We start from the raw sequence: 56,464 nt of genomic DNA, 5'->3' as shown, positions 1-56,464 counted from the left end.
ACCCCCTCACACTCCCCACACCCCCTCACACTCCCCACACCCCCTCACACTCCCCACACCCCCTCACACTACCCACACCCCCTCACACTCCCCACACCGCATCACACTCACCACGCCCCCTCACACTCCCCACACACCCTCACACTCCCCACACACCCTCACACTCCCCACACACCCTCACACTCCCCCCCCACACCCGCTCACATTCCCCACACCCCCTCACACTCCCCACACCCCTCTCACTCACACACTCCCAACACCCCGTCACACACCCCACACCCCCTCACACCCCTTCAGACTCCCCACACCCCCTCACACTCCCCACACCCCCTCACACTCCGCACACCCCCTCACACTCCCAACACCCCCTCACACTCTCACACTCCCAACACCCCCTCACACTCCCCACACCCCCTCACACTCCCCACACCCCCTCACACTCACCACCCCCTCACACTGCCCCCACCACCTCACACACACCCACACCTCTCACACCGCCCACACCCCCTCACACCGCCCACACCCACTCACACCACCCACACCCCCTCATACTCCCCACACCGCTCGCAACCCCTCACACTCCCCACACACCCTCACACTCGCCACACCCCCTCACACTCCCCACACCCTCTCACACTCCCCACACCCCCTCACAGTCCCCATACCCCCTCACACTCCCCACACCCCCTCACCATCCCTACACCCCCTCACACTGCCCACACACCCTCACACTCCCCACACCCACCCACACTCCCCACGCCCCTCACACCGCCCACACCCCCACACACTCCCTACACCCCCTCACACCGCCCACACCCTCTCACACCACCCACACCCCCTCACACTCCCCACACCACTCACATCCCCTCACACTCCCCACACCCTCACACACTCCCCACACCCCCTCACACTCCCCACACCCGCTCACACAGCCTCACACTCCCCACACCTCCTCACACTCCCCACACCCTCTCACACTCCCCACACACCCTCACACTCCCCACACCCCCCACACCCCCTCACACTCCCCACACCCCCTCACACTCCCCACACCCCCTCACACTCCCCACGCCCCCTCACACTGCCCACACACCCTCACACTCCCCACACACCCTCACACTCCCCACACACCCTCACACTCCCCACACACCCTCACACTCCCCCCCCCACACCCGCTCACATTCCCCACACCCCCTCACACTCCCCACAACCCTCACACTCCGCACACGCCCTCACACACCCCAACCCCTCACACACCCCACACCACCTCACACTCCCCACACCCCAATTACACTCCCTCACACTCCCCACACCCCCTCACACTCCCAACGCCCCCTCACACTCCCCACACCCCTCACATTCTCACACTCCCAACACCCCCTCACACTCCCCACACCCCTTACACTCTCAGACTCCCAACACCCCCTCACACTCCCCACACCCCCTCACACTCCCCACACCCCCTCACACTCTCCACACCCCCTCACACTCCCCACACCTCCTCACACTCCCCACACCCTCACACTCCCTATGCCCCTCACACTCCCCACGCCCCCTCATACTCCCCACACCCCCTCACACTCCCCACACCCCCTCACACTCCCCACAGGCCCTCACACACCCCACCCTCTCACACACCCCACACCACCTCACACTCCCCAACCCCCTCACACTCCCTCACACTCCCCACGCCCCCTCACACTCCCAACACCCCCTCACACTCCCCACACCCCCTCACACTCCCCACACACCCTCACACTCCCCACACACCCTCACACTCCCCACACACCCTCACACTCCCCCCCCACACCCGCTCACATTCCCCACACCCCCTCACACTCCCACCACCCCGTCACACTCCCCACACCACCTCACACCCCTTCAGACTCCCCACACCCCCTCACACTCCCCACACCCCCTCACACTCCGCACACCCCCTCACACTCCCAACACCCCCTCACACTCTCACACCCCCTCACACTCCCCACACCCCCTCACACTCTCCACACCCCCTCACACTCACCACCCCCTCACACTGCCCCCACCCCCTCACACACACCCACACCCCTCACACCGCCCACACCCCCTCACACTCCCCACACCCCCTCACACCGCCCACACCCACTCACACCACCCACACCCCCTCATACTCCCCACACCGCTCACAACCCCTCACGCTCCCCACACCCCCTCACACTCCCCACACCCCCTCACACTCCCCACACCCTCTCACACCCCCTCACACTCCCCACACCCCCTCACAGTCCCCATACCTCCTCACACTCCCCACACCCCCTCACACTCTCCACACCCCCTCACACTCCCCACACCTCCTCACACTCCCCACACCCTCACTCTCCCTATGCCCCTCACACGCCCCACGCCCCCTCATACTCCCCACACCCCCTCACACTCCCCACACCCCCTCACACTCCCCACACGCCCTCACACACCCCACCCTCTCACACACCGCACACCACCTCACACTCCCCACACCTCCTCACACTCCCTCACACTCCCCACACCCCCTCACACTCCCCACACCGCCTCACACTCCCTCACACTCCCCACACCCCCTCACACTCCCCACACACCCTCACACTCCCCACACCCCCTCACACTCCCCACACCCCCTCACACTCCCCACACCCCCTCACACTCCCCACACCCCCTCACACTGCCCACACCCCCTCACACTCCCCACACCCCCTCACACTCCCCACGCCCCCTCACTCACCCCACACACCCTCACACTCCCCACACACCCTCACACTCCCCACACACCCTCACACTCCCCCCCACACCCGCTCACATTCCCCACACCCCCTCACACTGCCCACACCCCTCACACTCACACACTCCCAACACCCCGTCACACTCCCCACACCCCCTCACACCCCTTCAGACTCCCCACACCCCCTCACACTCCCCACACCCCCTCACACTCCGCACACCCCCTCACACTCCCAACACCCCCTCACACTCTCACACTCCCAACACCCCCTCACACTCCCCACACCCCCTCACACTCCCCACACCCCCTCACACTCACCACCCCCTCACACTGCCCCCACCACCTCACACCCACCCACACCCCTCACACCGCCCACACCCCCTCACACTCCCCACACCCCCTCACACCGCCCACACCCACTCACACCACCCACACCCCCTCATACTCCCCACACCGCTCACAACCCCTCACACTCCCCACACCCCCTCACACTCCCCACACCCCCTCACACTCCCCATACCCTCTCACACCCCCTCACACTCCCCACACCCCCTCACAGTCCCCATACCCCCTCATACTCCCCACATCCCCTCACCTTCTCTACACCCCCTCACACTGCCCACACCCCCTCACACTCCCCACACCCACCCACACTCCCCACGCCCCTTACACCGCCCACACCCCCACACACTCCCCACACCCCCTCACACCGCCCACACCCTCTCACCCCACCCACACCCCCTCACACTCCCCAGACCACTCACATCCCCTCACACTCCCCACACCCTCTCACACTCCCCACACCCCCTCACACTCCCCACACCCGCTCACACACCCTCACACTCCCCACACCTCCTCACACTCCCCACACCCCCTCACACTCCCCACACACCCTCACACTCCCCACACCCCCCACACCCCCTCACACTCCCCACACCCCCTCACACTCCCCACACCCCCTCACACTGCCAACATCCACTCACACTCCCCACACCCCCTCACACTCCCCACGCCCCCTCACACTCCCCACACACCCTCACACTCCCCACACACCCTCACCCTCCCCACACACCCTCACACTCCCCCCCACACCCGCTCACATTCCCCACACCCCCTCACACTCCCCACACCCCTCACACTCCGCACACGCCCTCACACACCCCACCCCCTCACACACCCCACACCACCTCACACTCCCCACACCCCCTCACACTCCCTCACACTCCCCACACCCCCTCACACTCCCAACACCCCCTCACACTCCCCACACCCCTCACACTCTCACACTCCCAACACCCCCTCACACTCCCCACACCCCTCACACTCTCACACTCCCAGCACCCCCTCACACTCCCCACACCCCCTCACACTCCCCACACCCCTCACACTCTCACACTCCCAGCACCCCCTCACACTCCCCACACCCCCTCACACTCCCCACACCCCCTCACACTCTCCACACCCCCTCACACTCCCCACACCTCCTCACACTCCCCACACCCTCACACTCCCTATGCCCCTCACACTCCCCACGCCCCCTCATACTCCCCACACCCCCTCACACTCCCCACACCCCCTCACACTCCCCACACGCCCTCACACACCCCACCCTCTCACCCACCCCACACCACCTCACACTCCCCACACCCCCTCACACTCCCTCACACTCCCCACACCCCCTCACACTCCCAACACCCCCTCACACTCCCCACACCCCCTCACACTCCCCACACACCCCCCACACCCCCTCACACCCCCTCACACTCCCCACACCCCCTCACACTCCCCACACCCCCTCACACTGCCCACACCCCCTCACACTCCCCACACCCCCTCACACTCCCCATGCCCCCTCACACTCCCCACACACCTTCACACTCCCCACACACCCTCACACTCCCCACACACCCTCACACTCCCCCCCCCACACCCGCTCACATTCCCCACACCCCCTCACACTCCCCACACCCCTCACACTCACACACTCCCAACACCCCGTCACACTCCCCACACCCCCTCACACCCCTTCAGACTCCCCACACCCCCTCACACTCCCCACACCCCCTCACACTCCGCACACACCCTCACACTCCCAACACCCCCTCACACTCTCACACTCCCAACACCCCCTCACACTCCCCACACCCCCTCACACTCCCCACACCCCCTCACACTCACCACCCCCTCACACTTCCCCCACCCCCTCACACACACCCACACCCTCACACCGCCCACACCCCCTCACACTCCCCACACCCCCTCACACCGCCCACACCCACTCACACCACCCACACCCCCTCATACTCCCCACACCCCCTCATACTCCCCACACCGCTCACAACCCCTCACACTCCCCACACCCCCTCACACTCCCCACACCCCCTCACACTCCCCACACCCCCTCACACTCCCCACACCCCCTCACAGTCCCCATACCCCCTCACATTCCCCACACCCCCTCACCTTCCCTACACCCCCTCACACTGCCCACACCCCCTCACACTCCCCACACCCACCCACACTCCCCACGCCCCTCACACCGCCCACACCCCCACACACTCCCCACACCCCCTCACACCGCCCACACCCTCTCACACCACGCACACCCCCTCACACTCCCCACTCCCTTTCACACTCCCCACACCCCCTCACACTCCCCACACCCGCTCACACACCCTCACACTCCCCACACCTCCTCACACTACCCATACCCCCTCACACTCTCCACACCCCGTCACACTCCCCACACCCCCTCACACTCCCCACCCCCTCACACTCCTTATGCCCCTCACACTCCCCATGCCCCCGCACACTCCCCACACCCCCTCACACTCCCCACACCCCCTCACACTGCCAACACCCCCTCACACTCCCCACACGCCCCCACCTTCCCCACACCCCCTCACACTCCCCACACCCCCTCACACCGCCCACACACCCCCACACGCCGCACCCCCTCACACTCCCCACACCCCCTCACACTCCCCACACACCCTCACACTCCCCACACCCGCTCACACACCCTCACACTCCCCACACCTCCTCACACTACCCATACCCCCTCACACTCTCCACACCCCGTCACACTCCCCACACCCCCTCACACTCCCCACCCCCTCACACTCCTTATGCCCCTCACACTCCCCATGCCCCCGCACACTCCCCACACCCCCTCACACTCCCCACACCCCCTCACACTGCCAACACCCCCTCACACTCCCCACACGCCCCCACCTTCCCCACACCCCCTCACACTCCCCACACCCCCTCACACTCCCCACACACCCTCACACTCCCCACACCCCCCACACCCCCTCACATTCCCCACACCCCCTCACAGAACCCACACCCCTCACACTCTCACACTCCCAACACACCCTCACACTCCCCACACCCCCTCACACCGCCCACACCTCCTAACACCCCCCACACCCCCTCACACCCTGCACCCCCTCACACTCCCCACACCCCCTCACACTCCCCACACCCACTCACACTCCCCACACACCCTCACCCCACCCCCCCACACCCCCTCACATTCCCCACACCCCCTCACACTCCCCACACTCTCACACTCCCAACACCCCCTCACACTCCCCACACCCCCTCACACTGCCCACAGCCCCTCACACTCCCCACACCCCCTCACACTCCCCACACCCCCTCACACTCCCCACACCACCTCACACTCCCCACACAACCTCACACTCCCCACACCCCCTCACACTCCCCACACCCCCTCACACTCCACACACCCCCTCACACTCCCCACACTCCCTCACACCCCCTCACACTCCCCACACCCTCACACTCCCCACACCCTCACACTGCCCACACCCTCACTCTCCCCACACCCCCTCACACTCCCCACACCCCCTCACACTCCCCACACCCTTAAAGCCCCCCCACACATCCCCTTACCCCTCACATCCCCCTGCGCCCCTATCACCCCCACGCACCCCGCACACCTCATGCCCCCCACACCCCACTCTTCTTTACAATGGCCGATGTGTTCTTTTCATCTCATCTGAAAGCTCGCTTCAGTCGGAGCGCCCCCGCCCCCCCCGCCCCAGGTGCTGTGTCCCGATGGAGACATCCCCTTGCTGCAGCTGTGACTGGTGGGTAAGTCTCTGGTGTTGGACTGAAAGCCGCACCATTCTGATTTTGAAAGGAGATTGCTGCCCACGGACAGAAACTAACACTCGTGTACAGACCGGGCTCTGGAAACCCGAGTGCCGAATACTTTGGTGCAGTGTTGGGTGTGAATCTGTACACAGTACACACATGCTCCTCACACACTCCACACGCACACACACACACACACACACACACACACATGCCTCGCTTCCCTGGCCTCCCTCTGCTGCTTTCATCTGTTACGTTTTTACAGGGCTGTTTTTACACATGCAAATTAGCTATAATCATCGCCTGTTAATGGGTCCATTCACAGCACCCCCCTGACGTTCTTCACACTCTGCTCATCAGATCAGCCTCCCTCCCGAGAGCAATGTTCCCACAGTGAGGGGAAGATGCGATCCCCGAGCAGGCTTATTATTTCAGCGGCATCGCCGATGTGTTCGGATTTAATGTAGTGACGCCTCCCATAATGCTTCACAGGAACATTATCTGACAAGGTTTGTAACTGAGTCACAGAAGGAGGTGTTCGGTCAAAGGAGGTATTAAAGGGGGAGACAGGGCGAAGCGGTGGAGCGTTCGAGGGAGCCGTGACTGCCAATGATGGGGTGATCAAAATCAAGAATATTCAAGAGGCCGGAACTGGAGGAGCTCAGATACCTTGGAGGGTTTTTCATAGATTCCCTACAGTGCAGAATGAATGAAATGAAATGAAAATGAAATGAAAATCGCTTATTGTCACAAGTAGGCTTCAAATGAAGTTACTGTGAAAAGCCCCTAGTCGCCACATTCCGGCGCCTGTTCGGGGAGGCTGTTACGGGAAGTAGGCCATTCGGCCCATCACGTCGGCACCCACCCGTTCAGGATGAGCGCTCTACCCATGTCCACTCCCCCGTCTCACCCCGCCCTATCCTCGTAACCCCATAACCTAACCTGCACATCTTTGGACTGTGGGAGGAAACCGGAGCACCCGGAGGAAACCCAAGCAGTCACAGGGAGGAGGTGCAAACTCCGCACAGACAGTCACCCAAGGCCGGAATTGAACCCGGGTCCCTGGCGGGGGGAGGCAGCAGTGCTAACCACTGTGCCGCCGGGTTGTGTGGCTGGAGGTGATCCCAGCGGTAAAGAGGGGCAAAGCCATGGAGCGATTTGAAAAAAAGGATGGGAATTTCTATTCCGGCATTGTCGGACTGGGAGCCAGTGTATGCCAGTGAGCGCAGGCAGAAAGGCTAAACGGGTCTTGGTGAGAGTCAGGACACAAACAGTAGAGTTTTAGGAGACAGGGTAAACCAAAGATGGGAACTCCCTGCACAGTCTGGGACAAGATATTTCAATACCTGCAGTGTTCATGAAATGAAAAATGAAATGAAAATCGCTTATTGTCACAAGTAGGCTTCAAATAAAGTTACTGTGAAATGCCCCTAGTCGCCACATTCTGGCGCCTGTTCGGGGAGGCTGTTACGGGAAGTAGGCCATTCGGCCCATCACGTCGGCACCCACCCGTTCAGGATGAGCACTCTACCCATGTCCACTCCCCCATCTCACCCCGCCCTATCCTCGTAACCCCATAACCTAACCTGCACATCTTTGGACTGTGGGAGGAAACCGGAGCATAAGACCATGAGACCATAAGACATAGGAGCGGAAGTAAGGCCATTCGGCCCATCGAGTCCACTCCACCATTCAATCATGGCTGATTTCAACTCCATTTACCCGCTCTCTCTCCATAGCCCTTAATTCCTCGAGAAATCAAGAATTTATCAACTTCTGTCTTAAAGACACTCAACGTCCCGGCCTCCACCGCCCTCTGTGGCAATGAATTCCACAGACCCACCACTCTCTGGCTGAAGAAATTTCTCCTCATCTCTGTTCTAAAGTGACTCCCTTTTATTCTAAGGCTGTGCCCCCGGGTCCTAGTCTCCCCTGCTAATGGAAACAACTTCCCTACGTCCACCCTATCTAAGCCATTCATTACCTTGTAAGTTTCTATTAGATCTCCCCTCAACCTCCTAAACTCCAATGAATATAATCCCAGGATCCTCAGACGTTCATCGTATGTTAGGCCTACCATTCCTGGGATCATCCGTGTGAATCTCCGCTGGACCCGCTCCAGTGCCAGTATGTCCTTCCTGAGGTGTGGGGCCCAAAATTGCTCACAGTATTCTAAATGGGGCCTAACTAATGCTTTATAAAGCTTCAGAAGTACATTCCTGCTTTTATATTCCAAGCCTCTTGAGATAAATGACAACATTGCATTTGCTTTCTTAATTACGGACTCAACCTGCAAGTTTACCTTTAGAGAATCCTGGACTAGGACTCCCAAGTCCCTTTGCACTTCAGCATTATGAATTTTGTCACCGTTTAGAAAATAGTCCATGCCTTTATTCTTTTTTCCAAAGTGCAAGACCTCGCACTTGCCCACGTTGAATTTCATCAGCCATTTCATGGACCACTCTCCTAAACTGTCTAAATCTTTCTGCAGCCTCCCCACCTCCTCCATACTACCTGCCCCTCCACCTATCTTTGTATCATCGGCAAACTTAGCCAGAATGCCCCCAGTCCCGTCATCTAGATCGTTAATATATAAAGAGAACAGCTGTGGCCCCAACACTGAACCCTGCGGGACACCACTCGTCACTGGTTGCCATTCCGAAAAATAACCTTTTATCCCAACTCTCTGCCTTCTTCCTGACAGCCAATCGTCAATCCATGTTAGTACCTTGCCTCGAATACCATGGGCCCTTATTTTACTCAGCAGTTTCCCATGAGGCACCTTGTCAAAGGCCTTTTGGAAGTCAAGATAGATAACATCCATTGGCTCTCCTTGGTCTAACCTATTTGTTATCTCTTCAAAGAACTCTAACAGGTTTGTCAGGCATGACCTCCCCTTACTAAATCCATGCTGACTTGTCCTAATCCGACCCTGCACTTCCAAGAATTTAGAAATCTCATCCTTAACAGTGGATTCTAGAATCTTGCCAACAACCGAGGTTAGGCTAATTGGCCTATAATTTTCCATCTTTTTCCTTGTTCCCTTCTTGAACAAGGGGGTTACAACAGCGATTTTCCAATCCTCTGGGACTTTCCCTGACTCCAGTGACTTTTGAAAGATCATAACTAACGCCTCCACTATTTCTTCAGCTATCTCCTTTAGAACTCTAGGATGTAGCCCATCTGGGCCCGGAGATTTATCAATTTTTAGACCTCTTAGTTTCTCTAGCACTTTCTCCTTTGTGATGGCTACCATATTCAACTCTGCCCCCTGACTCTCCTTAATTGTTGGGATATTACTCATGTCTTCCACTGTGAAGACTGACGCAAAGTACTTATTTAGTTCCTCAGCTATTTCCTTGTCTCCCATCACTAGATTACCAGCGTCATTTTGGAGCGGCCCAATGTCTACTTTTGCCTCCCGTTTGTTTTTAATGTATTTAAAGAAACTTTTACTATCATTCCTAATGTTACTGGCTAGTCTACCTTCATAATTGATCCTCTCTTTCCTTATTTCTCTCTTTGTTATCCTCTGTTTGTTTTTGTAGCCTTCCCAATCTTCTGACTTCCCACTACTCTTTGCCACATTATAGGCTTTCTCTTTTGCTTTGATGCATTCCCTAACTTCCTTTGTCAGCCATGGCTGCCTAATCCCCCCTCTGATAACCTTTCTTTTCTTTGGGATGAACCTCTGTACTGTGTCTTCAATTACTCCCAGAAACTCCTGCCATTGCTGTTCTACTGTCTTTCCCACTAGGCTCTGCTCCCAGTCGATTTTCGTCAGTTCCTCCCTCATGCCCCTGTAGTTACCTTTATTTAACTGTAACACCTTTACATCTGATTCTACCTTCTTTCTTTCAAATTGGAGATTGAATTCTACCATATTATGATCACTGCCTCCTAAGTGTTCCCTTACTTTAAGATCTTTAATCAAGTCTGGCTCATTACATAACACTAAGTCCAGAATGGCCTGTCCCCTCGTGGGCTCCATCACAAGCTGTTCCAAAAAGCCCTCCGGTAAACATTCAATGAATTCCCTTTCCTTGGGTCCACTGGCAGCTTTATTTACCCAGTCCACCTGCATATTGAAGTCCCCCATGATCACTGTGACCTTGCCTTTCTGAAATGCACTTTCTATTTCGTGGTGCATTTTGTGCCCCCGGTCCTGGCCACTGTTAGGAGGCCTGTACATAACTCCCATTATGGTTTTTTTGCCTTTGTGGTTCCTCAGCTCTACCCACACAGACTCCACATCATCTGACCCTATGTCGTTTAGTGCTATTGATTTTATTTCATTCCTAATTAACAAGGCAACCCCGCCCCCTCTGCCTACCTCTCTGTCTTTTCGATAGGTTGTGAATCCTTGGATGTTTAAATGCCACTCCTGAACCCCCTGCAACCACGTCTCTGTGATGCCTACCACATCATACCTGCCAGTCACAATCTGGGCCACAAGCTCATCTACCTTGTTCCGTACACTGCGCGCATTTAAATATAGCACCTTTAATTCTCTATTGACCGTCCCTTTTCGTTTTCTTAGTGTGGTGGACCTTGGTTTACTGAGCCTTTCCATACACTGTGTCATATTTTGTGGGATGAGGACTATCGTAACCTCTCCTGAGTTCTATCTTTTCATGCTTTTTCGTGCTCCGGAGCACCCGGAGGAAACCCAAGCAGTCACAGAGAGGAGGTGCAAACTCCGCACAGACAGTCACCTAAGGCCGGAATTGAACCCGGGTCCCCGGTGGGGTGAGGCAGCAGTGCTAACCACTGTGCCACCGGGTTGTGCGGCTGGAGGTGATCCCAGCGGTAAAGAGGGGCAAAGCCATGGAGCGATTTGAAAAAAAGGATGGGAATTTCTATTCCGGCATTGTCGGACTGGGAGCCAGTGTATGCCAGTGAGCGCAGGCAGAAAGGCTAAATGGGTCTTGGTGAGAGTCAGGATACAAACAGTAGAGTTTTAGGAGACAGGGTAAACCAAAGATGGGAACTCCCTGCACAGTCTGGGACAAGATATTTCAATACCTGCAGTGTTCACGAAATGAAAAATGAAATGAAAATCACTTATTGTCACGAGTAGGCTTCAAATAAAGTTACTGTGAAAAGCCCCTAGTCGCCACATTCCGGCGCCTGTTCGGGGAGGCTGGTCTCTCATGGAAAACATTATTTCAATTGTCCGGCACTGGCACAGACTATGTTTCAGAACCCTAATCAAATCGGAAAAGTAAATTACCCCCCTCCAATCAGGGGCTCCTATTGAAACTTCTCACTTAAAGCAAACGATTTTAAAAGGTTAAGAATCAGAGGCCACGCGGCAGCATATGGCTCACTCAAAGGGGAGGGTAGACACTCCATAAGCTTGTACACAGTCAGATTGGCAAGTATCACAGCGTTGCTCGTGACCCCTGGCTGTCTGTGGCCACTTTAATTGTCCCCAACCTCAGGCAGCAGGAGCTATAACATTGTGTGGGGAGCCTTGAAACTGACTCTCACATAGCTACTGCCAGGATCAGTCTCTTGGCAATCACCAGCACCCTTATTGTTTAATGTGGCAACAGCGCCAGGCGGGGCTGCTTATCACAGAATTCTTAAAGAGCTAACACATTTTAAATGGCCATTGTTATTTTCTCTCACAGGTTAGCACCCCATCTGTATTTGCCAGCAGAATCTATATTTATGATGCACAGTATCTTCTGACTGGGAGAGCGGATCCACACACACTGACTCTCACTGGGGTTACGGGTCTCACACACACTGACTCTCACTGGAGTATGGGTTCCACACACACTGACTCTCACTGGGGGTACGGGTCCCACACACACTGACTCTCACTGGGGTACGAGTTCCACACACACTGACTCTCACTGGAGTATGGGTTCCACACACACTGACTCTCACTGGGGTACGGGTCCCACACACACTGACTCTCACTGGAGTACGGGTCCCACACACACTGATTCTCACTGGGGTACGGGTCCCACACACACTGATTCTCACTGGGATACGGGTCCCACACACACTGACTCACACTGGGGTACAAGTCCCACAAACACTGACTCTCACTGGGGTACGGGTTCCACACACACTGACTCTCATTGGGGTACGGGTCCCACTCACACTGACTCTCACTGGGGTACGGGTTCCACTCACACTGACTCTCACTGAGGTACAGGTTTCTCACACACGCTGACTCTCACTGAGGTACGGGTTCCACACACGCTGACTCTCACTGGGGTACAGGTTCCACACACACTGACTCTCACTGGGGTACGGGTTCCACTCACACTGACTCTCACTGGGGTCCGGGTTCCACACACACTGACTCTCACTGGGGTACGGGTTCCACACACACTGACACTCACTGGGGTACGGCTCCCACACACACTGACTCTCACTGGGGTACGGGTTCCACTCACACTGACTCACTGGGGTCCGGGTTCCACACACACTGACTCTCACTGGGGTACGGGTTCCACACACACTGACTCTCACTGGGGTACGGGTTCCACTCACACTGACTCTCACTGGGGTACGGGTCCCACACACACTGACTCTCACTGGGGTACGGGTCCCACACACACGGACTCTCACTGGGGTATGGGTTCCCCACACACTGACTCTCACTGGGGTACGGGTCCCACACACACTGACTCTCACTGGGGTACGGGTCCCACACACACTGACTCTCACTGGGGTACAGGTCCCACACACACTGACTCTCACTGGGGTACGGGTCCCACACACACTGACTCTCACTGAGGTACGGGTTCCACACACACTGACTCTCACTGGGGTACGGGTTCCACACACACTGACTCTCACTGGGGTACGGGTTCCACACACACTGACTCTCACTGGGGTACGGGTCCCACACACACTGACTCTCACTGGGGTACGAGTTCCACACACACTGACTCTCACTGGAGTATGGGTTCCACACACACTGACTCTCACTGGGGTACGGGTCCCACACACACTGACTCTCACTGGAGTACGAGTCCCACACACACTGACTCTCACTGGGGTACGGGTCCCACACACACTGACTCTCACTGGGATACGGGTCCCACACACACTGACTCACACTGGGGTACAGGTCCCACAAACACTGACTCTCACTGGGGTACGGGTTCCACACACACTGACTCTCACTGGGATACGGGTCCCACTCACACTGACTCTCACTGGGGTACGGGTTCCACTCACACTGACTCTCACTGAGGTACAGGTCCCTCACACACGCTGACTCTCACTGAGGTACGGGTTCCACACACGCTGACTCTCACTGGGGTACAGGTTCCACACACACTGACTCTCACTGGGGTACGGGTTCCACTCACACTGACTCTCACTGGGGTCCGGGTTCCACACACACTGACTCTCACTGGTGTACGGGTTCCACACACACTGACTCTCACTGGGGTACGGCTCCCACACACACTGACTCTCACTGGGGTACGGGTTCCACTCAAACTGACTCTCACTGGGGTCCGGGTTCCACACACACTGACTCTCACTGGGGTACGGGTTCCACACACACTGACTCTCACTGGGGTACGGGTTCCACTCACACTGACTCTCACTGGGGTACGGGTCCCACACACACTGACTCTCACTGGGGTACGGGTCCCACACACACGGACTCTCACTGGGGTATGGGTTCCCCACACACTGACTCTCACTGGGGTACGGGTCCCACACACACTGACTCTCACTGGGGTACGGGTCCCACACACACTGACTCTCACTGGGGTACAGGTCCCACACACACTGACTCTCACTGGGGTACGGGTCCCACACACACTGACTCTCACTGAGGTACGGGTTCCACACACACTGACTCTCACTGGGGTACGGGTTCCACACACACTGACTCTCACTGGGGTACGGGTTCCACACACACTGACTCTCACTGGGGTACGGGTCCCACACACACTGACTCTCACTGGGGTACGAGTTCCACACACACTGACTCTCACTGGAGTATGGGTTCCACACACACTGACTCTCACTGGGGTACGGGTCCCACACACACTGACTCTCACTGGAGTACGGGTCCCACACACACTGACTCTCACTGGGGTACGGGTCCCACACACACTGACTCTCACTGGGATACGGGTCCCACACACACTGACTCACACTGGGGTACAGGTCCCACAAACACTGACTCTCACTGGGGTACGGGTTCCACACACACTGACTCTCACTGGGATACGGGTCCCACTCACACTGACTCTCACTGGGGTACGGGTTCCACTCACACTGACTCTCACTGAGGTACAGGTCCCTCACACACGCTGACTCTCACTGAGGTACGGGTTCCACACACGCTGACTCTCACTGGGGTACAGGTTCCACACACACTGACTCTCACTGGGGTACGGGTTCCACTCACACTGACTCTCACTGGGGTCCGGGTTCCACACACACTGACTCTCACTGGTGTACGGGTTCCACACACACTGACTCTCACTGGGGTACGGCTCCCACACACACTGACTCTCACTGGGGTACGGGTTCCACTCAAACTGACTCTCACTGGGGTCCGGGTTCCACACACACTGACTCTCACTGGGGTACGGGTTCCACACACACTGACTCTCACTGGGGTACGGGTTCCACTCACACTGACTCTCACTGGGGTACGGGTCCCACACACACTGACTCTCACTGGGGTACGGGTTCCACTCACACTGACTCTCACTGGGGTACGGGTCCCACACACGGACTCTCACTGGGGTATGGGTTCCCCACACACTGACTCTCACTGAGGTACGGGTCCCACACACACTGACTCTCACTGGGGTACGGGTCCCACACACACTGACTCTCACTGGGGTATGGGTCCCACACAAACTGACTCTCACTGGGGTACGGGTCCCACACACACTGACTCTCACTGAGGTACGGGTTCCACACACACTGACTCTCACTGGGGTACGGGTCCCACACACTGACTCTCACTGGGGTACAGGTTCACTCACACTGACACTCACTGGGGTACGGGTTCCACACACACTGACTCTCACTGGGGTACGGGTTCCACACACACTGACTCTCACTGGGGTACGGGTTCCACACACAGTGACTCTCACTGGGGTACGGGTCACACACACACTGACTCTCACTGGGGTACGGGTTCCACACACAGTGACTCTCACTGGGGTACGGGTCCCACACACACTGACTCTCACTGGGGTACGGGTTCCACACACAGTGACTCTCACTGGGGTGCGGGTTCCACACACACTGACTCTCACTGGGGTACAGGTTCCACACACACACTGACTCTCACTGGGGTACGGGTCACACACACACTGACTCTCACTGGGGTACAGGTTCCACACACACACTGACTCTCACTGGGTACGGGTTCCACACACACTGACTCTCACTGGGGTACAGGTTCCACACACACACTGACTCTCACTGGGGTACGGGTCACACACACACTGACTCTCACTGGGGTACAGGTTCCACACACACACTGACTCTCACTGGGGTACGGGTTCCACACACAGTGACTCTCACTGGGGTACGGGTCCCACACACACTGACTCTCACTGGGGTACGGGTTCCACACACAGTGACTCTCACTGGGGTGCGGGTTCCACACACACTGACTCTCACTGGGGTACAGGTTCCACACACACACTGACTCTCACTGGGGTACGGGTCACACACACACTGACTCTCACTGGGGTACAGGTTCCACACACACACTGACTCTCACTGGGGTACAGGTTCCACACACACACTGACTCTCACTGGGGTACGGGTCACACACACACTGACTCTCACTGGGGTACGGGTTCCACACACACTGACTCTCACTGGGATACGGGTTCCACACACACAGACTCTCACTGGGGTACAGGTTCCACACACACACTGACTCTCACTGGGGTACGGGTCCCACACACACTGACTCTCACTGGGGTACGGGTCCCACACACACAGACTCTCACTGGGGTACGGGTCCCACACACACTGACTCTCACTGGGGTACGGGTCCCACACACACTGACTCTCACTGGGGTGCGGGTCCCACGCACACTGACTCTCACTGGGGTACGGGTCACACACACACTGACTCTCACTGGGGTACAGGTTCCACACACACACTGACTCTCACTGGGGTACGGGTTCCACACACACTGACTCTCACTGGGATACGGGTTCCACACACACTGACTCTCACTGGGGTACAGGTTCCACACACACACTGACTCTCACTGGGGTACGGGTCCCACACACACTGACTCTCACTGGGGTACGGGTCCCACACACACTGACTCTCACTGGGGTACGGGTCCCACACACACTGACTCTCACTGGGGTGCGGGTCCCACGCACACTGACTCTCACTGGGGTACGGGTTCCACACACACTGGGCGGGATTCTTTCTTCATGGGACTAAATGCCCACGACCGCCGGAAAACAGGCGAGAATCACTCCGGTCTTTTTCCTTGAAAGTCCGGGATGAATCACCGTTTTCCAAGGGGCTAGCAGGGCCCCGGCGTTCGTCCCGCGGTTCTGGCGGCCCGCCTCGGCGGAGCCACACAGCGGGCCCGCGCGGAGGAAGGTCTGTCCCTCCCAGATCGCGATTGCCCGCTGATCGATTGCCCCCGATTGCGGGCGTGACCACCGCTGAGGCCCCCCTTGGAGTCAGGTCACCCCTCCCCCACCAGGACCACCACTGCGGCCGGGGGGGTCCCAGCTCCCGCCGGGTAGTATCGCATGTCAACCACGGCGGCGGGAGTTCGGCCCGTCGATCGCGGAGAATTGCCGCAGTGGCCTTTCGTGGACTTTCATGACAGCGAAACTGACACCGCACCTGGACCCATCCGCTAATGTTCAGGGGTTAGCGCCTGCGCCACGTGGAACACTATTGATTCTAATGAGAAACGGTGCTGGATTTGCCAGCTTCGCGATTGACACTCAGGAGACTGACAAGCTGCAGCCACATATTCGCACTTCACTTCGCAAACACACCTACCCCAACCAACAAGATGGCAGCGAGGAGAGCAAGGATGCCCAGCTGGAAATCCTGTTGGACGCAGAGGAGGATGACCCTGTACCCCGGCCTGGGAAGGAGGCTGCCAGCCGTCGCCATTTGCCGTGCCTGGGCACAGGTGGCCGAGGCGCTCAGCGCCGTGGACACCGTCGTCCGGAACGCCCAGCAATGCCGGGAAAACTGCACAACCTCTTCAAGGCAACCAGGGTGAGTAGGCAGTGCTGTGCCCCTGGCACTAACCCCCATCCCACCCACCCGGAAGACGACACCCTCCCCCCCGGAGAAGGCCGCGCACAACCGCCGGGAGCAGGAGAAGACAGGAGGGGGACTACCGAACCTGCGGCCCCTCACTGTGGCTTAGCACAGGACTCTGGACGTGGCTGGTGGTCTGGAGGAAAGGGAGGTCGCTGAGATGGAGTTTGGCCGCGGGTGAGGAAGTGAGACCCCGCTGAGTTGCGGTTCCATGTGACATGTGTGTCAACCCCCACCAACACCACCCTCACCCCACATCGCCCCAATACCACCCCCACCCTACACCACCCCCACCCTCACCACCCGTCACCCCCACTCACACGCTCCGCGCTCCCCCCCACCATCCTCCCCAGCCTGCGGTCTAATCATGCGTCTTGTCTTGTGTCTTATAGGACCTGCTGGTGATGGGCGGGTCCATCTGGAGCCCCCGCTCCCAGCCAGTGCCACAGCCGGAGCCCGTCTGTGAGCCAAGCAGCGATGAAAGCAGCTCGGATACCAACCCTCTGCCCGAGACGCAGGACACCCCAGAGCTCAGGTCGGAGGATGGCACTGATGTTCCATCACAGCTACCTCCAACAAACTCCACCATCCCAAGGACTCTTACCTTTCTCTTTCGTTTCAGACTCTTACCTCGGTTGGGCACTTTAGTGAAGAGGCTCCAGGGACACTATCTCATGTGCACCACACAGCTGATCCGGCACAGCAGGTGGAGGTAGGAACACCCAAGATGGCGGACGGTCGGAGGGCGGGCCGACCCCAGGGACTGGCTGTCGTCCAGATGGGTTTCGGGCTTCTGGAACGGACGGCCCCATCTATAGTGGAGATGCAATCACAGAGCCAGGGACTACACGAGGTGTTGTCGGCGAGCATCCAGCAGCTGCAGGTGGAGGAGTCCAACCACGTGCAGCAGCAGAAGGTGGTGCCGACAATGCGTGCCACCCAGGCCAACACCGCACGGGTGGCATCCGCGGGGGAGTCATTGGGGGCTACGGTTTTGGCTATGTCCAAGGCCTGGGGTGTTCTGTGCAGGCGGTGGCAGAGGCCCAGAGGGTTGCCTTCTCACAGGCAACCATGTGCCAGGGCCACGTGGAATCGCAGCGGCGCTCCTGAGCGTGGCCCAGTCACAGCTGGCCACTCCGTGCTCCATCGCCGCGAGCATGCAGACCCTGGTCGAGACCAGAGCGGGCCTCCAGGAGTGGCAGCACCAGGTGGTGTGGGAGCCTCAGGGGATAGCCCCACTCGCACCCCTCTCCCATGGAGTAGCCTGGGGGCCATTGGGCACCCAGAGGCAGGGGATGGGCCATACCGCTGACTCCCGCAGGGGGGGGTGCCAGAACACTGCAGCATCTCAGACTCCCCCCCCCCTCCTGTCGCTGGTGCATCTGGCAGTGGGCAGAACAGGGCGGCACAACGTCACCTGGGACACCCGAGCAGCAGCCAGGCTCATCCAGGCCTGGTCGCCCAGAAGACACCCGCCAATGGGGACCCAGGCCGCAGGGCAGGGATCACAGCAGGCCACCTCCACTCCTGCTGTACCATCTGGGGAACCACCTAGCATTTGGGCCCATAAGGGCAGAAAGTTAGACACCAGTTCAGTTGGCACGGGTGCAGGGCATTGCAGAGTGAGTTGTCATCATTCTCCATCCCATGAACCAGTGGACTAGAGAGGGTGGGTGAGCGATGTTCATAGTCCTGGCCAGTCCCCCCCCCCCCTCTACCTAGTTGGTGATCCTGGAGGTGATCAGAGTATCCCATGAGCATTGGCCCTGGCGTACACCTGTTGTGGCCTCGCGTGACTGCCTGGGCCTCAAGTTCTGCCCACCCTCGCCCTCGCCCTCCTCCGCATCATCCTCATCGGACGAGACATGCCATTCTACCAGCACATCGCCCCTCTGCTGCGCGATCTTCTGGAGGACGCAGCAGAGGGGCCACGTGTGGGCGGCCCCTCACCTTCATACTGGGGGGGCCCCTCCAGAGAGGTCCAGGCACCTGAACCACATCTGCAATAGGCTGAAGCACCGCTCGATCACACCCCTGGTCGCTGCATGGGTGTCGATGTAGCGGGTCTCCGCGTTGGTCTGTTCCCTCGGATAGGAGTGAGCAGCCACGACCACAGTGGATAACCACTGACACGTAGGAGCCAACCCCCCCCAGCCGGTGGACAGTGGTTAGCACTGTTGCTTCACAGCGCCAGGGTCCCAGGTTCGATTCCCGGCTTGGGTCACTGTCTGTGCGGAGTCTGTACGTTCTCCCCGTGTCTGCGTGGGTTTCCTCCGGGTGCTCTGGGTTCCTCCCACAAGTCCCGAAAGACGTGCTGTTAGGTGAATTGGACATTCTGAATTCTCCCTCCGTGTACCCGAACAGGCGCCGGAGTGTGGCGACTATGGGATTTTCACAGTAACTTCTTTCTTTCTTAAAATAAATTTAGAGTAGCCAATTATTTTTCTTTTTCCAATTAAAGGGCAATTTAGCGTGGCCAATCCACCATGACTCTCACTGGGGTATGGGTGTACATCTTTGGGTTGTGGGGGTGAAACTCATGCTAGACATGGGGAGAATGTGCAAACTCCACACGTACAGAGAACCAGGGCCGAGATTCGAACCGGGGTCCTCAGCGCCAGTGTCAACCACTGCGTTACATGCCGCCCTCAGAGTAGCTTCATTGCACTGTTAATGTAAGCCTACTTGTGACAATAAAGATTATTATTATTACTACCCCACTGAGAGTCAGTGTGTGTGGAACCCGTACCCCAGTGAGAGTCAGTGTGTGTGGAACCCGTACCCCAGTGAGAGTCAGTGTGTGTGGGACCCGTACCCCAGTGAGAGTCAGTGTGTGTGGGATCCGTACCCCAGTGAGAGTCAATGTGTGTGGGATCCGTACCCCAGTGAGAGTCAGTGTGTGTGGAACCCGTACCCCAGTGAGAGTCAATGTGTGTGGGATCCGTACCCCAGTGAGAGTCAATGTGTGTGGAACCCGTACCCCAGTGAGAGTCAGTGTGTGTGGGATCCGTACCCCAGTGAGAGTCAGTGTGTGTGGAACCCGTACCCCAGTGAGAGTCAGTGTGTGTGGAACCCATACCCCAGTGAGACTCAGTGTGTGTGGAACCCGTACCCCAGTGAGAGTCAGTGTGTGTGGGACCCGTACCCCAGTGAGAGTCAGTGTGTGTGGGACCCGTACCCCAGTGAGAGTCAGTGTGTGTGGGACCTGTACCCCAGTGAGAGTCACTGTGTGTGGAACCCGTACCCCAGTGAGAGTCAGTGTGTGGGGAACCCGTACCCCAGTGAGAGTCAGTGTGTGTGGAACCCGTACCCTAGTGAGAGTCAGTGTGTGTGGGACCCGTACCCCAGTGAGAGTCAGTGTGTGTGGGATCCGTACCCCAGTGAGAGTCAGTGTGTGTGGGACCCGTACCCCAGTGAGAGTCAGTGTGTGTGGAACCCGTACCCCAGTGAGAGTCAGTGTGTGTGGAACCCGTACCCCAGTGAGAGTCAGTGTGTGTGGAACCCGTACCCCAGTGAGAGTCAGTGTGTGTGGAACCCGTACCCCAGTGAGAGTCAGTGTGTGTGGAACCTGTATCCCAGTGAGAATCAGTGTGTGTGGAACCCGTACCCCAGTGAGAGTCAGTGTGTGTGGGACCCGTACCCCAGTGAGAGTCAGTGTGTGTGGGACCCGTACCCCAGTGAGAGTCAGTGTGTGTGGAACCCGTACCCCAGTGAGAGTCAGTGTGTGTGGGACCCGTATCCCAGTGAGTGTCAGTGTGTGTGGAACCTGTATCCCAGTGAGAATCAGTGTGTGTGGAACCCGTACCCCAGTGAGAGTCAGTGTGTGTGGGACCCGTACCCCAGTGAGAGTCAGTGTGTGTGGGACCCGTACCCCAGTGAGAGTCAGTGTGTGTGGGACCCGTACCCCAGTGAGAGTCAGTGTGTGTGGAACCTGTATCCCAGTGAGAATCAGTGTGTGTGGAACCCGTACCCCAGTGAGAGTCAGTGTGTGTGGGACCCGTACCCCAGTGAGAGTCAGTGTGTGTGGGACCCGTACCCCAGTGAGAGTCAGTGTGTGTGGAACCCGTACCCCAGTGAGAGTCAGTGTGTGGGACACATACCCCAGTGAGTCAGTGTGTGTGGAACCCGTACCCCAGTGAGAGTCAGTGTGTGGGACACATACCCCAATGAGAGTCAGTGTGTGTGGGACCCGTACCCCAGTGAGAGTCAGTGTGCGGGGAACCCGTACCCCAGTGAGAGTCAGTGTGTGTGGGACCCGTACCCCAGTGAGAGTCAGTGTGTGTGGAACCCGTACCCCAGTGAGAGTCAGTGTGTGTGGGACCCGTACCCCAGTGAGAGTCAGTGTGCGGGGAACCCGTACCCCAGTGAGAGTCAGTGTGTGTGGGACCCGTACCCCAGTGAGAGTCAGTGTGTGTGGAACCCGTACCCCAGTGTGAGTCAGTGTGTGTGGGACCCGTACCCCAGTGAGAGTCAGTGTGTGTGGAACCTGTACCCCAGTGAGAGTCAGTGTGTGTGGAACCCGTACCCCAGTGAGAGTCAGTGTGTGTGGGACCCGTACCCCAGTGAGAGTCAGTGTGTGTGGAACCCGTACCCCAGTGTGAGTCAGTGTGTGTGGGACCCGTACCCCAGTGAGAGTCAGTGTGTGTGGAACCTGTACCCCAGTGAGAGTCAGTGTGTGTGGAACCCGTACCCCAGTGAGAGTCAGTGTGTGTGGGACCCATACCCCAGTGAGAGTCAGTGTGTGTGGAACCCGTACCCCAGTGAGAGTCAGTGTGTGTGGAACCCGTACCCCAGTGAGAGTCAGTGTGTGTGGGACCCGTACCCCAGTGAGAGTCAGTGTGTGTGGAACCTGTACCCCAGTGAGAGTCAGTGTGTGTGGAACCCGTACCCCAGTGAGAGTCAGTGTGTGTGGAACCCGTACCCCAGTGAGAGTCAGTGTGTGTGGAACCCGTACCCCAGTGAGAGTCAGTGTGTGTGGGACCCGTACCCCAGTGAGAGTCAGTGTGTGTGGAACCCGTACCCCAGTGAGAGTCAGTGTGTGTGGAACCCGTACCCCAGTGAGAGTCAGTGTGTGTGGATCCCATACCCCAGTGAGAGTCGGTGTCTATGTTAAGGAATCACAGACTTTTTTTTGACAAGGTTTATTTTCTTTTGGTTACAATTAAGAATTTTCAAAATTGTTCATAATTTATATTTGCAAATGTGTACAATATTCACAATAATTACGCTCCAAGGTCAGCAACAGGAAGCATTCAGCAAACCCCCACATCTCGACAGAGTGCAGGACGACCAGTAACCCCCTGTCACCCCACCCTCACCCCTCACCCCTTACCCCTGTATCCTTGTTGTTAGGGAATGTGGTTGTCCGGAAGTGGAGATTGTCTCGTTTCTTGTGTATTTCGGAGTGTCTGGTCAGGAGGGAACTGAGCTTGGTGCACTGCCACCCACAGTTTAACAGGTTTTCAGTCAAAGCCCAGACCTGAAGAACAACCCCTTGGGAAAGTTACTGGGTTCAACCAGTGCCCAGGGAACTGTCCTGAGTTAGTGTGCACAGGGAGGATGTAGGGACACTTTTTAATACTTTTGCTCTTCAACTGACTGCTTTAAAAAATGTATATGTTTTGTGCTGTGGATATCAATGGTAGGCCAGCATTTAGCGCCTATTCTCTAGTTTCCCCTCCAGTCAGTGGAGGACTTGTCTTCTTGAACTATTATTGTCTGTGTGCTGATTCCAGGATGTGGGAAGAGAGAGAATTCCTGGATTTGATTCTGTTTGTGCGGCTCTTGTCCCCCTTGTCACACAGTCTGTGGATCTCCGGAGCTAACAGCACAGGAACTATCATTCCTCCTAGAAGGTGAGATTGCCTCAGTCTGCCCATTAGTCAGTAACCTATCAATCCTGGATAATCATTCTGCTCCTTTTAAAATATATACATATATATATGAACAAATTGCCATTTCACTTGAAGTCAATTCCACAGCCAGATTTGCAGCTTTAACTCTTGAGTTTCAGTTTACAGTATAACATTTACAATTACACCGTGGAGTGTCGGGGGTTGGGCTGAAGTCCCCTTTTCACTTCTCTCTCCATTCTCTGCAGAACTTCCAGCACATTCCATGCTGTAGTGAATGTATTAAATGTGCTGGATAGCCTCGATTCCCAGATTTATTCCTCATGGGTAGGTGCAGTGGGAGGGGAGAGGCGCCGCCAATTCCTATATCGGCTGCAATTGAGTGGAGTGGTCAGCTATCTCCGTCAACAGGGGTCAGGTTCCTTGGACATGGCTCCATATTGACTGCAACCCCCATTCCACTGCGTCCAGTGGGCATGGCGGTCACCTCTATCCATTCATCTTTCTCTGGTTCGTAACATTCCACACTGTCGACGAAACCTTTCTGATTATAACCACCTACACAATGGAGGAAGTCATTATTTCAACTGTTAATGTTTCAAAGCTAAATTTGACACAGAGCCAATGGCTTGCTTGGCAAAAACACTAACCAGTTTGGTCCTGAGGCACACAGCCTGTGGTGGTTATATTACCAGTGGATAAGTGACGTTTAGTCTGTTGGGTCTGTGCAACTCTCCCAAACTAATCCCAATTCTCTCCCCATAGCTCTGCATCAATCCCAAACTAATCCCACTGCTCCACTCTCTCCCCATAGCCCTGTATCAATCCCAAACTAATCCCACTGGCCCAACTCTCTCCCCATAGCCCTGTATCAATCCCAAACTAATCCCACTGGCCCAACTCTCTCCCCTTAGCCCTGTATCAATCCCAAACTAATCCCACTGGACCAACTCTCTCCCCTTAGCCCTGTATCACTCCCAAACTAATCCCATTGGCCCAACTCTCTCCCCATTGTCCTGTATCACTCCCAAACTAATCCCACTGCCCCACTCTCTCCACATAGTCCTGTATCAATCCCAAACTAATCCCACTGCCCCACTCTCTCCCCATTGTCCTGTATCACTCCCAAACTAATCCCACTGTCCCACTCTCTCCCATAGCCCTGTATCAATCCCAAACTAATCTCACTGGCCCAACTCTCTCCCCATAGCCCTGTATCACTCCCAAACTAATCCCACTGCCCCACTCTCTCCACATAGTCCTGTATCAATCCCAAACTAATCCCACTGGTCCAACGCTCTCCCCATAGCCCTGTATCAATCCCAAACTAATCCCACTGCCCCACTCTCTCCACATAGTCCTGTATCAATCCCAAACTAATCCCACTGCCCCACTCTCTCCCCATTGTCCTATATCACTCCCAAACTAATCCCACTGTCCCACTCTCTCCCATAGCCCTGTATCAATCCCAAACTAATCTCACTGTTCCACTCTCTCCCATAGCCCTGTATCAATCCCAAACTAATCCCACTGGCCCAACTCTCTCCCCATAGCCCTGTATCAATCCCAAACTAATCCCACTGGCCCAACTCTCTCCCCATAGCCCTGTATCACTCCCAAACTAATCCCACTGCCCCACTCTCTCCACATAGTCCTGTATCAATCCCAAACTAATCCCACTGGTCCAACACTCTCCCTATAGCCCTGTATCAATCCCAAACTAATCCCACTCCCCCACTCTCTCCCCATTGTCCTGTATCACTCCCAAACTAATCCCACTGGTCCAACGCTCTCCCCATAGCCCTGTATCAATCCCAAACTAATCCCACTGGACCAACTCTCTCCCCTTAGCCCTGTATCACTCCCAAACTAATCCCACTGGCCCAACTCTCTCCCCTTTGTCCTGTATCACTCCCAAACTAATCCCACTGCCCCACTCCCTCCACATAGTCCTGTATCAATCCCAATCTAATCCCACTGGCCCAACGCTCTCACCATAGCCCTGTATCACTCCCAAACTAACCCCACTGGCCCAACTCTCTCCCCATAGTCCTGTATCAATCGGCACATAGCACAGTGGTTAGCACTGTTGCTTCACAGCACCATGGACTGGGGTTCGATTCTCGGTTTGGGTCACTGCCTGTGCGGAGTCTGCACGTTCTCCCCGTGTCTGCGTGGGTTTCCTCCAGGTGCTCCGGTTTCCTCCCACAAGTCCTGAGAGACGTGCTTGTTAGGTGATTGGACATTCTGAATTCTCCCTCCGTGTATCTGAACAGGCGCCGGAGTGTGGCGACTGAGGAATTTTCACAGTAACTTCATTGCAGTGTTAATGTTAGCCTACATGTGACACTCATAAAGATTATTATGTCAATCTCAAACTAATGCCACTGCCCCAACTCTCTCCCCAAAAAACTGTACCAATCGCAAACTAACCCCTCTGCTCCACTCTCTCCCTATAGCCCTGTTTCAATCCCAAACTAATCCCACTGCTCCAACTCTCTCCCCATTGCCCTATATCAATCCCAAAATAAACCCACAGTCCCCTATGGTCGTGTATTAGTCCCAAACTCATCCCTCTGACACCGTGGGCAGCACGTTGGCGCAGTGGTTAGCACTGTTGCCTTACGGCAGCGAGGATCCGGGTTCGATCCCGACCCCGGGTCACTGTCTGTGTGGAGTTTGCACATTCTCCTTGTGTCTGCGTGGGTTTCCTCCGGGTGCTCAGGTTTCCTCTCACAGTCCAAAGATGTGCAGGTTAGGTGGATTGGCCATTCTAAATTGCCCCTCAGTGTCCAAAAGGTTAGGTGGGGTTACAGAGGATTGGGTGGTCTTTCCCAGGGTCGGTGCAAACTCGAGATGCCGAATGGCCTCCTTCTCCACTGTAGGGATACTCTCTAATTCTAACCCTCTCTCCATAGCGCTATATTAATCCTGAACTGAACCCACAGTTATGCTCTCTCCCCATATCCTTGCATTGATCCCAAAACGAAACCCACTGTGCCCCGCTCTCCCAATACTTCTAGATCTTCTTCTGCCTCATGTTTCATCTACTCAAGATATAAAATGGTATCTGCAACAACCACTCCATGATGCAAAACATCTGCGTAAAGACATTTGTCCTAAAATCCCACTTAAGTCAGTTTCAATTTTAAACTGACGTTTCTTGATAACCAAGCCAAGGTTTTAAAATGTGACAGGTATTAAAATTCTGCATTAATCTCCTTTCATCTTTCTCTGACCATTGAAAACACTCTCAGTATCTGAGGTCTCTCCTCACATCTATATCACCAATTAGTATACTTTATACTCCAACTGTGCTGAATGCTTATTTATCAGTCCTTCTTAATGTTTGCTGTTGTACCATTTCTTTATTTACCTCCTTGTGATCTCACTCCTGGAGAATTGTATCAATGACCCTCGTCTACATCCCTATTTTTCCTTTTAACCTCACATTTCTTTTCTTTTTTTTTTAATTTATGAAACAATTTTTCCAATTAAGGGGCAGTGTAGCCTGGTCAATCCTCCTACCCTGCACATCTTTTAGGGCTGTGGGGTGAGACCCACACAAACATGGGGAGAATGTGCAAACTCCACATGGACAGTGACCCGGGGCCAGGATTCGAACCCGGGTCATCAGTGCCATGATTTAGCAGTGCCAACCACTGTGCCACCATACCACTCTCCTCACATTTATTTTCATTAAACCGCACCTCAGATTCCACCCTTGGTCTCTGTTGATTTTACCTTTATCAAAGATGTTGGCTAAACTTAGATTGTTACAATGCTCTGAAATCTCTGTCCTCCTCTGATTCCGGTCTCTTGTGCCCCCCCCCCCACACACACTGCACCTTTGATCACCTGATCCAATGAGGCCTCAGTTCCAATGAAAGGTCAGCAACCTAGATCTCATGATTATACATTCATGGAGTAAGCGTGATATCGGGGTTCAGGTGATTTTGGGGTAGGGGTGATAGCAGGGTGCAGATAACACTGCGTACGGGTGATATTGTGATGGGGTGATATTGTGATGGGGTGATATTGTGATGGGGTGATATTGTGATGGGGTGATATTGTGGTGGGGTGATATTGTGGTAGGGGTGATATTGCGGTTGGGTTGATATTGAGCTAGGGGTGATTACTTTAGGAGGTGATATTGAGCTAGGGATGATTACGGTAGGGGTGATATTGAGCTAGGGATGAATACGGTAGGGGTGATATTGAGTTGGGATGATTGCGGTAGGGGTGATATTGAGCGAGGGATGATTACGGTAGGGGTGATATTGAGCGAGGGATGATTGTGGTAGGGGGTGATATTGAGTTAGGGATGATTGCGGTAGGGGGTGATATTGAGCGACGGATGATTACGGTCGGGTGATATTGAGCTAGGGATGATTGCGGTAGGGGGTGATATTGAGCTGGGGATGATTACAGTAGGGGGCGATATTGAGCTATGGATTATTACGGTAGGGGTGATATTGAGCTAGGGATGATTGCGGTAGGGGGTGATATTGAGCTAGGGATGATTGCGGTAGGGGGTGATATTGAGCGACGGATGATTACGGCAGGGGTGATATTGAGCTAGGGATGATTGCGGTAGGGGGTGATCTTGAATTAGGGATGATTGCGGTAGGGGGCGATATTGAGCTGGGGATGATTGCAGTAGGGGGCGCTATTGAGCTATGGATGATTTTGTAGGGGTGATGTTGAGTTAGGGATGATTGCAGTAGGGGTGATATTGAGCTATGGGTGATTTCGTAGGGGTGATGTTGAGTTAGGGATGATTGAGGTAGGGGTTGTTATCGGAGTTGCGGTGTAGCAATTTTTGAATGAAGTGCAACTCGGCACTGACTGAGGATTGCATGTATAAACTTCCTGTGCTATATTTGGCAGTGTCTTTTCTAATAGAGGGATCGGGAGATCCGAATCTACCATCCAGTGCACATTAACGTGACCCTTACCCAGTGCATAGATTTTGCCCCGATAGGCAGCTACTCCCATTGCACTCCGACTGTGTTTCAAACTGGCAACGCTTTCCCATTTATCGGCCTCTATGCTGTACCGCTCAACCGATGCAAACTGTTCCCTTCCATCGTAACCTCCAGCAACGTAGATATAATTGTTCAAAGCAACAACACCTGAGGAGAGATCAACATAGGCCAAACCATCAGAGAAAGAGAGAGTGAGATGGTATATAAGCAAAATCAACTTATCCTCAGCCTCAGCAGCCTTTTTGGGAGAGAGTTCCAGATTGCCATTAGGCAGAGTTCTACCTTCCCCTGCCAGCCGGTCTGTCGGCCAGTGGTGGTTGTTCAGTTCTTCAGAAGGCCTTTCTCCTGGGTACCTGCCCACCCCAACCCCAGGTGGGTGGGGCTGCAATTTGGGTGCGGGGGGGGGGGATTTCTATTATCAACAACCTTTCAAACTTGGGCGCACCTCCCAAGAAGTCTGCCTCCTAGGGGCTGTCCCTCCCACCCACTCCGCGAACATCAACACCCCCACCCTCTTGGCGTCATCTCGGGATTTAGCCTCTGGGCACTGCTTGCAATCCCAGTCCTGTCCACTGCCGCGTCTGGTGCTGCGGGGACTCGAGAGCTGCCAACCAATCAGATTGACTGGCAGCTTGGGCAGCATGGTGGCGCAGCGGTTAGCATTGCAGCCTCACGGCACCAAGGCCCAAGGTCCCAAGATTGGCCTCGCTAAATTGCCCCTTAATTGGCAAAAATGAATTGGGTACTCCAAATTTTTTTTTTTTTAAAGATTGACTGGCGGCTTTCTGAGGAGGGACTTCCTGACTGAGGGGTGGTAGTCCCGCCTCCAGTCAATTAGTGCTTGTAGGAATGTTAAATGGCTGGGGGAGGGAACCCCCTCGATCAGATCACCTTTAATCTTTTCAACGCAAGCCTTGGCTGTGCAACCCGTCCTCATAACTTAACCCTTTTAGCTCTGGTGTCATTCTGGTGAATCTGCGCTGCACCCCCTCCCAGACCTACAGCTCCTTCCTGAGGTGCAAGGCCCAGAACTGAACCCTATTGATCCAAATGGGGTCTATAGCATAACTTCCAGCTGTTTGCATTCCAGTCACCTTCTGACGAAGGGCAATCTTCCATTAACCTTTCTGACTGATTTTTAAACATGTCAAAATTTCAGCTTCCACATGAAAGGTGGATGGGGTTAAGTAGAGGGCATGGCGCAAAGACATCGTATAGAAGTTGCCTTTTCAGTCCTCCAAACACTCAACGGGAAACCTCACCTGCTCCACTGCGAGGGGATCCCATGTGGGCGATGGAGTCCCACTCATCCTTCTCAGGGCGGTAACACTCCACACTGTTCAAACGGCTCTTTCCATCGAAACCACCAATTACGTACAAGAGTCCATTCCACACTGTTACCCCAGCGCCAATACGACAAACTTTCATTGGTGCTATGAATGTCCACCGGTCCGTTTCTGGGTCATATCTATGAACGGGACAGCGATGGAATGTAAACACACTACCAGGGGCTTCACATCTCTAACCTTTACCAATGTCCCCCACAGCCTCAATTTCCCACATTGCCCAACCCCCCCCCCCACCCACCCATCAATTATCCTCTTCCCTTTCCTGAATGCCCTGCCCGTTAATGGAGTTTGATTTCTGGAGGGGAAGCAGAGACCTGAGCGACACTTGTCAGTGTCTCCATTCTCTGAGCAGCGAGGGCTCGTCAACTGCAGAGGCATCATGAGGCCTTCACCCGAGGTCCATGCATACGAACATTCCAGCCAAGGTAGCAGGAACGGCTCACCCTCTCTGTTCTTCCCCAGATGAGACCAATTCCCACAGATCCTGGGTGGAACAATCCGGCCCAGGATCACAAGCCAGGATTTTCCAGCGCCTTTGCCATGGGAACCCGCACAGCAGGGCCGGCAAGCCATTGAAATCTCCACTCACACCGGCAGGGCCAGAAGATTCCGCTGGCGTGAAGGGCTGGAAAATTCTGGGCATAGAAACAGGGGCCATTCAGCCCCTCTCGTCTGTCCAACATTCCACCAGGTGGCAGCTGATCGTAACTTCCATCTACCCAGCTTGGTTGGATAATCTTTAATCTCCTTATCCAATAAAATCTATTGATCTCAGTTTTGACATTTCTAATTGAGTCCCAGCCTCAACTTCTTTTTGAAGGAGTGAATCCAGATTTCCCTCTTTGTAAGAACAGCTTGCCGACATTATCCTGGCTCTCATTTTAAGGTTATGCTCGGGGTTCCTTCCACCACAGGAAATAGTTTCCATCGACCCTGTCAAATCCTTTAATCACGTTAAGCCTCCTTGATTAGATCACCCTTAATCTTCTGAACTCAAGGGAATACAAGTCTAGTCTACGCAATCTGTCCTCGTATTTAATCCTTTCAGCCCCGGTGAATCTGTGCTACACCCATTTCAGGACCAACGCCTCTTTCCTGAGCTGGGGAGCCCAGAACTGAACCCTGTTGCTCCAGATGGGGTCTCAATAGAGCTCCGTTCAACTGTAAAATAACTTTGTCTCCTTTGCAGATAACAAGCAACATTCCATTAGCCTTTTTAACTCTGCTTTGCACCTGCCCACTAGTTTTTAAATGTTTTTTCTATTTGGAACCCAAATCTCTGAGCTTCTCCACACGTCCCAAGTCTCGGCATTCAGGAATATATTCTGCTTCGCCTTTCTTCGCTATAACGTGGATGACCTCTCGACTTCCCCACGCTGAACTCCACCTGCCACAGTGTTCAACGCACATTTTGTCCGTCAGTGTCCCTTTCCAACTTTCTGCTCCCATCCACACCATTTCTTATGCCACCCAATGCAAGCCTGGATGACACTGCCACTCACTTTGTTATCAGTGTCCTTTCGACCCAGTCAGTTCTGAAAAGGTTCATTCGCGTCACCCCCAGCCCCTCTGTGGTCACTTACTTCTCGGCGCTTTGGTGGTGCGAGGACTTCCAGGAACCCCCGACAGCGTAAATTATTCCGTCAATCACCCCGACCCCCACCCGGTTTCTGGGCACATTCATTGGTGCCCGGTGGATCCACTTGTTGGTCATTGGGTTGTAGCAGTCCAGGGTGCCCGAGTCCACGTTATCGCTCTGTGAGTTATTCCTGCCGCCAACTATATAAAAAAGCCCCAACACCACACAGGAGCCCATCCCACTGCGAGGCATTGGCATATCTGCCAGGCGCAGCCACTGCCCTGTCCTGGGGCTGAAGGCTTCCATGTTTGGAATGGAACGGTGCAGATACCCCCCGGCCAGGTAGATCAGCTGGTTTCCCCGCTGTTTAACGGGGGGCAGGGGTTTGTGGAGGTACATCTCCTGGAAGATCTTGGAGAGGTAATCCCGACATGGATTGGCCTTGTCAAGGATCGGGCATTCCTGCAGCTGGTGCTTGAGGAACCGAAGGGGCAGAGCGTAGACGTGGAGAGCATTTAGGAGTGCGTGGAAGTACTGAGCTCGACCCTCCAGGTCCCAGCGCACCCACTCCATACAGGCCTTATAAACCTCTGACTCGCAGATCACATTCAGTCCATCCTGACTGATGAGGTCCAGAAGCTGGCAGTGCGTAAGATTAAAGAATTCCTCCTCCTTTGTCACCTGGTGGAGAGAAAAAAAAACTACAGGTCAGGACCAAGTCTGGAACAGCAACTTGGGGCGAGGGGTGTTGTTCTGGGAGTGGGGAAAGGAGGGGAGGGGAGAGCAGGGAAGAGGCAGGCAGTGGAGAGAAAGAAGAGAGCAGGATCGCAGTGAGAATGAGACAACAGCAAATAGAGTGCACAAACCAGAGAGAGAGAGAAAATCAGAGGAAGGGGAAGAGAGAGAGGTGGAGAGAGTGGAAGAGAGAGGCAGGCCAGAGATGGAGTGAGAGAGACAGAGAGATTGATACAGTGTACTGTATATGGACTTATAAAAGATGTAACACAATAGACATATAACAGACCTGTTGGAAAATTGAAGGCGGAGATTAAGTATTGGTGGCAACAGGGAAACAAAATTGGTTCAGGGACAAAAAGTAGAAAAAGTGATGGTGGGTGGATGTTTATTCAAACTGGAGGGAGATGTACACGGGCACCCCAGAGGTCAGCGTTGGGACCACTGTTCTTTCTGATTCCCATTAATAACCTCAACTCGGCCATCCAGAATTTCAAAGTTTGAAGGTGACACAAAACTTGGAAATATAACAAGAGTGAGGAGGATAGATTGCAGGAAGACAAAGGCTGTACAGGTGCACTGTATACACCTCTCGCTGCCTCAGGAAGGCAGACAGCATTATCAGAGACCCCTCCCACCCAGGCATTGCCTTCTTCCAGACCCCTCCATCAGGCTGAAGGTACAGAAGTCTGAAGACTCGCACATGAAATGAAAATGAAAATCGCTTATTGTCACAAGTAGGCTTCAAATGAAGTTACTGTGAAAAGCCCCTAGTCGCCACATTCCGGCGCCTGTTCGGGGAGGCTGGTACGGGAATTGAACTGTGCTGCTGGCCTGCCTTCAAAGCCAGCAATTTAGCTCAGTGCTAAACAGCCCCTACAGTGCTAAACATCAGGACATAGTAACAGCTTCTTCCCCACAGCTACAAGACTCCTCAACAACTCCCCCTCGGACTGATCTGTTCCCTGTTAGAACTCTATTCATGCCGCCCTATGCTGCTCTTCCTCACATATTTGCTTTGTTTGGCCCCTTGTTCCACACTGTAACCAATCACTGTTTTGTCAATGTACCATTTCTCAATGTTCTCTGTTGATTATTCTTGTGTCTACTATGTACGTACTGTGTATGTTCCTCGACCGCAGAAAAATACTTTTCACTGTACTTCGGTACATGTGACAATAAATCAAATCAAGGCTGCGGTTTTCCTGAATAAAAACAAAGTGCTGTCATCAGCGGGAAAACTAGAGTGTTTCCCTCTGGCACTGGCAGCGCTGCTGAGGTGGGATTCAATGCCACTTGGAAACTTTTTTTGGGGAGAGGGGCTGGTTTGTGCTGGCCTTGCGAGGGGCAGAGCCTAAACTCACTGACAGGTTGCACTCCTCTCAGAATAATAATTGTAGCCCTTCCCCCCACCCCTCCACCCCATTGAACTGCTGGCAAGGCCACTCCCTGGAGTGAACTACGCCCTATTATGGTCTGACCAAATGTCCCCCTTGAGCCCACCTTCTGTTCCCCCCCTTCAGGTCCCCCTACTTCAGGCCCTGTCCCTTGGCAGTGCCAACCTGGTGCCGCGGAATCCCCAGGGGGGGATGGGGGGAACGGATGGATAGCCTATCTAAGCGTACCTCCAGGATTCGGAATATGGTCCTTCAGATCAAAGAGACAGCCTCTTAAAAAAACTGTGACTAGAAAGAGCATCTGCTCAAAAGAGAAAGCACTTCAGAGTTAATGGCCCGTGAGAATTTTTATTTAAAAAAAAAATTTAGAGTACCCAATTAATTTTTTTTCCAATTAAAGGGCAATTTAGCGTGGTCAATCCACCTACCTGCACATCTTTGGGTTGTGGGGGCGAAACCCACGCAAACACGGGGAGAATGTGAAAACTCCACACGAATCGTAACCCAGAGCCGGGATCGAACCTGGGACCTTGGCGCCATGAGGCAGCAATGCTAACTACTGCACCACCGCGCTGCCCCACCGTGAGAATTTGAAAAACAAATTCAAACCCTCCTTTGAAATAGCCTGGATCTGTCAATCAAGAGGCTTGTAAAAGGTAATGAACTGTGAAATTAAATGTAAACAGTGTAATTCAAAGCTTTTAGCCTTCTCAGCATGCCGAGCGGCTTGAAAAAGTTAGAGGATAATGAAATTGACTGTGAAAAAGCACTTCAAAGTTTTCCAACACATCAAAGGAAACACTTTTACCTTGATCTGACAAATCATTGAACCCGACATACTGGGAGACATTAAAGGTTTCCAACACAGCAGAGGGAAGACATGTATAATCATTTCACAGGCCTTTGAACTTGACATCCTGGGAGAGGCAGCAAATGGTTTCAAGACTATAGAAGGAAGACTATAGAAGGAACTACAACTTGACATGCTGAAGGACAGTTTAATGATTTTCAAAGATACAGAGGGAAGACCTACCACACAACCCTCATCCCTGTAAAGACCCCGACCTAAGCCTCTCCAGCCCAACCCAAGCTACCCCAACCCCCACCTCACCTGAAGGACCTCCTGGAGTTAGGTACAGAGAGAGTACTCACCCCCTTGGAGTCCACAGCACAAGATCTCCCCTTGTCAGGACCAGTAGTGATTCACAGCCGGGGGACCTCCAGCTTGGGGGCGGGGGGGGGGAGATCACAAATCCCGGCTGGGTTTAGCAGGGCAGGAGAATAGCCTCCATAGACTGGTGAAATTGGCAGCACGTGGCAAATGTTGTTTTAATACAGACGTAGGGGCGGAACGGTGCTGCAGTGGTTAGCACTGCTGCCTACGGCACTGAGGACCCAGGTATGATCTTGGCCCCGGGTCACTGTCCGTGTGGAGTTTGCACATTCTCCCCATGTCTGCTTGGGCCTCACACCCACAACCCAAACATGTGCAGATTAGGTGGATTGACCACGCTAAAATCATCCTTAATTGGAAAAAAATAATTGGGTACTCTAAATTTAAGAAAAAGAGAAGTGTGACGTGTTTGGAGTCAAATCCCCCCCTCCCCCCCCCCACTTGTGCCACATTGACATGTTTTCCATTGAGCCACGGGATGTATGATGCGAGATGGGTTCCCCATCTTACCTCAGTGAAATGTATGTTGATGTATTCCTTCCCTCTCTGCCAAAGCTCAGTGCAGCCAATCCGTTCCGCAAAATGGCAGATGCCAATGGCATTGTCAGAGTTAAGATTCTTGATCAGGAAGTCACAGCAGGCATTGACCACACCCTCCACCTGATACATGGTGCTGGCCAGCAGGAGCTGCATTACACACTGTGCACTCACCGAGACCCGGGAGGTGTAGGCAAAATCAATCAGCCGCTCCATCACCACGGGGTGGATGCAGTGGATCTTGACTTCAGGTGCCTGGCGCTCCTTCAGATTGCTGGTGAACATGGCCTTGAAAACAGGGCTGCAGGCGGCCAGGACAATCCGATGAGCAAGAAAGGTCTGCTCCTTCCCACCATGGACTACTCGCACCGTCACATCGCAAAGCTGCCTGTCTCGTCTCAACTCCTGCATGACGCTCAGAGCTCGTGATGGGTGGCTCTCGATGGTGTAATCCAAATAACCATGGCCTTTCAGTGATGGGACAACAACCACTGTGTTATTAATTGGCAGATTGGCGTCTTTCCTCTTTGAGCTAAACATTATATCCGGGGGATTTCTGCTCTCCCTTCCCTGACAGTGAAGAGGTTTTCGAACCTTTTTTGGGGGGATTATGGAGATTTCAGAAGCCACCTAACTTGACTGAAGTCTCACCATCCCATTACCACCTCCACCTGCTCCATCCTTATCCTTCTCCCAGGCTAAAACTCACAAATCCAGCTGCTTTTCCAACATTCTTCTTTCGTTTGTTTGAGTGAGAATTTCCTTCACAAGCAGAACAGTTTCCCCACCTCACGGTCTGTGAGCGGGTGGAAAATGGACAATGTGTTCAGGATTATGGGGCCAATCCCTCAGGACTCAGCGATTGGTACCTTGACAGATACTTTGAAGCATTAAATCCCAGTTCCAGACTTCAATCCTGCTCGAGGACAGCATTACATGACAGTCTCTTTCCCTCTAACCCTTCAGGACAGTGCGTGGGATGGTCCAGGAGTTTAAAGGGCCAACAGTGTTTGGCGAGAATGGTAGATGAGACTGAAGAGATATCCCGAGTGAACTGTCCACCGTGTTCCTCTTCTCTCTGCTGGTCACAGTCCGGAGGCAGGAGGAGTATTCACCAACCGAGAACTGTTCCACACCCAACTGAGCACCGGCAACACCGACAAACGTGAAAATACCCAGCACTGCAAATATAGGCAAGGAAATCAGCATCAGTGGCAACACAGCATTAGTCAGCACTCACACACATACACTCACACACACAGTCTGTGCTGGGACAGTGTTTCATGTATATCTGATTACAGTCAAAAATCCACGGACAGTGACCCAAGCCGGGAATTGAACCCGGAATTGAAGCAGCAGTGCTAACCATTGTGCTACCATGCCACCCACTGTGACAGCACCCTGGGCTAGGGTGCTGTCAATTCCAGTCCTCCTCGACCTGGAGTCACAACACAATTAAATTAACCAATAATTCTTAGAAAAATACCCAAAGTTTTTGACCCAATAATTATAGTCATCAGGGGCAGCACGGTGGCACAGTGGTTAGCATTGCTGATTCACGGCGCCGTGGTCCCAGGTTCGAGCCCGGCCCTGGGTCACTGTATGTGTGGAGTTTGCACATTCTCCCTGTGTTTGCGTGGGGTTCACCCCCACAACCCAAAGATGTGCAGGTTAGGTGGATTGACAATGCTAAATTGCCCCTTAATTGGAAAAAATGAATTGGGTGCTCTAAACATTTTTTAAAAATTATAGTTGTCATAATATCCACTCATGTATATAATGAGATGCAGACAGGCAGTGATTGACACACAGGATAACCAATGAACTCACACAACACATAACAACCAATCACCAGACAGGACACCACCACTATAAAGCACACAGGGCATTAAGACTCTCCCTCTCTCTGCAGGACAGAGCTACTGAGATAGTTAGAGTGCACAAGCCAGTGAGCACTATCACCATGAGGTAGAGAGTTAGTCTGGTCAAGCCAGTAGGAGGTTATCAGTTAGATTGATCGAGTGTCAACTCACAGCAGACTATGTACAGCAATCAGGAAGTTCAATAAAACAGTGTTGGACCATCTCCTGTGTCAGAAGCCTGTTTCTAGTTTCACTGCATCCAGTTGCAGTCAACGTTGAACCAACTTACTTAACACATCAATACTCATCAGGTTTGTAAATTTAAACACAGTTACTTTTTATTTATAACAAGAGGTATAATGAAATATGCAGCACATACAACTGGTTAACTATTATCTAATTCCTAAACCCCCACTTTAATTTGCCCCCACTCCCTGCACACGCAAGGGTGACAATTATAAGTAAAGAGTCTTTGTTCAGATGGCTGCCTTAAAGTAGGCCTTCCTTCAAAGTAACCTTTCAGATCCAGGGGCGGGATTCTCCGACCCCCCCAGCGGGAAGTCCCGCTGCTGGAATGCCTGTCCCGCCGGCGAGAATCAAATCCCTTACCGGTGGGACAAGGCGGCGCGGGCGGGCTCCAGGGTCCTGGGGGGGGACGGGGGGGGACGCGGGGCGATCTGGCCCCCGGGGGGTGCCCCCACGGTGGCCTGGCCCTCGATCGGGGCCTACCGATCCGCGGGCGGGCCTGTGCCGTGGGGGCAGTCTTTTCCTTCCGCCTTCGCCGTGGTCTCCACTATGGCGGAGGCGGAAGAGACCCCCTCCACTGCGCTTGCGCGGGGATGCCGTGAGCGGACGCTGACGCTCCCACGCATGTGCCGCACGGCAAAGTCATTTCCGCGCCAGCTGGCGGGGCACCAAAGGCCTTTCCCACCAGCTGGCGGGACGGAAATCAGTCCGGCGCGGGCCTAGCCCCTCAAGGTGAGGGCTCGGCCCCTCAAGATGCGGAGAATTCCGCACCTTTGGGGCGGTGCGATGCTGGACTGATTCGCGCCGTTTTTGGCGCCGGTTGGCAGACATTGCGCCGATTGCGGAGAATCCCGCCCCAGATCTCTGTTTGCAACATGGAATGGTTTCAGTGTAGATTTAAAAAAAAAAGAAATTTAGAGTACCCAATTCATTTTTCCAATTAAGGGGCAATTTAGCGTGGCCAATCCACCTACTCTGCACATCCTTGGGTTGTGGGGGTGAAACCCACGCAGACACGGGGAACTCCACACGGACAGTGACCCAGAGCCGGGATCGAACCTGGGACCTCAGCGCCGTGAGGCAGCAGAGCTAACCCACTGTGCCACCGTGCTGCCCGTTTCGGTGTAGATTCATACAGTCAAGGAGAGAGAGAATGAATTAATTGAATTCCTCCTTCTCTCTGCTGCTTGACTTAAAGATACATGTCACGTCCATGAATCAAAAATGATAACAGGAAAACTGAAGAAACGGAAAATCAGGAAATGATCAGGAAGGACTCTCACCGAGAGGCATGGTGGCACAGTGGTTAGCACTTCTGCCTACGGCGCTTAGGACCCGGGTTCGATCCCAGTCCTGGGTCACTGTCTGTGCTCTGTAGAGTGCTCTTTCAGAGGGTTGGTGTAGACTCAATGTGCCAAATGGCCTCTTTCTGCATTGTAGGAATTCTATGGTTATATGGAAACCTCCTGCTGTTTACCACATACTATGCACCCCCATCAGCTGATGAATCAGTACTCCTCCATTTTGAACACAACTTAGAGCTGCGAGGTGTAGACCGGGAGACATCGGCTACCGAGAAGAAAGATATCCAAAGTGATCCTAAGGTTGGCGAGATCTCAATACAGAATGTGAAGCAGTGGTGTTCTGTTGGCGTGGCCCGGGTACTCGAGAGATTTAATGGAAACTTATATGTGTGTGTCGATCCAGGGCAGAGGAACACTTTCAACATCCACTCTCTCCACCCCCGAGGCACAGTGTGAACCATCTACAAGACGTACTGCAAACATTCACCCAGGCTCCTTCGACAACACCTTCCAAACCAGTGACCTCTACCATCTAGAAGGACAAAGGCAGCAGGTACCTGGACCCCACCACCTGGAAATTCCCCCCAAGTCACTCACCACCCTGACTTGGAAATATATCGGCCGTTCCTTCACTGTTGCTTGGGCAACATCCTGGAATTCCTTCCCTAACAGCTCAGTGGGTGTACCTACACCAGAAGGGCTGCAGCGGTTGAAGAAGGCGGCTCACCACAACCTTCTCTAGGGTAATTAAGGATGGGCGACAAACATTGGCCGAGCCAGCAACGCCCAAATCACGTGAAAGAATTTTAAAAAGGAAACCTGACATTGACAGTGCAACAACAACACCTTTCATTTATAAAGCAAATTATGGTAGTGAAAAGTCCCAAGTGCTACACATTTTGACAACGTGTCACTTAAAGAGATATGAGGGTTGAGGACCAAAGGTTTTTGCCCGAAAGATAGGTTTTAAAGAGTATCTTAATGAAAGAAAGAGAGAGAGAACTTATTTCAGAATTCAGAGCCCAGGCATGGCCGTCAATGGTGAATGATTGAAACTGGGATCATGCAAGTGGACAAATTTAAAAGAGCGCAAAGACCTCAGAGGGTTGTGGAGCTGAAGGAGATTAGAGATGGGGAAGAGACCATGGCACCAGTCACTCAGACCTGACCTGGGACTATCGCCTGGATAATAAGCTCAAGCTTCTGGGTTGGAATGGGAATGTGCGGCCTTCTGATATGGATGCGACATGCGCCAGGCGCTGAGCCTAGCTGGCACCACGGGGTAGCCTGTGAGCAGACAAGGAAACTTTAGCCATCAGCCCTGATTGTTTTCACACAGGCAAAGTTGTTCATATCTTTCAGCCAAACTGGTGACTGGAATTAGGCGACTGGGACCCTGCTCTATATTTTTACACAGCAAGAGGACCGAAGCAACAAAATTTGAATGTATCCATACACATCTCAACTCTGAGCATTCTGCATTGAATATTTTCAGCAGGCGTTGATGTGTTGGGTGTTCTGGATCACATACAGGTCACCAACACTTGAAGTAGTGCAACACTATTTTATTAACAGATTAACTATTTAAACATACTTGAACGGTGGGCAAATACGATACTAGCTTTAACTAAAGACCTTTGCCTTGTCCTAACCAGTTGATGCACTCAGCACATGGTGAATGTCTGTGTTGCAGGCTGTGAGCTCTGTGCTCCTAGCTAGCTGCTACTCGAATGAGCGGGAACTCTGATGCCCCCTGTCTTCATAGTGCGTGTGCTCTCACTGGTGATTGGGTGCGGTGTTGTGTATGTTGATTGGTCCCACTGTGTGTCCATCAGTGTGTGTCTGCACCATGATATACTGGTGTATATTATGACATCCCTCCTTTTATATAAAAAAAATGTGCCTGCGTGACAATAAATAGTGTGTGGTGAATGTTCCTGACTACGTGTGTGTGAAATATTTACAAGACTATGTACATAAAACTAAGCTATTTACATGGGAAGGTGCCTGGTGCAGAAAAAACAGTGTGTCACACAAATAACGAGATGAACACTATATACAAACCACTTGAACGATTAAATGGAAGAACGGAACAGACCAGAGAGTCCATTAGTGCACAAAGTTCACAAATTAAGTCTCTGCGGTGGGCGACGAGTTCTGGTTGACCGCCTCAAGGGTGGGTCAGGAGCCACCAGCTGAGGAGCGGGCTGGACTGCGTCAGAGTGAGGAGGATGCAGAGTAACCGGAATCTCCGCATAGTCCAGGTCAGGGACAACAGGAGGGCGTGGCACTGGCGGAGGATCGCGTGGCGAGTGCGGAACGAGATGAAGGTCACGTCGATTACGGCGCAGAATGGGGCCATCCGGTAGACGAACCAGAAACGAGCGCGGAGCCACCTGCCGAAGAACCACAGCGGTTGCAGACCAGCCACCATCCAGAAGATGGATGCGGACGTTGTCATCTGGAGCCAGAGCAGGGAGATCAGCTGACGGGAGTCATGAGCCGCCTTGTGCTGTGCACGAGACAGTCGCATTCGTTGAAGGACCGGAACATGGTCGAGGTCTGGGATGTGAATGGACGGCACCATCGTCCTCAGGGTGCAAACCATGAGCAGCTGGGCTGGCGACAGGCCAGTGGACAGTGGGGCCGAGCGATAGGCCAGCAGGGCGAGGTAGAAGTCGGATCCCGCATCGGCAGCCTTGCAGAGGAGCCGTTTGACTATGTGGACGCCCTTCTCCACTTTGCCATTGGATTGGGGGTACAGTGGACTGGATGTCACATGCACAAAGTTGTACCTCCTGGCAAAGTTGGACCATTCCTGGCTTGCGAAGCAGGGGCCATTGTCCGACATCACAGTGAGTGGGATGCCGTGACGAGCAACGGTCTCCTTGCAGGCACGGATGACTGCAGACGATATGATGTCGTGCAAACGTACCACCTCCGGGTAGTTTGAAAAATAGTCTACAATCAGAACATAGTCCCTGCCCAGCGCGTGGAACAGGTCGATGCCGACCTTGGACCAAGGGGACGTGACCAACTCATGGGGCTGTAGGGTCTCACCTGGTTGGGTCGGCTGGAACCGCTGATAGGTGGGGCAGTGAACACTGTGTTGGCGATGTCGTCATTGATGCCGGGCCAGTACACTGCCTCTCGGGCCCGTCGGCGGCACTTCTCCACGCCAAGATGGCCCTCGTGTAGCTGGTCCAAGACAAGCTGGCGCATGCTGTGCAGGATAACAATGCGGTCCAGTTTCAGGAGGACACCATCGACTACCGCCAGATCATCTCTGATGTTGTAGAACTGCGGGCATTGGCCCTTGAGCCACCAGTCTCGCGGCGAATTTGGACGAGGCGTTCATCCGTGGCCGGTAGATTGGAGGCCATGAAGGCCACATGGGCGTCAACCTGGCAGACGTATCCCGCTGGGTCACACGGGGTGTTGACTGCCCTGGACAGAGCATCGGCTATGATCAGGTCTTTGCCCGGGGTGTATACGAGCTGGAAGTCGTATCACCGGAGTTTGAGCAGAATGCGCTGGAGGCGAGGCGTCATGTCGTTCAAGTCTTTTTGTATTATATTGACCAGCGGGCGATGGTCGGGCTCGACGGTGAATTGGGGAAGGCCGTACACATAATCATGAAACTTGACGACACCGGTCAAAAGGCCCAGGCACTCCTTTTCTATCTGCGCGTAGCGCTGTTCCGTGGGGGTCATGGCGCGTGATGCATATGCAACGGGGGCCCATGATGAGGCCTCATCGCGTTGCAGGAGCACTGCCCCATTGCCTGATTGGCTGGCATCGGTCGAAGGTTTTGTCTCTTTCGCTGGATCAAAAAAGGCCAATACCGGGGCCGTGGGAAGTTTGGTTTTAAGTTCTCTCCATTCGCGCTCGTGGGGAGGAAGCCATTGGAAGTCTGTCATCTTCCTGACCAGGTTCCTGAGAACTGTGGTATGAGGCGAGGTTAGGGATGAATTTCCCTAGGAAGTTGACCATGCCCAGAAATCGGAGGACTGCCTTCTTGTCCTCTGGCTTTTTCATGGCTGTGATGGCAGCCACCTTGTCCGCATCCGGCCGCACACCCAGCTGGGAGATGTGGTCACCTAGCAACTTGAGTTCCGTCTGGCCAAAGGAGCATTTGGCTCTGTTGAGACGTAGGCCCTGCTCCCATATGCATTTGAACACGCGCTGGAGGCAACTGATATGCTCCTGCGGGGTGGTGGACCAAATGATTATGTCGCCGGCATAGATGCGTACACCTTCAATGCCTTCCATCATTTGTTCCATAATCATGTGGAACACTTCTGACGCCGATATGATCCCAAACAGCATCCTGTTGTAACAATATCTGCCAAAAGGGGTGTTAAAGGTACACAGTTTCCTGCTGGATCTGTCTAGTTGAATTTGCCAGAATCTTTTCGAGGTGTCAATTTTGGTGAAGAGCTTGGCGCGAGCCATCTCGCATGTGATCTCTTCGCGCTTGGGGATTGGGTAATGCTCCCTCATTATGTTGCGATTCAGAGCCTTTGGATCAATGCAGATTCTGAGCTCGTCAGAAGGCTTTTTTACGCACACCATGGAACTGACCACAGGCGTGGCGTTCTGTTTGAGTAGGATCTTGTAAGTATATGGGAGCGTGTCCATGCCTTCGAAGACGTTCCCCCACGTCGCCGTCCCCTCGTTTGGTGCGTACAAGCGCGGGAGTCTGCAAAAAGCGCGCAAAATGGCTGCCCTCATCCAGGCTGAGGCCCTGGAGGTGCTCAATCACTTGGACCCGTTCCGCCTCGTGGGGCCCTTGCCGCGCCATTTCAGCCGCTTGTATATGGGAGTACCGACTGGTGGCATTTTCATGCAGGACACAAGTCTCGATGGCGGTCGCTAGGGTGAGTTGCTTTACTTTGAGGAGCTGCTGACGTAGGGGGTCCGTCTGAACACCGAAAATGATCTGGTCGCGCATCATGGAGTCGGAGGTGGGCCCGTAGCTGCAAGATTGCGCAAGGATGCGGAGGTGCGTTAGAAAGGATTGGAAAGGTTCGTCCTTACCCTGCAAACGCTGCTGGAACACGTAGCGTTCAAAACTTTCATTCACCTCTACGCTGCAGTGAGTGTCGAATTTTAGGAGAACCGTCTTGAACTTCGTCTTGTCGTCGTCATCTGCAAAGGTGAGAGAGTTGAAAATGTGGATGGCATGGTCCCCGGCCGTGGAGAGGAGAAGAGCGATCTTTCTGGTATCCGAGGCGCCCTCCCTGTCTGTGGCTTCGAGGTAGAGCTGGAAGTGCTGTTTGAAAATCTTCCAGTTGGCCCCGAGGTTGCCGGCGATGCGGAGCGGCGGCGGCGGGCTGATGTTGTCCATGTCGCAGGGTGACGGAATTCTGGCGGAAGGCAGATCACTTGCAGGTAGGTCTAAGAAGTGCTTGTATCATGATGTGTTGGGTGTTCTGGATCACATACAGGTCACCAACACTTGAAGTAGTGCAACACTATTTTATTAAAAAGTTAACTATTTAAACATACTTGAACTGTGGGTAAATACGATAACAGCTTTAACTAAAGACCTTTGCCTTGTCTTAACTAGTTGATGCACTCAGCACATGGTGAATGTCTGTGTTGCAGGTTGTGAGCTCTGTGCTCCTAGCTAGCTGCAACTCGAATGAGCGGGAACTCTGATGCCCCCTGTCTTTATAGCGTGTGTGCTCTCACTAGTGATTGGCTGCGGTGTTGTGTATGTTGATTGGTCAAACTGGGTGTCCATCAGAGTGTGTCTGTACCATGATATACTGGTGTATATTATGACAGGCGTCTCTTCCTATTTTAGCAACAGGGCTCTCTCTCTCTTCATCCTTTCATATCTCTATGGTCACATGTTCGTGCAATAAAGCGAGTCAGTGTTTTTTTGATGAGTCACCGCCTGTCAGCGACAATAGATCTCACAGGAGTTAACCCTTTCAACTCTGCATCTGAGGGAATTCTGAGATTGGACAAACCAGCAACACTCTTGCGAGGGCTGTTGAATCCAGTAGGAAATCATAGAATAAGATTGCAACCGTCACTGTTCCAGAAGGTTCCACACACACTGACTCTCACTGGGATAGGGGTTCCACACACACTGACGCTCACTGGGGTACGGCTCCCACACACACGGACTCTCACTGGGGTACGGGTTCTACACACACTGACTCTCACTGAGGTACGGGTTCCACACACATTCACTCTCACTGGAGTACGGATCCCACACACACTGACTCTCACTGGGGTATGGGTTCCACACACACTGACTCTCACTGGGGTACGGGTTCCCCGCACACTGACTCTCACTGGGGTACGGGTCCCACACACACTGACTCTCACTGGGGTACGGGTCCCACACACACTGACTCTCACTGGGGTACGGCGCCCACACACACGGACTCTCACTGGGGTACGGGTTCCACACACTGACTCTCACTGGGGTATGGGCTCCACACACAGTGACTCTCACTGGGGTGCAGGTTCCACACACACTGACTCTCACTGGGGTACAGGTTCCACACACACTGACTCTCACTGGGGTACAGGTTCCACACACACTGACTCTCACTGGGGTACGGGTCCCACACACACTGACTCTCACTGGGGTACGGGTTCCCCGCACACTGACTCTCACTGGGGTATGGGTTCTACACACACTGACTCTCACTGGGGTACGGGTCCCACACACACTGACTCTCACTGGGGTACGGCTCCCACACACACTGACTCTCACTGGGGTATGGGTTCCACACACACTGACTCTCACTGGGGTACGGGTTCCACACACACTGACTCTCACTGGGATACGGGTCCCACACACACGGACTCTCACTGGGGTACGGGTCCCACACACACTGACTCTCACTGGGGTACGGGTTCCCCGCACACTGACTCTCACTGGGGTATGGGTTCGACTCACACTGACTCTCACTGGGGTACGGGTTCCACACATACTGACTCTCACTGGGGTACGGGTTCCACACACACTGACTCTCACTGGGGTACGGGTTCCACACACACTGACTCTCACTTGGGTACGGGTTCCACACACACTGACTCTCACTGGGGTACGGGTTCCACACACACTGACTCTCACTGGGGTACGGGTTCCCCGCACACTGACTCTCACTGGGGTACGGGTTCCACACACACTGACTCACTGGGGTACGGGTTCCACACACACTGGCTCTCACTGTGGTATGGGTTCCACACACACGGTCTCTCACTGGGGTACGGGTTCCACACACACTGACTCTCACTGGGGTACGGGTCCCACACACACTGACTCTCACTGGGGTACGGGTCCCACACACACTGACTCTCACTGGGGTACGGCGCCCACACACACGGACTCTCACTGGGGTACGGGTTCCACACACTGACTCTCACTGGGGTATGGGCTCCACACACAGTGACTCTCACTGGGGTGCAGGTTCCACACACACTGACTCTCACTGGGGTACAGGTTCCACACACACTGACTCTCACTGGGGTACAGGTTCCACACACACTGACTCTCACTGGGGTACGGGTCCCACACACACTGACTCTCACTGGGGTACGGGTTCCCCGCACACTGACTCTCACTGTGGTATGGGTTCTACACACACTGACTCTCACTGGGGTACGGGTCCCACACACACTGACTCTCACTGGGGTACGGCTCCCACACACACTGACTCTCACTGGGGTACGGGTCCCACACACACTGACTCTCACTGGGGTACGGGTTCCCCGCACACTGACTCTCACTGGGGTATGGGTTCGACTCACACTGACTCTCACTGGGGTACGGGTTCCACACATACTGACTCTCACTGGGGTACGGGTTCCACACACACTGACTCTCACTGGGGTACGGGTTCCACACACACTGACTCTCACTTGGGTACGGGTTCCACACACACTGACTCTCACTGGGGTACGGGTTCCACACACACTGACTCTCACTGGGGTACGGGTTCCCCGCACACTGACTCTCACTGGGGTACGGGTTCCACACACACTGACTCACTGGGGTACGGGTTCCACACACACTGACTCTCACTGTGGTATGGGTTCCACACACACGGACTCTCACTGGGGTACGGGTTCCACACACACTGACTCTCACTGGGGTATGGGTCCCACACGCACTGACTCTCACTGGGGTACGGGTTCCACACACACTGACTCTCACTGGGATACGGGTTCCACACACACTGACTGTCACTGGGATACGGGTCCCACACACACTGACTCTCACTGGGGTACGGGTCCCACACACACTGAATCTCACTGGGATACGGGTTCCACACACACTGACTCTCACTGGGGTACGGGTTCCACACACACTGACTCTCACTGGGGTACGGGTCCCACACACACTGACTCTCACTGGTGTACGGGTTCCACACACACTGACTCTCACTGGGATACGGGTTCCACACACACTGACTGTCACTGGGATACGGGTCCCACACACACTGACTCTCACTGGGGTACGGGTCCCACACACACTGACTCTCACTGGGATACGGGTCCCACACACACTGACTCTCACTGGGGTACGGGTCCCACACGCACTGACTCTCACTGGGGTACGAGTTCCACACACACTGACTCTCACTGGGGTACGGGTTCCACACACACTGACTCTCACTGGGATATGGGTTCCACACACACTGACTCTCACTGGGGTACGGGTTCCACACACACTGACTCTCACTGGGGTACGGGTTCCACACACACACTGACTCTCACTGGGGTACGAGTTCCACACACACTGACTCTCACTGGGGTACGGGTTCCACACACACTGAATCTCACTGGGGTACGGGTCCCACACACACTGACTCTCACTGGGGTACGGATCCCACACACACGGACTCTCACTGGGGTATGGGCTCCACACACAGTGACTCTCACTGGGGTACGGGTTCCACACACACTGGGCGCGATTCTCCGCTCCTGCGCCGGTTTGGAGAATTGCCTGGCGCGCCATTTTTCCCCGGGACGCCGGTCCGACGCCCTCCCGCGATGCACCCAAGCGGCGGGAACGGCCCCGTCGAGTTTTGCGCGGCGCAGGCCCGAGAATCGCCCGGGACACCCAAAATGCCGATTCTCCGCTACACCCGCTATTCTCCGGCCTGGATGGGCCGAGCGGCCTGCCCAAAGCGACGGCTTCCCGCCGGCGCCATCCACACCGGGTCGCTGCCGGCGGGAACGCTGTGGGGGCAGCCTGCGAGCGGGCGAGGGGGGTTCTTTCACCGGGGTTGCACTCAAAAGGGGTCTGGCCCGCGATCAGTGCTCACCGATAGGCGGGCCGGCCTCTCTGAAGCAGGTCCTCCTTTCCTCCGCCGCCCTGCAAGATCCATCCGACATCTTCTTGCGGGGCGGCCTCGGGGAGGACGGCAACCGCGCATGCGCGGGTGACGCGGCGCCGCTTTTATGCGCCAATGCCCGGTGCGCGTTGACTGTTGCATTTCCTACATTACAGCAGTGACTACACTTCGAAACAACTGCATTGAATATGCTGTACTTTCGTTCAGTCTGAGATTGTGATGAGACGCTGTATAAATTCAAGTCTTCTTTATTACAGCCACCTGATAAAAGTTTGGAAACAAGTTAATGAAAGAGAAGTCCAACTTTGAACTTAATTGAATCACTTCAGTGCAGAAGGGGGCCATTCAACCTGTTGAATCTGCACCAACCCTCTGAAAGAGCACCCTACCTAATCCCACTCCTCTACCCTATTCCCGTATCTCCACCTAACCTCCACATTTTTGGACACTAAAGGACAATTTCTTAGCATGGCCAGGCCAATTCACGTAACTTGCACATCTTTGGACATGGTAGGAAACCGGAGCACCGGGAGGAAACCCAGACACGGGGAGAACATGCAGACTCCACACAGACAGTCACCCGAGGGCTGGAATTGAACCCGGGTCCCTAGTGCTATGATGCAGCAGTGCTAGCCACTGTGTCGCCCATCTGAGTGATTGTCACTCCATGTCTTTAGAAAAGGTTGCTGGGGCAAATGTTTCTATGGAGACTCCGAGTAGCCCTCAGTCTCCGTGTCCCTGTGTGACCGAGCTACATTTCCCCACCATATCTGTTGCAACTGGTCCACAACTAGGAATTCATCAAAAACAACTGATTTTTTACAACCGCCTCCCACAAAAACGACTTTTAAATACACTCCTGACCTTGAACGGTCATCCTTCAAAATAAACAATTGTCAGAGTATGATGACATCCTTTGTGTAAACCCAATGGGTTTTATTGTTCACTTCGGAATTGCAGTCCATTTATAAATAGTTGACGATCAAATGAGTCAGTCCGGGTAAATGAATGCGGATTCCTATCTCGCAGGACGAGTTATTTGGAACTAATCATCACCTGAGTCACAATCTACACCTATACACCTCAGGTCATCCCAAAGCACTGGAGGCCAATGGAGTATTTTTCTGCAAAGCGTTGTCGCTGTTGTAATGTAGGAAACCCAGCCGTCAATTTGCCCAGAGCACGTGGCACAATGGCACTGAGGACCCGGGTTCGATTCCCGGCCCCAGGTCACTGTCCGTGTGGAGTTTGCACATTCTCCCCATGACTGCGTGGATTTCACCCCCACAACCCAAAGATGTGCAGGGTAGGTGGATTGGCCACGCTAAATTGCCCCTTAATTGGAAAAAAAATAATTGGGTACTCTAAAAAAAAATTTTTTAATTGCCCAGAGCAGGATCTCACACACTGCAATGTGACAATGACCAGACCATCTGCTTTAGTGTTGTTGAGTGAAGGATAATTAGTGGTCAGGACAGTGAGGATAACTCCATTTCTCTTTGTTCAAAATGGTGATTGTGGTGGGATCTTTTATTTTATTTATTTAAAAAAATTTAAATACCCAATTCATTTTTTCCAGTTAAGGGGCAATTTAGCGTGGCCAATCCACCTAGCTTGCACATTTTTGGGTTGTGGGGGCGAAACAAGAATGTCCAAACTCTACACGGACAGTGACCCAGAGCCGGGATCGAACCTGGGACTTCAGCGCCGTGAGGCCGCAGTGCTAACCCATTGCGCCACCGTGCTGCCCTGGTGGGATCTTTTATGACCACCTGAGAATTTTTACATCTCAGTCAGACGTAGAACCCCCCCCTAGTGCGGCACTGGGGGGAATCGACACACTCATAACAAAGATAAATACTGCTATGTTGAATATATGATGAAAGGTCAGTGACCTGAAACATTAACTCAGTTTCTCTCTCCACAAATGTCAGACCGATTGAGTTTATCCAGTAGTTGCTGGTTTTTAAATCAGGAACATCAGATTCTGCTTCATTCTAATTCTCAGTGATTCCTTCACTTTCACTCCCGAGTCTCTTTCTCTCTCATTACAGAGCTCTGGGTTTCTGATCCTTATTCTACTTCCTTGAGCTCACTCTTCCTCTCATTCCCAGATCTGTCTCCGTACACCCATTCTCTCTCTCGTTCTCATTGCAGAGATTAATTTACTCCAATCCCAGGGCTCTATGAAGTTGAACCAGCGTCATGGATGGGATTCCTTCAGTTTCAAAAACAGCTAAGCAGTGTTAATTTAAAGTTTCATATTCCTAAAATTGTCAGGAACATGGTGCTGGATTAGAGAGTGACCCCCTCAGGCAACTGAGAGGGTGAGGGTTTGGTTTGTAGAATTCAGGTAATCAGGATAGAACACCAGAGCCAAGTCTTCATACAATTTACATGCTTTTATTTACAGGAACATACGTTACATATGCTGCATCTCAAGATCAAACAACCCAACCACAGCTTCAGTCTCCTATATATAAGCAGAGCATGCAGTACCGTGGCACAGTGGTTAACACAGCTGCCTCGCGGCGCTGAGGTCGCAGGTTCGTTCCCGGCTCTGGGTCACTGTCTGTGTGGAGTTTGCACATTCTCCCCGTGTTTGCGTGGGTTTCGCTCCCACAACCCAAAGATGTGCAGCGTAGGTGGATTGGCCGTGCTAAATTGCCCCTTAATTGGAAAAAATGAACTGGGTACTCTAAATTTCAAAAAAAATCTAAGCAGAGCTGAGTCCCCAATGAATGCCCAGCGCAAATTAGTGAGGGACTGAAAGTGGGGTTAGGTGTAAATTTAGACAATGGGGCCAAGTGGTGGAGTGTGTTTTGGGGACAATCCTCTGAACTGCAGCTGGTCAACAATCAGTTTAAGCGGAGAAAGTTTGTAATCGTGGCAAGTACTGTAGTCCAGAACAATTTCCCTGTTTTACAAATGCATTAATTTTAAATTTCAATTTTCAGGAGTTTCGTATCAACACATAAAGAGAAAAAGAAAAAGAGAGGCGAAGGAGGAAAAGAGAGGGAGGGAGAGAGGTAGACAGAGAAAGGATTTACATTTCTGTAGCACCCTTCATGACCTCCAGACACCTCAGCGCTTTACAGCCAATGAAGGATTTTTTTAGTTTATATATATATTTATATATAATATATAATATATATAAGGGCAGCACAGTAGCATGGTGGTTTGCACGATTGCTTCACAGCTCCAGGGTCCCAGGTTCGATTCCCGGCTTGGGTCACTGTCTGTGCGGAGTCTGCACATCCTCCCCGTGTGTGCGTGGGTTTCCTCCGGGTGCTCCGATTTCCTCCCACAGTCCAAAGATATGCAGGTTAGGTGGATTGGCCATGCTAAATTGCCCTTAGTGTCCAAAATTGCCCTTAGTGTTGGGTGGGGTTACTGGGTTATGGGGTATGGGGATAGGGTGGAGGTGTGGGCTTGGGTAGGATGCTCTTTCCAAGAACCGGTGCAGACTCGATGGGCCAAATGGCCTGCTTCTGCACTGTAACTCCTATGAAATTCTATAAAATTATACTCCCTACTATACTCCCTATACACACACGACTGTGTGGCAAAATTTGGCGCCAACTCCATCTACTAGTTTGCTGATGACACGACCGTGATGGGTTGGATCTTGAATAACGATGAGTCAGGATACAGGAGGAAGATAGAGAACCTAGTGGCGTGGTCTAATGATAATAATCACTCCCTCAATGTCATCAAAACTAAAGAGATAATTGACTTCACAAAGCAAAGTATCGTACACACCCTTGTCTGCATCAATATTGTTGAGGTGGAGATGGTTGACAGCTTCAAATTCTTAGATGTACGCCTAACCAACAATCTGTCCTGGTCCACCCATATCGACGCTATGACCAAGAAAGCACAACAGCACCTATACTTTATCAGGAAACTAAGGAAATCCAGCATGTCCACATTGACACTTACCAATTTTTACACATGCACCATAGAAAGCATCCTTTCACAGCTTGGTATGGCAACTGCTCGGCCAAAGACCGTAAGAAACTACAGAGAGTCATGATCACAGCCCAGTCCATCACGTGAACCCGAATCCCATCCATTGACTCTGTCTACACCTCCCGCTGCCTTGGGAAAGCGGGCAGCATAATCAAAGATCCCTCCCACCCAGGTTATTCACTCTTCCAACTTCTTCCATTGGGCAGGAGATACAAAAGTCTAAGAACACGCACTAATAGATTCAAAAACAGCTTCTTCCCCACTGTTACCAGGCTCCTAAATGGCCCTCTTATGGACTGATCTGATCTCTTCACACACCTTCTTTACTGAGTAGTACTACACTCCTGCATGCTTCACCGGATGCCTCTGTCTATGTATTTACATTGTGTTTTATGTATTCCCTATGTGTTTTTTCATGTATGGAATGGTCTTTCTGGACTGTACGCAGAACAATACTTTTCACTGTACTGCGATACACATAACAATAAAACAAATACAAATCCAAGTTTAATCACTTTGTGATGTGGGAAATATAGCAGCCAATTTGCACACAGCAAGATCCCACAAATAGAAATGTGATAATAGTGGGATTGCATGTTTTTAGCAATGTTGCCTGATCGATTGATATTAGTCCAAGATATTGGGGGATGGGCAGAGCGAGAGGGATCTCCCAGCTCTTCTTTGAAATAGCGGCCATGGGATCTTTTAGATGCAGCTGAGAGCAGACATGTCATTCACACCAAAGTTAGGGGTGCGGGAGAAGCAAGTCTCTAGATAGATGCACAACAGATTGGGGAAATCTGTGTCCCACTGTTGTGGGGGCCAGGATCAGTACAAGGCCCACCTGATCTCTCAGGTACTGCCTAATGTGATACTGAGCACAACGTTAACATCTGGCTGATGGCAAGAGCAGTACATGTGTCCCTGTCTTTTTTTACAAAAATTTAGAGTACCCAATTCTTTTTTTTTCCCCAATTAAGAGTCAATTTAGCGTGGCCAATTCACCTACCCTGCACATCTTTGGGTTGTGGGGGTGAGGCCCCCTCAGACACGGGGAGAATGTGCAAACTCCACACGGAAAGTCACCGGGGTCGGAATTGAACCTGGGTCCCTGGCGCTGTGTGGCAGCAGTGCTAACCACTGAACCACCGTGGGCCATTTGTTAGATGTCAGCTTTGTGTCAGAGGGTAATTCCCCCTACCCTCAGAGTCAGAATGTGTGGGGTTGAGTCCCACTTCAGAGACTCCAGTATGGACAATCCCAGCGTCAGTACTGAGGGAGCGCTGCACTGTCAGAAGTGGCCTCTTTCAGATGAGATATTAAATTGAGATTCCAGCTGCCCTCTCAATGGATGTAAAAGATCCAATAGTGGCTGTTTGGAGAAAAGCTGTGGGGTTCTCCCAGGTGCCAAAACTCATTCCTTCATCAACGTCAGTCAAAGCAGATTATCTGGTCACTCTCAGGTTGCAGGTTTATTTGGGATCTTGCTGTGCCTAAATTGTCTGTTTCATTTCCTACATTCCAACAGTGACTACATTTGCAAAGTACTTAATTGTCTGTTGGTAGTGACATGTGCGATAGTCTTCTTTGCCTAGAAATTTAGGATGCTGACTCTCTATTTTCAAGTCCCACCCTCGAGGTCTGTTCTTCAAGTGTGCTTGAAGGGCTTATTCGACTGTGGCAGCATCACTGTCAGCACAGAGACCCCACGGGACTCAAATGAAGAGGGACCCAGCCAGGTACAGATTACATTAGCCAAGCAAACCTCAATGGGATCCCAGCTCCTCGGCTCTTTATTAACCCAGACTCCAGCTCAATCCAGTGGCAGCCTCGACACGTTAAGAAAGGAAACAACTTACCTGATGCGGAGAGCCTCAACTTTGCACCCTTCTGGGGAACATCCCGCCGCAGACATGAGCAAGCCAGGAAGTTGGAAGAACTGATTAATGGTTTGTTCACTCATTCCAAACGTGCAGCTCCCGCCCACTGTCCCGATTCCCCCGGGGGACTGCTGCTCCTTTAAGACGCCCTCAGTGTGCAGCCACACACAGTTGATCTGCCGGTCCGTTGGCAGGCAGGGGGCGGTGGGGGGCGCGGCTGATCGTGTCCTGTCCAATCAGGAGCGCCTAAGGCCGGTTCCGAGAACGTAACTGAATGTTCCGACACTTTCACAAATATCAGCATGACTCCGCAGTTTGCTGAATCTGTCTGGAGTGACTGACATTTCGACAGAATATGGAAAGCAGATAGGAAACCGGTCTCTCTGGCATAGGCAGGCTCCAGTGCACAGGTTTCGAAAGCTTTTCTCAGGGTCAGTCGACAATGTCAAGGATTCTTCCTTCTGAAAGGCTGTGCTCAGTGGCTATCATTCTCATCCACTGTCGTCCCATCAGGTTTCCATGCTCGCCAAAACTTGCGGTCACCATATTCGTCCGCATGCTACAAAGTACAATGTTAATAACATGAATGTGCAAAGTAGCTTTGAGGCGTTAAAGGCTCCGGAATCAACACCGATACGCACTGCCAGAGCCAGGAGAACAGCTTCAAAAAAGTTTCGCAATCCAGCTGTTTACCTCTCAAAGGGTGGTGACAGTCTAATGACTGAAGTGTCTGCATAATGCGTGGGGCAGGCAATATACCTGACATGGAATGTATATTGTCAATATCAAGAGTAATTGCATTGAGGTAACTGGGGGCCCAACATCCTGTAAGGATGAAGTTAAATTCCATTGCACTTTCTGTATTTGAAATGTTTCGGATTGTACTTTTACAAATGTTATGAATAAAGTATATTTTAGGTTCTTCAAGGGTAAGCTATATATCAGGAAACCCAGAGAGATTTTACATATTGACTTCTGCATTCTGTTGTCTGACATTGCTGGGAGGGTGGTAGAGGCGGGTTACCTCACATCCTTTAAAGAAGGGCAGCACGGTAGCATAGTGGTTAGCACAATTGCTTCACAGCTCCAGGGTCCCAGGTTCGATTCCGGCTTGGGTCACTGTCTGTGCGGAGTCTGCACGTTCTCCCCGTGTGTGCTGTGGGTTTCCTCCGGCTGCTCCGGTTTCCTCCCACAGTCCAAAGATGTGCAGGTTAGGTGGATTGGCCATGATAAATTGCCCCTAGTGTCTAAAATTGCCCTTAGTGTTGGGTGGGGTTACTGGGTTATGGGGATAGGGTGGAGGTGTTGACCTTGGGTAGGGTGCTCTTTCCAAGAGCCGGTGCAGACTTGATGAGTCGAATGGCCTCCTTCTGCACTGTAAATTCTATGTAAATTTCCGACCATTTGTGTTCGGACATTCAACAGATCCTGTAGCTCTTGGCCAACCTCCTGTAATCTCTCCTTTTAAACCGAGTCACTTTACTCAGCAATAACCTGCTCACTGACACTCAATTTGGGTTCTGCAAGGGCCACTCAGCTCCTTACCTCATTACAGCCTTGGTTCACAGAATACTACAGTACAGAAGAGCCCATTTGGCCCATCAAATCTGCACCGTGCATGAAAGGCCCTGACCTGCCCACCAAATCCCACTTGCCAGTACTTGGCCCATAGCTGTGAATGTTTTGGCGTGCCAAGTGCTCATACAGGTACTTTAAACAAAAAAAGTAAATTTAGAGTACCCAATGCTTTCTTTTCCAACTAAGGGGCAATTTAGTGTGGCCAATCTACCTAACCTACACATTTTTGGGTTGTGGGGGTGAAACACACGCAGTCAAGGGGAGAATGTGCAAACTCCGCACAGACGGTGACCCAGAGCCGTGAGGCAGCAATGCTAACCACTGTGCCACCCCATCCAGCTATTTTTTAAAGGATGTGAGGTAAACGCCTCTACCACCCTCCCAGGAAGTGCATTCCAGACCGTCACCACTCCCTGGGTAAAAATGTTTTTCCTCAAATTCCCCCTAAACCTCCCACCCTTCACTTTGAACCTATGCGCCATTGTAACTGGCCCTTCAACGAAGGGGAATAGCTGCTCCCTAGCCACCCTGTCCATGCCCCTCATAATCTT

At 53.3% G+C, this 56,464-nt stretch overlaps 1 protein-coding gene across 1 annotated transcript; it reads right to left on the bottom strand.

Moving 5' to 3' along the window:
- Positions 1-23,432: 23,432 nt before the first annotated feature.
- LOC140395038 (kelch-like ECH-associated protein 1A) lies at positions 23,433-55,148 on the bottom strand. Its single transcript, XM_072482375.1, has 6 exons — positions 54,315-55,148; positions 35,716-36,923; positions 31,904-32,580; positions 30,234-30,439; positions 28,942-29,118; positions 23,433-24,541 (listed from the first exon to the last, which is right to left on the bottom strand). Exons 2-6 carry the CDS (start codon positions 36,280-36,282, stop codon positions 24,375-24,377), a joined length of 1,794 nt encoding a protein of 597 aa, XP_072338476.1. The 5' UTR covers positions 36,283-36,923; positions 54,315-55,148; the 3' UTR covers positions 23,433-24,374.
- Between the last annotated feature and the right edge of the window lie 1,316 nt (positions 55,149-56,464).

The sequence above is a fragment of the Scyliorhinus torazame genome, chromosome 18 (genome assembly GCF_047496885.1).
Source record: "Scyliorhinus torazame isolate Kashiwa2021f chromosome 18, sScyTor2.1, whole genome shotgun sequence".
NCBI lineage: Eukaryota > Metazoa > Chordata > Chondrichthyes > Carcharhiniformes > Scyliorhinidae > Scyliorhinus > Scyliorhinus torazame.
This window is presented reverse-complemented; position numbering and strand designations above follow the sequence as displayed.

Coding starts and splice junctions, on each gene's coding strand:
- LOC140395038 (XM_072482375.1), bottom strand. CDS start 36,282: ATGTTTAGCTCAAAGAGGAAAGACGCCAATCTGCCAATTAATAACACA. Junction 30,440..31,903: donor CACCACCAAAGCGCCGAGAA/GTAAGTGACCAC, acceptor TCCCGTTCATAG/ATATGACCCAGAAACGGACC. Junction 29,119..30,233: donor ATCCCCTCGCAGTGGAGCAG/GTGAGGTTTCCC, acceptor ATCTCTCCTCAG/GTGTTGTTGCTTTGAACAAT.